The 62678-nt window shown below is 46.7% G+C and overlaps 2 protein-coding genes across 2 annotated transcripts; one reads left to right on the plus strand and one right to left on the minus strand.

The window, feature by feature from the left end:
• Positions 1–26573: 26573 nt before the first annotated feature.
• LOC119396022 (peroxisome biogenesis factor 10) lies at positions 26574–28784 on the minus strand. Its single transcript, XM_037663058.2, has one exon. It carries the CDS (start codon positions 28706–28708, stop codon positions 27905–27907), a length of 804 nt encoding a protein of 267 aa, XP_037518986.1. The 5' UTR covers positions 28709–28784; the 3' UTR covers positions 26574–27904.
• A 289-nt stretch (positions 28785–29073) lies between these two features.
• Positions 29074–58110, plus strand: LOC119396023 (histone acetyltransferase KAT8). The gene is made up of 9 exons (XM_037663059.2): positions 29074–29306; positions 29408–29485; positions 29599–29768; positions 29859–29912; positions 31561–31725; positions 34374–34463; positions 38926–39160; positions 42995–43145; positions 57744–58110. The coding sequence occupies exons 1-9, from the start codon at positions 29117–29119 to the stop codon at positions 57961–57963; spliced, it is 1353 nt and encodes a 450-aa protein (XP_037518987.1). The 5' UTR covers positions 29074–29116; the 3' UTR covers positions 57964–58110.
• The last annotated feature ends 4568 nt before the right edge of the window (positions 58111–62678 follow it).

Consider the following 62678-nt stretch of genomic DNA (forward strand, 5'->3'; position numbering starts at 1 on the left):
ACAATCGCTTATCAGTCTAAGATGGCGGCGCCCATGAATCGAAAATAAAATCATGTATAAATTCACATCGAAGTGGTAAAATGGGCAAGCCAAGCAAAGTAGAGGCTGAAGTGTACCGCCAGAGCATTGAGGAGAGCCTTCCACCGATGGCAGGCAGTCTAAGCACAGTATACTTGCACACCAATGTTTAATTTCCACAGCAGTAGTATCGTCCATGAAGGAAGTTGTAGGTTCTGAGAATTGCAGTGCTTTCTGGGGTAGTTATAGAAAGCAGCACATATTTACATGCACACGCAGTACAGAGGTGATTGTCTCAAATATAAAAACAAGAAGCTTAATAAGGGAGAGCTGTTGAGGAGGGATAAGCAGCATAAGCTAGAGGACAAGTCGGAAAGGTGCAATGTTCACAAACCCAAGAATCCTTGCGACAACATGCCTGCAAGGTTATTTCGCGACAACACACAGGCCAATGAAACTTCAGAGCGTCTTTATGGAATTGGGCTAGGAGTATTCGACAACAGCACGAAGCACACCCTCCTAGCAGATGACGTCCTCGTATTGTCAGCTTGCCTGCTGCAAAATGCGACGTCTTTATGCTGGCCAGCAGAGGTGAAGCACGTGATAACCACACGAAGTCGAACATGGTGTGTTCGAAAATGTCAAGAAAAGGACTACAATGTCATCAATGTAGCACAACCAAGTATTTGCACTTGTAGCCATGAAGGATTTCACTAATCATCCGTTCAAAAATATAACCAGGGTGTTGCACAACGCAAACAGCGTGACGCCAAACTTATGCAGTCCAATCAGGAGTGAGGACAGCAATCTGCGAACAACAAGTGTCGACCATCAAAACTTCCCAATAACCATAACAGAAATCTGAAGATGACAAACACAGGTGATGCGCGTAAGTCTGTTGTCCAGTGTCCACTACGCGTCTTCACAGAAAAAAAAAAAGCCCGCACCTGAAGGCTTTGCGAAGGCACGTGCGCAGTGGTCATGGTGGCTGGCAAGGCATGGGTCGGCATCGCAGCTCAGTCACATGATACAGGCTGTTGAGGTGGCCAAGTAGCAACGAAGTGCATGTAAGTAGCCCAGCGGTAAGTGGCTGCCCATGCTTCATCTCATTAAATTCTGATTGGCAAACTGCTGTTGTAAAAATGGCAAAAAAAGCATTGCAAGGGAAGACCTTAAAATTAACAAGTCAATATCAAAAGAAGTGTGCAGCAGGTATTTTCTTCAAAGCGATTATGTTGAAGGCTACCATATAATACAACTATTGTGGTGCCATGCCGACAGTCTTAGAAAATTATGCTTCTTGTCTGGCGCCTATCTCAACAGAAGCCTCGCAAGGCAGCAACAGCTAGGAACCCACCATTGCGTTCTCAACCTCATAAACGAAAAGCCAAAGGAGGAGAGTCATTGTATGACATTTCAAGCACACAAGACTACACTAATGAGTGCACTAGAAGTGTTTCCACACATGCCACAAGCAGTAAGTGAGTCGGCAATGAGTGAGTTGTTTCATTGTTAGCAAGACTGCATGCTCAAATTTCCTGCTACCTCTCACACTGCACAACACTGTTCAGCAAGTAGCAATAAAAAATTGTGACCACCTTCAGTGAGGACAATAATTATGACTTTATGCAGAATATCGTTGGGGGTTCGCCACAAAGAAAAAAAGAAGGCAGCTCTCCTTTCGCATTAGATTTTAAGCCATGAAATGAGCGCCGAAGCTACCCTGAAGATATAATAGATTGCATCATTTGGCACTTAGCATCGCCCATGCTGCTGATTGTCATCAATTTTGAGCAGCAAGCAAAACAACATCACTAGAAGCTGATGAGGCTGGGCGATGGCCACATGGTGACCGAGGATGATGCCAGATTGACTGACAGCAGCTTTGTAGACTAGGCTACGTAGGCCACATACGCCCAGGTAGTTACGAATACGACAAGCGACATCCACTGATGCTACCCAGCCTCGACGGCCTATACCTCACCAACGCGAAGAGTGACTTCAGGTTCCGACATGTCGCTGGCTCTATCGACAGACAAAATGTCGACGAAATGACCGAGGCATCCACGATTTCCAACAGCTGCACTATGCCTCATACTTCACTACACATGGACCCCTCGTCACCGCGATCACGACCGGATCCAATAACAAGTCATGACCAGCTGTTGGTGCTCACTTACCACGGTGATGATGACCTTGATCAAGAACTGTCAGGAACCACTTCCACACATGCACACTGGTTCGTGAAACGTGCGTGTACGTTCTCCATCATAAGGACAAGCACTACATATCAGCTTACTGTTTCTGGTGTTAGTAATACCCACGTTGCTGTTGGCAGCGTTACCCAACTGTAAACAACTGGTTACATATGCAGCTCTTCAACGTATATGTGTGCGTATAAAATTTATACAAATCTCTAGTGTCACTTTGTAACGTTTCGTTCAGTAAAATATCTGCGTGCTTCGCTGCAAATGTCATCTAAAGACGATAGAAGAGGCGCTGCGTGAGGTATGGACGCCCTCTGGCAATACGTCGGGAAACATCAGTGCTGTGTTGCGGGCTGGTAGTCCCGGCGCAGCAGCGGGCGAAGACCGGCGTTGACCAACGCGACCGGCGGGGACGCCAGCCAGCCCGAACACGCGGTTTGGCGCGAAGCGCTGAAGTAGAAGAAACGTCCGCACTCAACGAGTACTCTCCACACACTCTTTTATTTAAACGTCGCCTGGGTAAAAAAGGAATGCCAGAGCGGAGCCCCATGGCATTCGTACAGTGCAATACAGAACCGAAACCGAAACACAACAATGAGCTGGTGCAGAGGGCACGGAGGAAGGCAAGTTTCAGCGCAGCTTAAGAAACTAGGGTCTTTAGAATTACGTATGTATGCATTTTCTATTAAAGGAACGCACCACCTAATACTTACCTAGTGATGTTCCGCCTCAGATATGCGTAATGTTTGCTTTTTGATCGAAATGTACACAAGTATGAACCTAGTCAGCCGTTCAAGATGGCTGGCCCTTGGGCAAGTGGTTCAACTTTGGCCGAGTGGCTGAATCGAGTGACGTGCCGACAAACAGAAAGACAGACAGAAAGACAGACCAAAATTTCTCCGTTTAAGTATCCCAGAAAGACTATCGTCTTTAAAAATTACGCCACAATCACCTTTCCGCCGCATGCTTCGCATAACATCGACTCTCACGGTGCGTTAGATCTGCCGAATTTTTTTGTGCACTCTCCCTGCTGATGGTGCCAGCTTAGTGGAAAGATGCGGGTGCGTAGTAACGATGCCACGGACAACGCTGCACAAACATGTAGCTGCTTAACCAGAGGCGTAGCCAGAAATTTTTTTCGGGGGGGGGGGGGGAGGGGTTCAACCATGCTTTATGTATGTTCGTGCGTGCGTTTGTATGTGTGCGTGTATATATACGCAAGCAAAATTGAAAAATTTCGAAGGGGGTTTGAACCCCCCCCCCCCTGGCTACGCCCCTGCCTTTAACATTCACCTGCTATACCTATGCTGAATGGAGTGTGTTTTAACTGAGAAGTCGGCAATATGTGCATCTTTCAACCTCGAAAACTAACATGGACGAAGCACGTTGAGCAGTACATTGAGGCTTGCTGCACATTGTTGGCACCTCCCCTTTCATTTCTAGCGTTTCATTCAGCATGCATTCCCGAGAGCTTGGAACTGCACAGGTTCTGAACTGCAGCTTCCCCACAAAAAAGTGGTGCATGTTATTCAAACGGACCATATGAAACTACAAAACTATGTAGCCGAGAGCGACATATGGTGACAGGCAGGGGCGTAGCCAGAAATTTTTTTCGGGGGGGGTTCAACCATACATTATGTATGTCCGTGCGTGCGTTTGTATGTGTGCGTGTATATATACCCAAGCAAAACTGAAAAATCTCGGGGGGGGGGGGGTTTGAACCCCCCCAACCCCCCCCCCCCTTGGCTACGCCCCTGGTGACAGGCACTTATCTGCAAGGATGGTATTTATTGGACTAGCAGCAGCCAAATTTCAAACCTTTCAAAACACACCAGTGGTTTTATGCCACAAATCAACATTATCGCCTGGAGTTACTCAGTGGCGGATAGACGGGGACATGCACCCAGGGATAGGTACAAGAGCGTCTTCGGATTTCATTTCAGTTGAAATATGGCTGCCTCGGCAGGGAACCAAGCCTTGTGCACAGAAACATCGTGCACAGAAAGATTGATTCACTGTCTGTTCACTGACACACTGAAGTGCCTATTAGCCAAACTGGCAACGCTAATATTAATGAGGAGGGTGAACCAAAAAATCGTATTAAATTATGACAAAAATTCTCAAATTCTAGGGTTTTGCGTGCAAAACCATGACATAATACAGGCATGCTGTAATCGGAGAACTCTGCACTAATTTTGACCACCTGGGGTTTTTTAAAGCGCACCTAAATCTAAGTACTCAGGCGTACTGATATTTTGGCCACCGTGGTTCATGAGCTCAGCAGCGCAACACCTTAGCTGCTAAGTTATCAAGGCAAGTTTCATGGAAAAATTATCACTCTACAATGAGACAAAGCTCAACGGAGAGAAAACAACATGAACACCGAGTGTGTTCCGAACAAGGAACAATTTCATGAAGCTTGAATAAAGTAAAATGCCCGGACTTTCTTTTGATGTTCATGTGACCCCCTATGCAACTGCAGTGAAACCTCGGGGATACGATCACAGCTCATACGAATTTCGGCGTGATACGAATTTTTCGTCTGTCCCGGCCAAGTCCCATTGGCCTGCAATGTAATAGAGTACGGTTGTTACGAACCGATTTTCACCCAGCGACGTTTGATACGAAGTTACGTACGCTACCGGCCAGGTACGAAGAGGTCTGTCCACGCTGTCGCGGAAAACGCGCCAAGCACGTGCTAGCGCAGGAACGCAAGCGTGGGCATGCGCGCCGTACCGCCAAATTGTCAGAATCACGGTGTAAGAAAAACACTTTTCTTAAGGTCGGAATAAACCTTCAGAGACGCGTCACGGCCTCCGAGATTGTGTGTGCGCGAATCTTTGAGGCTCTCATGTGCCTCCGTGTCCCTTCGCGTTTAGATTACAGAGGATATTAGCGCCATGCTTTTTTAGGGGCGAAGCTCCTTAAAGCGGCACCCGTTCGTCCCTCGTAGTGCGTAACCAGTCGTACACTCTTAAAAAAAAGGTAGTAGTGCTTGCTAACTTTGGGGTTGTAACGGCTTGTCACATATGTTACAACCCTGTTAGTAAGTGGAGCTAGTAACGGCAAGGGTGGTAACTATTACTACCTTTGCCGTTACTAATAGCAATTAGTAACTGTTACTACCCTAGCCGTTACTAACCATAGGTAGTAAAATAAAGGTAAAAAAAAAGGTAGTAACCGATACTAACGTGCTCATTTTGCCACAATATTAACAGTGATCAAATTCATGATGTCACACTACGATACAACTTCGGGTACTCTTCCGAGTGTCATGAACTAGAAGAATACACAGATGCAACAAGTTTACTACGCGACAGCACTTACTACTCGACTCCCGGGGTATTTATAGCCCCTACATTCGAGATGCACGACTGGCACCGGTGAGAACCTGTGTTTCACGATGAATTATCAAAAAATGGGACACTAAAGTACCATACCCTACTGCCGGATTATGTGTGCTTGGGGACGTAGCACAAGACTTTTAATCAACCGCATTAAAATAAACAATGAGTCCTGTCTATTTGCTATAAAACTGCCGCAAAAAAGCATTATGTACAGCGGCCGAGACAAGGTACTAAGTCCACTTACATAGCCTCAGTGCATTTTAATGAATTCCTGTGCTAGTACATAGACGGTAAAAAGCTAATAATTATCATTTCTGGGATCTTACGTGCCAAAACAACAATATGATTATGAGACGCACCGTATAGACCCCCGATTAATTTTGACCACCTGTGGTTCTTTCACATCCACCTGTCATGTTAGTTTGCTGGAATTGATATTGCGTACTAAAACGCGTATAGCACTTGCTTACAGTGAATTAACTTTTGCTCCTCCGTTTTCAGAATAGCAGAACGATGCTTAGAAATCGCGGTTGCGTAATTTTAAAAAGAGAACTTGTATTTTTTTCTTGATCCATGGGCATTTTTTTCACCAGTTTTCGATTAAAAATGATGTGTCGAGGCGATTCCAGTTATAAGTTAACACAGTAGGTATTAACTACAATTTTAGATTAAGTAGTTAACGGAAAAAGGTAGTAACGGTTCATGAAAGTTAGCAACGGCTGCAGTTACTACCCATTTGCTTGCAGTTACTAACGTAGGTAGTAAACAGGAAGGAAAAAGTTAGCAACGGTTGCGGGTAGTAACTGTTTACTAAGGTAGGTAGTAAACAGGTAGCAAAAGGTTAGTAACAGTCCAAGACAGTAACCGCTGCAGTTACTACCTATTTGCTTGCAGTTACAACCTTTTTACTAACTTTTTTTAAAGAGTGTAACGCTAGTACCAGATCTTGACCTCCAAGGTGGTGCCGGTGGGAGATTTCTCCTGTGCGTTGTTGAACAATAAAAAATTCGCAGCGTGCGCGTTAACTAAAAGCCAAATTCTTCTGTCTAAAGAAAAACAACATCGGCTGCGTTGACCCGATGAATGCAAGGAATAAAAATCAGGATCCCAGCAGGAATCGAACCCAAGCATACTGCGTGACAGTCGGGTATTCTACCGCAGAGCCACGCCACGTCTTGAATCTGCTTTGGAAAAAGACGCTATGCAGGCGTGATGTCGGTGCAGCATCAATTGTGGCTGCAGTGCTGGCTATCTAATTTTGTAACAAAGCAATATACATTACATATATACTCCTATGATACAGGCGTCATGCCTGATTAACGTCAATTGTGGTTCGATTGTTGGCTCCGCATTCATAGAAGTCTTACATTACATTTGTATTTCTTTATTCCCGGAGGAATACGCGCAGGAATACGCTTACGAAAGTTACGTGTAATATTCACATAATCGAACCGTAAAGTGCACTTCGTTTCGATAGTAATCACGTCTCTGCTCTAAAGTGAGTGCACTGTAAGCAAAAAAAAAGCCGAGATGGGAGTAAATGGACTTGTCCTCTATAGCGCACGCCCCGATGGGGGTTTTATTTACCCCGTCCAGGGGAGTAAAAAATTTACCCCCCTTAAGGACGGAGGTTTTGGGTGGACTGATGGGAGTATTTGTTTACATCCATAGGGGAGCTTTTCCAGGTAAGTATGGGAGTAAATTTTTATAACCATCGAAATAAAAAATGCTTTTCGCTGTCGCACCATGCACCGAAGAATCTTTAATTAAGTTATCATCGATAATTTCACACACAAACTCGATCACACGTGCACAAACATGCACACAACATTCGCAAAGTAACACAACACTCACACTGACAACCGCTCGCCATCCGCGCTTCACAACCAAACTTTGGTCGCCGAGTATATATAGGCACCACATCTTGACCTCCAATGTAGCTCGGGTGGGACACTCATTTTCCGCGGAATTATGCACCAAACATTCATGGCGTACGTGTATATTTGTGGTGGGCTTATAGATACTACTGAGGTACATCCGTCTTTTACTATAAACCCGCCTAACATTCAACGCCACGTATACCGCGTTGTTGCCGACGGCGTCGCTAGGCCTCTCGCAGGAGTACGGCACGGCTTTACGACGAACGGCGGCTCGCGATCACAAAATGCTTGCTGCTGTGCAGTTTTCGTCGCCGTTATTTTACACACACAATAAAAAGCAGGTCTCCGCTTTCCGCGTTAAGCTATGGAGCGATGCACTTACAACGAACGAGACGGCTCGCAGTCGCGGCCGCGTTCCTGTTGCTCGCAGTGCAGCGGCGGCCGCATGTTGGTTCAATCTATTCGTATCGGCGCTCGCCTTCTCGCTATACGTTTGACAACGGTGGTTGCATGGCACAAAGAGACAATTTAAACTTACTCATTCCAGCAGCTTTTATTTTCTGTGAAACATATTCTTTGCTTCACCGGTGGCCGGTGCGAGCTCGTATATAGAACTCGCCATGGCGACCGGTGTGGCTGTGCGAGTTCGCTACGCCGCCGGCTTGGTACCGACGACGTAGCGAAGCCTTCTTACCGCTTAGAAGTTGCAGCCGGTGAAACATCGGTTCGGTGACACTCCGAGAAGCAAGCGTTGCCGGTGGTCGGGGCGAGCGCGTCGCCGGCGCAGCTCTCACACCGGCCGCCGGCCGGCTTGATGCCGACGACGTAGCGAAGCCTACTTCTTACTGCTTCGAAGTTTTAGCCGGTGAAACTCCAGAAACAACCCGCTGACGATCGCAACAGCTTACTTTTGTTACCGATGAAATTATTCTTCGCAGTTCTTCGTAACTCGGCACGTTGAAGCGAGGTATCCGTGGCGTGTCGGAGGCTTGCACTCGTGTGCATGGGCATTGCCGCTTGACGGGAGAATAAACACAGGACAGCCAGCTCGATGTGTTCGCGGTCGGACGCTGGCGCGAGTTGAACTTGTCTCTGACCAGAACGGTTCAGTGGAGAAAATAGTCCTACACGTCTACACAAACCAACCGGCCGTTACAAATCCTCGCTGCAAATCGTCGCTGCAAACAGATGCCCGTACACACACGCACATTCACACACGCACGCACATCACGACCAAAAATGGTTTCTAAAACTCCCATAGGGAGTTTCTAACCACGTGACACGCACGTCACGACCAAAAATACTTTTTAAACCTCCCATAGGGAGTTTCTAACCACGTGATCTAAAACTCCGTGGGGAGTTTAACAAGGTCATGCCGTTCATAAGCTCCCTCATTAAGCAAGGGGCGTTTTACGACGACATGTGCCGACTTCACCCCGCTACCACGGAGTAAATGATTGGGGCATGGGGGTTTTAGGGGCTCATATGCTGGAAAAGCTCCCATCTCGGCTAATTTTCGTTTACAGTGTGCTGACGTTACCGTCATACCATAAGTAACTATTTAAACTCCACTCTAGTCGACGTGACTGGTAAGGCCATGATGTGCACACACCTACTACGCTTATAAAAACACGTCGATTCACCTTGTAACGCTTGGCTCAAAGCCAAAAAATGCAGAATAGACAACTACTCACTGACTGCTTCGCATAAAATCGATTCCCACTAGGCGTGGGATCTACCCAATTTTTTTATTGCGCATTTTGTTCTGTATGATGTCGTGCATGTATATGCGCCTTTGAACCCCCCCCCCCCCCTGAAACAAGAGGGCGATGTAGCTGTATACGTATAAATAAATATGCACCGGAAATTTTGTCTGCCTACCAGGCAGCGTCATGTCTCGAATCTAGCATCTTTCTGGCAGTAAAAGTTTTGGTCTTCCTGTCACGCGACGGCATGTCTACACTTTTTCAAATTTTTTAGAGATGCAAATAGATGTTAGCAATGACGACGTGGGCTAGCGGTACGAACCCCGCTATTTTAGGTCCGCTTCCTTGTACGTCTCCACAGTCAAAGTTTGTAATGCCGTGTCATTCGAATATCTCATCAGTAGGCAGCGCTTTCAATGTGCTGCAACTACCAAGTGAATGCAAATTCTGAAAACTTTTTTTTTTCAACCGAACACACTCGATCACACACTGCTTTTCTCGCTCGTTATTTTGCCACTATTCCAGTGAAAGTGTGTCCCCTGAACCAGTGTTTTAAGTGTTACTGGAACAAAAGTAACTAAATATGTTACTCGTTACAATATAAAAAAAATTGGCCGCGTATCTGCGTGCTTCGCTGCAAATGTCGTGTAAAGACGATAGAAGAGGCGCTGTGTGAGATATGGACGCCATCTGGCAATATGTCGTGAAACATGAGTGCTGTGTTGCGTGCTGGTAGTCCCGGCGCAGCAGCAGGCGAAGACCGGCGGTGACCAACGCGACCGGCGGGGACGCCAGCCAGCCCGAAAACGCGGTTTGGCGCGAAGCACTGAAGCAGAGAAACGTCCGCACTCAACGAGTACACTCCACACACTCTTTTATTTACACGTCGCCTGGGTAAAACAGGAACGCCAGAGCGGCGCCCACAACCGGCAGCCTGAAGGCCGCCCACAACGCTGCTTTTTCATTTTTTAAATATTTTTTTTCACCTTCTTGGCCTTCTCAAAACTAAAGTTTTTCAACACCAACCCATGGCATTCGTACAGTGCAATACAGAACCGAAACCGAAACACAACAATGAGCTCGTGCGAAGGGCACGGAGGAAGGCAAATTTCAGCGCAGTCGCATTTTCAGCTTTGTTGAAACAGCGCTCACTAGACGACGACGAAGTAAAAGAAGGCACAGGACAGGCGCTGCCTGTCCTGTGCCTTCTTTTACTTCGTCGTCGTCTAGTGAGCGCTGTTTCAACAAAGATGAACGCATACCAACTCGCTCAAGCTTCCATTCTTATGCATTTTCAGCGCAGCTTAAGAAACTAGGGTCCTTAAAATTACGTATGTATGCATTTTCTATTAAAGGAACACGCCACCTAATACTTACCTAGTGATGTTGCACCTCAGATATGCATGATATTTACTTTTTGATCGACAACGTACACAAGTATGAACAGCCGTACCAGTTCAAGACGGCTGGCCCTTGGGCAAGTGGTTCAACTTTGGCCGAGTGGCTGAATCGAGGGACGTGCCGACAAACAGAAAGACAGAAAGACAGACCAAAATTTCTGCGTTTAAGTTCCCCAAGAAAGACTATCGTCTTTAAAAAAGGAACGCGTTACCGCCCACTTCCACTAGAAGCATGTTCGTACAGTTTCTCATGGCGAATTACTCGGCTTTCTTCAAGCTTTGTGCGGCGATGGCCCAACCCTCCCCACAGGGAGACCAAAATTGGCGTGGGAGGGTAAGAGGATTTCACGAATATGACTACGGGTCATGACATGAATAACGTGAAAATCCTGTCGCGTACGTCGTCAAATCCTTTCCTCCAGACACGTGTGGCACATTCCTGTTTACCACGCGTCGCGGTGTACGGGTATGCGCCACAGGTAACTTTTTACAGACTGACTTCTTATATCTACCCAGGATCGGTGAGAACATGCATTGCTAGTTTAAATGCGAGAGCGTTAAAAAACCGACATCGGCAGCGTTGACCCGAAGAATGGAAATAATAAGAATTAGGATCCCAACAGGAATTGAACCCAAGCATTCTGCGTGGCAATCAGGTATTCTACCACAGAGCCACGCCAGGTCTACAAACTGGTTTGGAAAAACAGCCTGTGCAGGCGTAATGGCGGTGCGACGTCCATTATGTTCGTGGTACTGGCTATCTACTTTTAAAAGAAAGCAATAAACACTACATATGTACTCCTACGATACAGGCGTCATATCAGATTAACGTCTGTGGTTCCTGTGTTGGCTCCGATTTTATAACAGTCTAATAAACATTACATTTATATTCCTATATTCAGCAAGCTATACTGAAGCATTGCTCGACCCCGGTGGAATACATTAACGAAAGCTACGTGTGATATTCACATGACTGCACATAAAGTACAGTTAGTTGCGATAATACAGACGTATGTACTCTAACGTGTAGACTGACGTTAAGTCGCACCATAAGTTACCCTTTAAACACCAGTGTCGTCCACGTGCCTGGTAAGCCCACAATGTGCACATAGCTACTACACTTACAAAAACACGTCGATCCACCTCGTAACGTTACTCGCTGACTGCGTCGCATGAAACCGATTCCCACAGCTCGTGGGATCTGTCAATTTTTTCTCCTAACCGTGGTTATCGAAAAGCGGGCAAGTCAATGAGAGATGGACACGAATCTGAAAATGGATATTTTAGATTTCATTGAGCATTTTATAATTTATGCGCATACCACCCAGTAGCCCGGAAAGAAACTTAGCTTAACGGAAAGATAATTACCTGCATAATTTACGAGGAAGAAAATATCGAACGTATTCAATACGGAGGGACCAATTTCATTACCTATCGTTCTCAAACATTCACAACGATATGAAACACGAATATTACCGCTAAAAAGAAGACATTTTGCGTATAAAATATATGCGCAACAAAGAGTAAAATAATATTCTTTGAAACTTGTCGAACGGAGGAAACTATCTTTGAAAAATGTCTAAATATGGGACATTTTTTATAGTTGATACATAATAGTTGCTATAAAGTTCATAAAGCTTTTTAACTTTGTTTTGAAAATAAATTTTGCTTCTTTCTATCTGCTACTGCAGCTAAGTTTCTGGTTATTGAACTCCTGAACGAGATAGGCTAATTTTCAACACCCTCACATAAACTCTCGCAATATTTGCGGTAATTATACAGGTTAAAGTGAACGAAAAATGCTTTAAGACTGATAACTGAGCAAGTTGGTGTGTATCCATATTTAAATGTTTTTAGCGCGCACAAAAGACAAGGACAAGACACACGAGTGTTCGTGTGTATCCTTCGTGTCATTGTCTTTTGTGCGGGTTAAAGAAGTTTAAATATGAAAAAAATGCTTATGCACAGATATCTTTTTCCCGTGACTAACCCATTAATGCATTTCTCTACTACTACAAAATTTGCGCATCTGTTTTGCTAGTAGAAGCACGCCATCAGAATTATTGTAAATTTCTTGAGAGTTTATTGATGCTTTTTTTTGCGAGTAGCGTTGGTGATTGAATTTCATACTGTGCATGATGTCACATTGAGAAAAATGGCTTCACTACGTGCCAGAGTCAGAAGCCATCACATGTAACTCTACAGGCAACTTTAAGCAACTATAACATTGCTAAGGTCCGGTACATTTGTGCTAATAATACTCGTTAAATCAGCATTTTGGGTGTATTCGTTGTTTGGGTTAGAAGTTGTATGTGAAACATACATTTTAAATTTAAAATATTCTTACTGTGGGTTCCTGCAGCAACGACACATTGATTAAAATTTATGATTGCAGAGTAACGGCAGAGGTAACGTCCGTTACTTTTTTCTGTAACGGTAACGCGTTACATTTTTTATAGTGTAACGAGTAACGTATTTAGTTACTTTTTTCAGTAACGCCTACAACACTGGACAGCGGTATTAATGGGCTTTGGTTGAAACAGAGGGACGCCAACCAAGATAGTGATAAAAGGAATTGCTTTTGTTTATTTGCATTACAAGAATCCGACGTTTCGCGTTCAGCTCGCATTCTTTTTCAGGGTTTTCTTCCTGCCGTGGTGTCACGCATATTCTCCATGATGTGCAGATTTCCGTTGAGGCAGACTCTCGATCGGCAACGCACCTGTAGAACGGTTGACGTTACCGGCTGTCGCCTGGATGGGCCAGGATTCCACAAAAGGCCGCTTACAGTAATTGGCTCTAAGTCGACGACGCGGGAGTTGTCAAATTCGATGCGGTGGTCGTTCACCGCGCTATGCTCAACGAGTGTACTCCTTTGTCACTCGAACTTGCGGACCTCGTTTTCACGTTGTGGCAGACCGGCAGACTCGCAGCCCCTCGAGGAAGTTATTTGCCTCCCCCGCGTACGAAGCGTCACGATCAGCACATGGTATGGAGTAAACCAGCTTTTGCACTTTCTCTTCGGGCAGCCTGTCTTTTGGGCATGAAAAGGCGCAGGTGCCAGCAATCGCCCTGCTACGAGCCACTTCCATGAAAAGCATATCTGTGCAGTTTGTCACGGCGAATTCCACGGCTTTCTTCAAGCTCTGCATGTACACAGTGGGGCTTAGTATGAGGTATATAGTATGAGGCATGGTATTTCAGCAGTAATTTTCGAAAAGCCTGTGTTGTGCTCGCGCAGTTCTCGCTCCATTGTGGAGAGTTGAATGCGCTTACGGCTAGAAAAACATAGCTAGCGTGAGTACACAAAACTGACTCACCAGCCACACGCTTTTCAGCGCAGGCTCCCTAGGGCTAGGTGCCCAGTAACTCAAGCTAGAGTTACTGTATACATGCCTTGCACGTGACGTCACAGGCAGGTTCTCTGCACTTGTTCACAAACATGGCGGCCACCATGACATTTTTGTCTCATTAGAGTGTCATTTCAGCAGAGGACACCCAGTCATTCCCTCCCCGCGCGTTCTTTTGAGCTCTTCCCTCTTTCTTCTGTTCGCCAGCTGTGCCAAGGGGGAACACAAAGGATTGGAGACAGCACCGGAACTAATCTGATGTCACAGTTTCTTGCTCTGCGCGTTCGAGCAAGAGTTCACTTGCGTCTCATCCTGTTTGCTCACAAAGATGGCGGCCACGGTGACGTCAATGCAAGTCATGTATATGCTAACTTTAGGTAGCAGAGTTGCGCGACTGTTTGCCAAGAAGCTGAAACTTAGGCCATCTATTGTACTCCTCACCGCCGCTGCAGCGAACTGGATTAGCTTTTCACAGATGGCTTCCTGGCACCGATATTATGCCCTTTGGGCTGTGCTAAATAGGCATGACCCTCCAGATGTGCACCGCCGAGGCTGTGACATCGGCCTTTGTACTTCCGTGTCACAGGTGTTTCTTTCCTGCAGTTCATCGCCGGTCGGTGACACGGTTGTAATCTTCCCTGCTTCAACAAGGATTATACATGCAGATTCCGACATATTTCGGCGCATTATTTAGTCCATAATTAATGACGCCCGTTTGAAATCGCAGTTTTCTTGCGCTCCTAAAGACTATGCAGCACTAATGGCCGCCATTAGGCAGTAACGTGTGACGCCATGATAAGGGAAGATTAAAAAACACAGCGTTAGCTTTCTTTTGCTCTAAAATAATAAATTTATAATAACCCAGAAAAGAAACAAATAACAGAGCAACTTTTGCGCTCTAAGTTGTATACTGTGCAAATACAGCACTTGATCTGCTTGCTTCTGCTTTCAAGTGCTTGTTTCTGTTTTCATCCGGGCTCCATCACATGTGTATTCTTGCCTTCGCTCGCACGGTGCAGCGTCCCAGTTTTTTCTTTCTGGTTGCATTAGGTTGTGTTTTACGGCGTGTTTTGGGTGGCTTAGTCCTCGCTATGCCAACTGTGCAATTCATAAGACAGTGCCTTACAACTTATCAAAGTGGAAACAACGTTCGCTTTCACAAGCTGCCGGCGTCAAAATCGAGACAGTATGATGCTACGAACCTCGGCCAACTGTGGCTCAGCAAACATCACGGCGTCGCCATGTCACGACAGAGACTTTTCATTGGCTGACTAAAGGTGACGTCAGCTGTACATTTGAGGGGAACGTGAGCTGGGAAATCGTATTTGTGCTTTTATAGTTATTAAATGAACCCGGACGAAGAAACGAGTCGAGGTATAGTATTGAATGGAACGGCCTGGATTCCGAATACACACGTAGTTGAAAATTTTCGGAAAACGTAAATTTCGCGGCCGAGATAGCCTGCGGGATCTATTCCCATGAACATGCGTATCATCTGCCAAATATCAACTACGAACATAACTTGGAAGGTACTTTACATGAATTTGGAAGTTTGCGTGAGCCATCGAGCACCGCCCCCTCAAAAGTGACCCACGGTGACCCCCCTACTTCCCTCACGTCACCACGCCGCAGTCAGCACAAGTTATGATGACGTGATAGCGGCCATTTTTTTTTTCTTTTTGCCGCATTTGCTCCAGCTGACTACTACGCGGCGGCTGCTCGCGAGTACGTGGCCACGGCGCGCGCATTGAAAGTTTTGTGTTTGGCGACACTGCTGTCCCGTTACCTGTTCGAACGAACTTCTTCATGTGTACTGTGCGGAAGTGCGTCACAGTTCTGTGTGCTGACGTGGTCGAGCGTTGCACACGCTAGGTGGTGATAGTTGCACCCGGCGGCTTGTCGTTTTTGGAGCTCTCTCAAACAGATACTGAGGCTGGTCGGTGGTGAGGAGCCTATAATTATTATCTGTCGCGCGCGGCAGCAAACGATGTGCCGTGTTATGACTAACAGGCCCCAAGCAACACATTGCAGAAAAAAAAGAAGCGAGGCCGCAATTTTTGTGTCAGTGCCGCTTTAAGCATGTCGCCTGCAATAACAGAGTGCGGCTGCGCCGCTTAGCGGTGGTTGCTAGCCGGAACTACGTGCAACTCTTCGACCTAAAGGTAGCAGTATAGAGTAACTCTACTTTAAGCTATTGTTAAGATGCATTACTTCCACAAAATGCACTTTCGGGGAACGTCAGTCCTTGTACCACCGTGCAAGCCCCTAATGAACGAGATCTTTATAGACTACTTTACGGATGGGTTTCGGTGCCCCCATTATGGTCCGTTAACTTTGCCGCTATGTACTTTTAACAACTAAATGAACAGTGCTACGGTGGATGATGGGATCTGACATATCTTGAAACCTCATCATCTTGCAGACCTACATATATGCTACCTAAAATCCATTATCGTCATTCTGTGAACCAAAATGTACACGTGTTTGGAAAAACCCTTATGTTTTCATTTTTTGTTACTTACAAATGCGCCTGCGTGCGCTGCTTTTCAGCCTCCTTATTGGTGTGAAGCCTATAGAAATAAGTCATGTGTTGGAAGTTAGCGCTGTGTCCGTGTCGTTCTTCTGTCCTCCGTCTTGTTCAACATTGCGCTGAAACAGGAAAACGGCATTACTTAATAGAACTTTTTGTTGGGCTAGTTGGTACATGCTTACTGAAAAACCAAAAAGACGCGTACCATCAAGGAAAAAAAGTAAGACAGGACAGTTTCTGTCCTGTCTTACTTTTTTTCCTTGATGGTACGCGTCTTTTTGGTTTTTCAACGGCATTACCGTAGCGCTCCTTTTCTCGCTCATTGTGCTCAAGCTGCTCCCAGTCGACTGACGTCCCCCGAACGACAGGTTCCTCGTTAACGATGCGTAGGCTGACAGGCAACAATGAGGCGTGAAAAGCCCACAGTAAGTTTATAAAAAGCTTTTGTGGTGTTGGGGTGCCTTTACTGGAATTAGGATTGGCAAAAGCACAACGAGCGAGAATAGAGGAGTGGTACCGTAAAACCCTACCATATTTGCGTACCGTATTTCCTTTCCTTAACTTGCTAAAAGACTCTAGTGACGAGGGATTAGCGGGGGGAGAAATGCGCGTCGCGTTTGCGTATTATATGCTGAAAGGTGCGTGGCTAATTTTCTTACATGTACTTGGCTTTGTAAGCCCTCTAGTTTAGGAAGAGTGTGAGTGAGTGAGTACGAACTTTATTCAGGTCCTGAGGTGAAAGAAAGCGGTGCCGAAGGCCCCGTCAATCAATCCGGCGGCTCCACCCAGGTCGGGGCCGGTAGACAGAGTCCTTCGGCGACGGCCCGGGCCCTCTGGACAGCCTTGAGCTGAGCTATGAGCTCTGTGCTTTGAAGCGCTGAGTCCCATGACGACTGGTCAGAAAAATCTGTACCCGCGTTGGCAGGGCACAGCCAGAGCATGTGCTCGAAATTGTTGTATTCGTGGCCACAGTGCGAGCATACAGCAGGAAAGTCAGGATTGATCCTGCTTAGTGTCGTCGGTGTTATGTATGTTCGAGTCTGCAACTGTCTGTAAGTGATTGCTTGTGCTCTGTTGAGCTTTGTGTGAGGAGGAGGAAAAGTTCGACGTCCTAACCTATGATGAGAGGTGAGTTCGTGGTATGACACGAGCGGGTCTTTGTTATCGAGGTTCCTGCAGGCTGCATTGAAGCGAGGGGGTGGACCGCAGGCGCGGAAAGTGAGCTCTCGCGCCAGTTGGTGTGCCCGCTCGTTTGGGTTGCAGGAAGAAGATCCGGAAATGTTTCCCATGTGAGCCGGGAACCATGTAATGTGTGAGGACGGGAAATTATCTTCGCCCCTTTCTTGGTAGAAGAGCTTGTTGACAACTGTAGCTGCCTTCGAAGAGACGAGGGCAGCCGAAAAAGTTCTTATGGCTGTTCTGGAGTCCGAGTAAATGATAGAGGCTCCCGTGCAGCTTTGAAGGGCCACCGCAATGGCCATTTCTTCTGCTTCGTGGGTGAAGTTGGTAACTACCGTGGCTGCGTTGACGAGCGAGCCATGGGCGTCCACCACGGAGACGGCGTAAGCGCCTCGATTCCAATATCTTGCAGCGTCAACAAAGAGGACTTGCGTTTCGTTGCGCATGATCTTGGCGAGTATGGCCTTGGCTCTCGCTTTTCTCCGTCCTTCGTTGTGGGTCGGGTGTATGTTTCTGGGAATCGGATCAACAGTTATCGCTTGCGTGGCGTTTTTGCAAAGTTGTGACTTCTCTGGCGGCATGAAGAGGGGCTGAATGCCGGCTTCCAACAAGATCTCGTTGCCCGCCCTTGAGAGCGAGAGCCGACTAATTTGGGCGTGCCGCTGTGCCTCAAACAGTTCGGTAGCTGTATTGTGCAGGCCCAATTGGAGGAGTCGTTCCGTACTAGTATTTCGAGGGAGGCTCAGGACCCTTTTCAATCCTGTTCTAATTAGTGTATCGATTTTATTGAGCTCTGTCTTCTTCCAGTTGAGGAAAGGGGCGGCGTACGTTACTTGGCTGATGAGAAAGGCGTGAAATGCTTTCATGAGGTTGTCTTCTTTCAGGCAGTCCCTTCTGTTGGCGACCCGTGATATAACCCTGGTGAAGTTGAGGACACTCTTTTCTATGCGTTTGAGTGCCTCCACGTTGTCACCGCTGTAAGCCCCAATGACCATACCGAGGACCTTGATTGTGTTACACCTGGGGATACTGCCTCCGTCCCTGGTACTTAGGTGAACGGGGAGGCAGCTAAGGGGCTGTCCCTTCCTGGGGCCGCGTTTGCACAGAAGGAGCTCTGATTTGCTGGGAGACAGCTTCAGTCCCGTATTTTTAAGAAAAGCTTCTGTGGTGTCCAGCGCTTGCTGCAGGTTCTGCTCCAGAGCGCCTAGTGGGCCGCTGGCAGACCAAATGGTAATGTCGTCCGCGTAAATCGCGTGTCCTACCCCCTGGACTCTTGAGAGTTGGTTGGACAGATCGTGCATAGCGATGTTGAAAAGAAGCGGCGAAAGCACTGACCCTTCCGGGGTGCCGATGTTGCCTAGCTTGTGCTTTCGGCTTCTGATTTGTCCAATGTTTATGGTGGCCGTTCGGTCAGCCAAAAACGATCGTACATAGTTGTGGAAATTTACTCCGAGATCTAAAGTGGAGATTTCGTGAGGATGTGTTCGTGCCTGACCGTGTCGAAGGCCTTGGTTAGGTCGAGCGCCAGGATGCCTTTTACGTCTCTGGATTTATTGTCAATGACGGCGCTCCTGATGAGGAGCATTGCGTCTTGCGTTGAGAGCGATTTTCGGAAGCCTGTGAGATTGTGGCGGAATAGGCTGTTTTCTTCAATGTGCTCAGCAATTCTGTTGGCGGCAGACGCCGGCTGCGTGTGGAGGATCGGGAGAGGAGAGCGTTGTCGCTACTTAGGTAAAAATGAAAAATATAGATACTTGAGTCCTATATAGGACTCAAACATCTAGAGGCAGCACAGCGCAGACAATATTGTCTGCGCTGTGCTGCCATAATACCACAACATTCATTCTTGCTTTTGTATTCCCTCCCTCCCCCTCCCGTTTTTTAAAGGGATACTTAACAAATATCGGAAAAAATTATGGACACATTGAAATTCCACTCGGAAGACACAACTATTCCGATAAACTGAGTTAATTTTAAAGTGAAAAGAGCAAAGAGTGGAGAGGAGGATAAGCGACCCTCCTCACCAACACTTGACGTGCACCAAAGAAATAATAAATAAAAAAAAACTGCTGGGGTTCGAACACGGGTACACCAGGATCGAAAGCGAGTGCCTTGACCACTGCGCTACGCGCCCATGCTTTACCTATATGCATTGTAGCGACGATGCAAAAAAAAGGCAAAACAACACAAAAAGGAAAACAAGAAAGAAAAAAAAGTCAACGTTTGCTTTAGGTGGGAGTGTTGAGCAATGCGAAAGAAAGAACGAAATTTAATGACTTGTACACCCATGTGGTGCCCTCAGCTCCACTTCCAATGTTTCTTCCAATAAACAACCAATGCAAGGAGCAGGGCAGCCATCACAAACGTGAAGTCGATGTCGTGAGGTGGTGCGTTTAATGTACACATGCGTTTCATGCGCCTTAAAATTAATTTTAAATATGTTCTAGACTCTGTTACTGGTAGACATTTTGTAACTGATGTGTGCCTGTGCGCGCAAATCTATCGCAGAAGTTATCTCGCCTTCAAACTTTTTTGTCACTGCTTCTTTATAAATTGCAATCTGTTTGGCAAATGCGCAGAACAACGCCAGTGCGAAATATTTGAAGCCTTTTGCATGCAGAAAAAGTGGACATAATTGCGTCAGTGTGCCTTCGCTATCGCTCCGCAGAAAGGAAATCAGAAATACCTCTCGAATATACGATTAAGCATGAGCGCCCGCACAATTATGTGTACGCACTTGTGCGGGTGCTCATGTGGCGTACCAGAATTATTTTCCTGCGAGGGGTGAGGGGGGGAGGCTCTACCATACTTACTTTTTTACGTTCGTGCGTGTGTTCGTGGATATATACACACGCACAATAAAAACATTTTCGGAAAAAGGGGGTTTGAACCCCGCCAACCTCAACCCCCCCCCCCCCTCATGGCTACGACAATGGCAAGCGCGGTTGCACACTCGCAAGCACGAGAACACTCATGCGGACGCGCACGCGCACACACAAATTACCATAATTACCGAGGGCTTGGCACCGTACCTTTTTATCGGCGTATATGCGTTCAGCACAGGCAAGCAAAGAGAAATCAACCAAGAGAAAGCGATTTGGGACAGGCATAAAAAAGTATTTTGCACAATACGGTGTCGCCGAATGTTTTTACTCACGATCGATTCTATTTTCACTCCAGCAATCCTTAGTCCCCTATGTGGCGTACGAACCGCAGTTTGAACCTCGTGATTTGTTAATCCGGGTGATACGTGACTAATTACTTCAAAAGTAAACGCGAAACAAAGGACATGCATTCAAAAGCTTTGTCAGCGCCACGAGCATTTCCGACACACCCCGATACAATGTAGGAGCAGATGTGGGCTTTCGAAACTAATAGACCCTTTTTTAATCCGCAAGTGCGCTTTCCTGCACTGCATATTCACCAAAATAATGGCGGCACCTGTCGTCCTTCAAGTGGACACGAAGTCTTAGTGAATTCGGCTGTAAACACCCTAAACACTGTAAACAGCGCAACACGCTTTCCTGCCATGCTCACTGCATGGCAAAAAAAGCCAGCTTTACAAGTATAAAAAGTATCTATAAGGCAGACAAAATCGACCGAGGAAGCTACATGGCTTTAGCTACACAATAAAGTAGCATATCAATCGAAAGAGAAATTGTCGGCCAATCTAAAACCGGGAGTCGTTTTTGAAACCTCTTTTCTAAGCTTTGCAATCGAAGTTGAAAGAGGCCGAAGTGGGTCTAAATTGAGGCAACTCTCATAGGCTGTGTGGAAATATATTCGAATGGCCTGGGAAGGAAGGCGCTTTGTGGCAAGTTATTAGAATTACGTCTAAAATGTTCGAGTGGTTCCGTAGTATCTAAAACCGTGAGTCGTTTTTGATATCGTGTCTCGTTCGTTAGATATGATTTTTTTCGTGTGCTTCCCATTCAGTTACGACGGGGCGCCCGGCCGCAGCCGAGAGGTGGCGCGACATGTACATGTCTCGAGATCCTGGGGATGTCATTCCCCATTAGCAGCCATTGGCATGTTCCAGTAGGAAACGTTAGTAGAAGTAGAAGTGTAAGTGTTAGCTAAAAGCCGACTTCTTCTGTCTCTCATTCCCATTAGCAGCCATTGTTTACCTCCAAGGTAGTGCCTGATGAGATTTCTCCTGTGCGTGATTAAACAATAAAAATTTTGTTCAAAACGCCGTTGATTGATGAAATAAACCAACGAAAGACGCCAGATGTTTTCTAAAAGCAAAACGAAAGAACGCCAGATGTTTCTAAAGCAAAACGAAAAGACACCAGCTGCTTAACGAAAGACGCCAGATGTTTTCTAAAGCAATGGTTTTCTAAACAATGAAAATTCACAGCGTACATGTAAAATTAAAGTGAGCTGCAAGTCGTCATAACTCTCATCGAACCTTTAGTATAAACGCGCCCGATCTCACGTCGGTGATGATGTACTGGGCAGAATTCACGGAAGATTCACGGTTTACCGATGAACCTCCGCAGCTTCGCCCACTCATCATCATTCACTCCGTGGATATGCTGTGATTTTTTTTTCTAACAAGTCGACGCGGGCTGCTGCCGTTGTACTGTGTTTACACGTGCCTGCCTCACGCATCAGACATCCTATGAAAGGTGGACGAGGACTGAAAGAAGGCGAGGACGATCTTGGCGAAGGAGTCAGGCCTCACAACGTCAACATGCGCGACCGTTGAGGTCGCACTTGTGTGGACACGGCCGTAAACCTCCCCAAAAAATTACACCATCTCCCGCTAAAGGGGACCATGAGTAGATGCGAAGCCGGAGCACTTGCACGATCGCGTTCCGTTGGCGTTCGCTGGGCATGCTACCGACCTCGCGTCGTGCAACGCGAAGAGGAACGCTACGCGCGTCTTGTCTTCTCTCTAGCCTGGCCGTTAATTCTCACAGGGCGAGCGGGGAACGCGGTCGACAGGCGGGCGAGAGGGGGCAGCGTAGGAGAGGAGAGAAAAGGGGAGGGGACGCGCATGCGCTCGAGCTCATCGCGGCGTTGCGCAGGAGAGAATTTCGGCATGTCTAGCCCGCGTTTCAAAGGAAGAGTGGAAAGGGGAGGGGAGAGGGGTATGGAAGAGGGGAGGGGGAATGGTGAGGGGGAGTGGAGAGGAGGTGTGTGGAGAGGGCATGCGCATGCGCAGTAAGGGTGGTCACGCCACACACCACCACTGGATTGAGCTCCGCCTTAGATACTTCGCATCTAAAAGCATCCCCAACACCTTCGCGATAACAAAATCATAACACAGGACCGTGGTTCTGTAATTTTGTGGCCTAGATCCACCCTACTAGAGAGGCATGGGAGGCAGCCCTACTCAACTGCTGAGGCCTGTAGTCTCAACGGGCTCTAGTTCCAACGGGCGCGGGTAGCGGCGTTGTCCAGCGGAGTCCCGGAATAAGGACTCCCCCTATGTAAAGGGTCCTTTTGGGCCTGCAAACTCTCATTTTATTGAATAAAAGTTTTTTCACACACACACAATGGCCGTCAAAGCACTTCTTTCGTTACTTTCGCTGCAGTACTGCGGTGACATGCAAAAAAGCATACTAAAATTTGGAAGGGGCTACTGCTCTCGCGGGTCACAACGCACCTGGTTCATTAATTAAATACGCGCGCAGGGGCCGTATATTTACGAGCACTGGTTATGATTGCCGACATCTAAAAACTTCACTGACAATATTTCAGGGTTCTCCCTGACGTTGCTGTGGCCCTGAAAAACAATAAATGAAAATGTACGCCAGGTTTCTTTTGTCGCATGCTAGTTTTCCATGCTTTCTGGTGATACGAATTTCGGATGATACGAATATTTTTGGTGGTCCCGTGAGATTCGTATCACCGAGGTTTCACTGTAACTGGCATCGCGACTAATCCTATCAACGCTTTCCCTACAGAGTTTAAAAACGATACAAAAATAACGATTTTTTAATCTGCATCTTTGATTCTCTATGTCTTAACAACTCAAATAACTATTTAAATACACTTCATTCGCAAGATACAAGCAATTTATATATATATTAATATTCAGGGAACTGGCCTCACTGCAATGCACCACGAAAAGTGCCCTAGGTAATCTCTCCAGATTTCGGCACAGAAGATCTCTCTTTGAAATTTAAAAAATAAAGCACTGGGACAAGCGAGCCCGTGAAAAACGTGGCTGATCCCTCCGTCATAGGAATCGGTATAACACGAAAGTGAAACGTGTCTTCACAGAAGTAGTGCTTATTGTGTAGTGATATATGAGAGCTTGTACAATGTCTATTCGTGCTTGGCAGCTACAGCACCGTTTTCACGTGGATGCACCCATGTTGACGGCATGTATCTATCGCGACGACTAACGCCCATGATCATGATTAAACGTTGTGGTAGCTGACGTTGTGAACATATATTTGGACACAGCACATCGTGAATTCCGCGTAAGGATGATATCACAAGCGCATAATCACACTGGTACCCGGTATGCACTTCTTCAAAGCGTCGTCAATTAAGGAGAGAAACGGCACGGTGTGCGCTTTCTAGCATGGTGACCGACGCCTGCGCTCATGCATACACACCACACACTGCGCTTCAGCATCACGGGAGGTAAGTTCGTAGCCTGAGCCGCAAATGCGTGCGTCCTGCTGTGCTCTGTCTCGCAGGCGCTAGTGTCGCTCCCAAGACCGACATTCGCACGTCGAAATCGCGTCCTTTCTGCAACGCGTATTGCAGCAGTTTTGTTAGTCGGTGCTCTCGCAATCGAAGCAGTCGGCGGGGGCGAAATCCCGTTGGGCATGTGGAAGCTGCACTACTCCGATGAGCCGACGCACGCTAACACGAACCGAAAGGGCAAAGAAAGAACGTAACCAACGTAACTGCGTCAAGGGTGCCTCGGCGATGCCAGCGCGGCCAGTGTACCTCGCCGGTATCGAGACGCTGTAACCATGACCTCCGAAATCGCGTGCAAACTCGGAGTAAGCGCTAGTAAGTGTCAATCGTGAAGCATTACTTCTTTTCACCTCTCACAGACGGCGGCACTGCCCCGCTCCGCGCCGCATACCTACACCGCCAACAGAGAGCACCGTGCGAAAGTGAATGTGTGAAAGATATAAGGCGCGTTCGCGCCGTGTCTAGCATCTGCCGAGTTCAGTCGGTAGGGCGTCGGGCGCTTGCCGTCGCGGCCGCAAGATCGTGGGTTCGATTCCCAGCGGGGGATCTTTTTCTTGGTTTTTTCTTTCTCGCCCTTTGGCGTCCATTTTATCAACGTCATATCCGTGACGGATGTACTTGGTGGACCCCGGCATAAAACACTTTCGTGTTAAAAAATAAAAAAACTATGGATGCGCCGGTGGTGGTTTGTTTACATATATCAGCATCTAATGCTGATACGTCGAGACGCGGTCGTTGTCCAAATCCGATGACTTAGTGTTCTGTGTAGTCGCTACCCCACTCACAAAACTGAAATAATTCACTCCACAAAAACTTTGGCAAACAAGCGTTTTTTTTCTTCTTTCTTTCTGAACAGAGCTGCTGCGGGGACACGCACGCCGCTCTCGCACAAAGGAGGACGCCATTTTCTCATTCCGGTTACAGAATCAAGTCCTTTCTGGACGAAAATGCATGCTTTGAGCGGGTTTTTAAATTTTCTCGGCGCCACGTGTTGGTTGGTTGGTTGTTCCTAGAGGAATGGCACAACCCGCCACGGGGGGATCGGCCACGACTCGTGCGGCAGTAGGATTTGTGAATGAGAGAAAAAAAGGAAAAGGGGGGGATAATTCTAAAGAGATAATTTGATAATTTGTAGGTAAGCGAAAATATTATTTGTGTTTACGGTTTCCGAATTGGATGCTAAAAAGATAGAAGAAAAAAAATAATAATCACAGGGAGAGAAAGAGTAGGTGAGTTAAATAAAATAATTATATAAATAATTAACGATAAATGAAATAAATCAGATAAGTATGCACTAGAAACATTAGCATGGCAATCGTTTTGATTCTTTTATATAGTTAACTACCGCCTCACATATGTCCCTGTTGCAGTGCCCCAGTGCCGACGCCCCTGGGGAGAGTAATGCCGTTACGGAAAGCTGAAGTCCAAGTTTTCGGAAAGGAGGCTCGAGAAATCTTTGCCTTAGATGTTGATATCTGCGACATTCTGTGAAATAATGCTCTATGGTTTCTGCTTACGAACATTAACAACATTGAGGGGAAGGAACAAAGCCAGGCCTCTGTAAATAAAAATGTAAAGAGGGAGTTCTGCATCGCAATTTAGTTAATGTAACTTCCAATTGTTTTGTGCCACAGCATGAGCTATGCCATGAAAACCTAAGGTGCTGAAAATCTACCCCGTTTAGAACAGAAGATTTTGTGTGTTGCTCTCGAATACAAAAATATCGAAATCGTGCGATAGTATTTTGGGAGGAGGGCCTTAGAACCTGCAGGACCGGGCCCTGAATCGATGCTGCCGCCAATGTGTCCGCTGCTTCATTTAGAGTTATTCCAGTATGACCTGGCACCCAAACCAAACGGACAATACGAACATGATTGGGCATGTATGTGTATAATTCTGACAGGCAGCTCGATGACTTTGGTACTGTCAAAGCAGCGCAAACTGACAAAGAATCGGTCAGTATAACTACTGAAGAAATAGATGCTGGGAGTTTGCGTAATGCCAGAATAATTGCCATTAATTCTGCCTGGAATATTGGCGTAAAATCGGGCAGTCTAAGAGAAAAAGACCAGTTTAATGCTGTTGAATAAATGCCCACTCCTGCCTTCTCATCTGTAACGGAGGCATCTGTGGCTATGACTGAACTTATCCGTAGACTCTTAAGGTGGTCGTTCATCAACCGGTTTAAATATGTAATGGGCAATAGTTAAGCATTTTTTGGAAATATATAATCAAATTCTATTATTGTTTTATGATTGAGTACACTTGGGAAACTTATTTCATGGATTGTTACTTGTAAGAGCTCCAATAGCTTTTGTACAAAAATTATTTGAGGACGATGTAACCGAGACCACTCACACAAAAAATCTGGACCGCTCGCTAAGAAATATATATTGCGATCGTCTGTGTGGGGAGGCATAGATGTTTCAAGAAAAAGAGGACTCGACAAAACGAGTCAGGGTAGTTTTACTGTGGTGCTCCCAAACGCTTCTTGCAGCGTGGACGAGCTCAGCTCGTGTTCGGTAGGAAAAGGGTTAAACAAAAACAATGGAAAGTTTTGCACATGTAACAAAGCTATCATTTCATCAAAGCATCCCTTTACAGAAGCTGGCTAGCCTCAGAATCTTAAAGGGACAGACAACCAATTTTTATGGTGCCTGTTTTCTTTAGTGCAACCAGCTTACCAGTCGGAGTGCGTAATCATGGAAGTGGTAATGCGCAAAATGCCGTGAAACATTTTTATCCGAATTTTTAGATCTCCAGCGCCGATGAAGTCATACGCGCAACACATGCTGTACAGTGGTAGGTAAGTGCGATAACGGTTCGTGTTTGTGTGCTGTGTTCTACGACGCATGCGCCACTCAACATGATTCCACTAGTTGCCGTGAAGGCAGCACCACTTCTCAGTGTCAACTCCTTTTACTTCGTGATAAGCACAGAATAAAGCATGAATGCCTAGTAAGACACACAGTGTAATTTTAAGTGGGAATTGTGATGCGTCTAAGCAACTGAAGAGTACATACAGAAATTGCGATGGCTCATTCACGCATTACCAAATATTGACTGCCAGGCAACACATTGTTCCAGTTTTTCATGAATTTCAAGTGCATTTTAAGAATACAAATCCTATTTAAAGCACACAAGGAGTGCTCGAATCAACCACTATAATTCACAGTCTCTCCCCTTCCACCAGTGTGTTGTGACACACTCTGGCCAGTTATCAGTCCCTTTAAGAGTAAGTTATTTAGACTGGGAGTTACATGGTTCAGAGTGACTACAGTTATCTATAAGCAAAATGAAAGAATTGCAAGGTCACGTAAGAGCACACAAATGTTGCATGGATTTCTTTTTTTCGATCAGATTGCAGGACCCAATATACTAAGCAGAAAAGAGCTTTACACAGTTTTGAGGATCAGGAAGGAAATTATACCATTGTTAAAAGGCTGTTGAAAAGCTGAACCTGCATGAACTATCCCCATCACAGTCGTACACATAAGTACGGAGGTTGTACTACCAGGAATGTGCAACTCGAAGTAAAGCTTTTCATCGTTGGCTCTTCAGTAAGAGATCAAAAAGATATCCGTATAGATGAGTTCGTTTCATGTGTTGCATACAAGTTCATCATACATTTCGTAGTAGGACAGTTTGTTGGGGTTCACAAGGCTCCCTGCACAAGGGGCACTGTTTGTTAGTTCTCAACCAACCGGTGATGCAATACCAGCAGTAGACGTGACCGCAAGGTATTACTGATGCATTCTTCGCAGAGTCGACGCACATGCAACAGTTGTATTTCGATGATGATTCGGCGTGGCCACTGTCGCCGGTATCGGATGCCTTCAGCGACTTAACCGCCGACTGAAGCGACACCCCGAACTCAATTAGCGAGAGCCAACCCAACACTTTGTAGTAGCGCGCAACGTCTGGTGTAGAGAGCCAGTTTCTTATCAGCACGTATCTGATTCCTGTCAACCTTTTGGCGGGACTGTAGTATCCGCCGAAGAGATAGAACAATATCACGTGCACTTGCAGGGCTCTCGTAACAAGCGTGTTCAGCGCTTCCCCGTCGACATTACGTCGCTTTTTGACGAGCTTCAACGTCCTGCTGATCAAGTTACCTCCGAATGACTGCAGGACCACGAATGTGATCCTCTGGGCGAGTGTGGGTACTGTCTTGAGGGTCCGGCCCAGCTGCAAAATGTGCACGTATTCCTCGCCCAATGTCTGGTAGCCGCTCAGCGTCGTCGCACAGTAGTACACGAAGCTGGCAAATGCGTCCACCTCTAAACGCCACCTTATCCATCGTCGCATTCCAAGTAAAGCACGGGCGATCTCCGACACATCTCTCTGCAGCGACGCGATGTGCTGTTCGTCTTTCTGATGAGCCCGCAAAATCTCAGGTTGAAGCGCAGGCTTAAATCGAGACATTTAGACGTAAATTCGGGCAGCTGTCACACAACTCAAGGCATCCGTGCACGGCAAACCCTTCCGTCGCAGCACACAAGGACACTTTCGTTTTTCCGCGTTGATAATCATCAAATCCAAGAGCTAGCCATTTAGCCAACGGCAGCCAGAATGCCATGACGCATTTTACGCTAGCCTTCTCTGCGTACAAAAGCATAGGCTTTGAGATTTGTGACAAGTTCTCTGGATAACTTTTGCTTGGAGCGTGTAAAACTACGCAATTGTTTGACACCTTTGTATAATACATGGTTTGAATTAACGTTTTTTGACAAAGTCTGTAATAACAATATTATGGTGGCTAGACATCGATACAGAAAGTCTGACATAAATTCAGCCTACACGAGCCGAGCCAAGCACAAGTTTATTTGCATCATGTCGGAGCAGGACCGTTCCTCTGCTACTCAAACGAAAGATGGGCCTGTTCAGTCCGAAAACACTATTTCAGGCAAGACATTCGGAGGATCGGAAAGAGGCCGTAGCCGACAAAGCAAAGAGCCCATCATGGAAGGAGCGCTTGAAATAGGAGAGCACTACATGGTGCGTCGTTGCGACGACACTTGGCGTAAGTTGGTTGATGTTTACGTCGCAAAAGCTTGCGAGCTGTCATTGCGCGATCGAGGATTAGTTTCAGGTCGTACTACATTGACTTGTTTTATTTTGCAGATCCTGCGGAGATTATCCAAGTTCGCCCGTGCGATCATGATGTCGGAAAGTGGGAGTACTACGTTCACTACGAAGGATGTAAGTGTTGTCGTAAGGATGTAAGTTGTCGTACACCGGCAAAATCTGCCCCGCGGTTTGAACTACCGATGCGTACGCGTCTTTGTACCTTTGTTGTGCGTTGCTTGACGCAGATAACCGTCGTCTGGACGAATGGGTCGATCGCGACCGCTTCAATTTGTCGTCGTCTCAAAAGGAGGACCTCAAGAATCCAATGTCGCAGGCAGACCTCATAGAGCAGTCCGACCGAAAGATCACGCGCAACCAAAAGCGGAGACATGATGAGATCAATCACATTCAGAAGGTGATCTTTACAATGTTGAACACTTGGTTAACACAGCCTACAAACGCAAGTCTGTGAGGCATTCTGATCGAAATATTGCCGCTCTTTCAGACGTACGCCGAGATGGATCCGACGACGGCAGCACTCGAAAAAGAGCACGAGGCGGTAAGTGCGCCAGCCTGGTGTATTTGCTCATCTATCTTGTAAACGTGCATGTTACTAGTAAATGTAAGCTCCCATTATAATCCGTGATCTTGCTCAAGTTTATCGGAATGGAGGGTCTAGCGTTACGTCCAGACGTAACGATAGGAATCATTGCATTTACGTCTGGACGTAACAAGAACAAGTCTTAAAGTTACGTCCAGCATGACATATGCAACCTGATAGACACGCCGACCGTTCAGCTTCGGTTACGCAGCGTTTTAGACTCGATGCTGCAATGACGTTAGTTCGAGTGGTGCATTTATTCATGTCTTTTTCTCCAGTGGTTTCTCTTAAATATTGTTTTAACATTAACAATACCGCTACAAAGGAGCCACAGTTTTCTTTGAAAAGAGAATCGTGTTGCGCACCCGTCACTGATGCTCCTCTCTCTGGCAGTGATGCCACGAGCAAGATAGTTTTTCTGGTTAAGGCCTCACTTAGCAGCAACTATAACTGCAATTGCGTCCAGACCCATTAACCCTGTAAAACCCAGTGTATCATATATGATACATTAAAAATAATGCCTCAAAAGAGGTAATAAGCCCGTCAAAGCTTCATGGAAAAGCCATTATTGCATATTTAACATGTTATAATGAAGTTACACTGAGTTATTCATTTAATGAAATAATTAATTAATTTTAATTAAGAGTAATTAAGTTATGATCGAAATAAAATTTCACCATTTTTTTTTCTTAAAATGAACTCTACAAGAAGAGCAATTATGCTGAGTGTTTTTTCAGAATTTTTCTGAAGGCAGAACGCCTCTTGGGCATTACAGGGTTAAAAATTCAGTCTGCCAATGAAGATCAAAATTGCAGCAGCGTGTGTTTTGTTGTACTGCTGGAGCTTGTCTGGCCAGTCGTGTCACACTTTGCACCGCAGTTGAGAATAGATATTGTCAAAATGTCTTCAAAAAGTTTGTCAACAACAGAGCTGCTGATACAGTTGCTGATACAGCTGCTGAAACAGTCCAGCAAAACAAGCCACACACGTTTCAATACACTCTAGTGATGCCGGTAAACCGGTGACACTAATAGTGTTACAGTGGCTAGTTAATCGTATCAAGCAACGAACCATCTTGCCTTTAGCACCATCTGCAAGGTGACTTCGCCCACAGTTGCATGGCCAGCCTTAGCTTATGTCAGATGTTGTCAAAGCACTTGAAGTACGCTAAAGGACAGCAGATACGAAAGGAAGGAGTTTTAGTCTGCGTGTAGGAGGTTATGTTAGGTTAGGTCAAGTAGGTGTAGCGATAGAGGTGGCTTTGCTTAAGAAATTGCTTAAGCATTACTTTCGGTTGTCTTGAATTGGGCTGGTCGGTGCATACGGATTCTGAATGAAGAAACAGTGCTGGAACAGGATGAAGGCGAGAAGGCACAAACGCGGCGCTTACTAACAACCATATTTTATTGTGTTTGCACGTCAATATATACTGATTGTATTCTTTCCTGTATATATTGATGTGCAAATGCAATCAAATATGGTTGTTAGTCAGCGCTGTGTTTGTGTCCTCTATTCCAGCGCTGTTTTTTCGTTCAGTATTGGTTGTCGTCTCTCGACATTCTTCGGTACACGAACTCATGTGACCGATTTCTTTTTCTTCCTATAGATCACAAAAGTGAAATATGTTGACAGGATACAATTCGGAAAATACGAAATTGACGCGTGGTACTTCTCACCTTTCCCTGAGGACTACGGAAAAGTGCCGAAGCTCTGGATCTGCGAGTTCTGTCTGAAGTACATGAGACTTGAGAAGACCTACCGTTACCACCAGGTAACGTAATGGTACTTGAAGCAGTGCTGTGTTAATGATGGTTAAGGTTAGCTAGAAAAGTGACAACTATTTTGGACGCTGGGATTTAGACTTTATAGGTGCAAGCTGTCAGTTCCAGGCTTGGTGCTCTGGGCAGCATGTTTCATTTATGTTGACATTCAGCGATTGTCACCAATCGCTGGTGTGTCATTAAAAAAAATAAGCATGCTGTTGTAGTCTCCTCTCGGCCCAGTTACTGGTGAACAGCGGTGAGTATAGTGGGATTTGCCCAATTTCTGTGGCACATACTCATTCATAATGATGATAGTCTTTTGTGGTCATCCATTTTACTTTGAGCTTTAACATATTCGCTATTAAAATACGTGTTCAATGTTTACCGAACTAGAAACATGACATTTTGAAGTCCCCTGTGATTCTCTGCAGCTCTTCTTTGACTTATTCAAAATGAGTATAAACATTTAAGAGCTAATAACGTTTAATTTGGTGTCAATGACTAAAAATATCTCTGATGGTGGTTTCACATTGTCTTATTTGCATTGAACAATTAATCCTTCTTTCTCGAAACTTGGTGCCTGATGACTGAGACACCCTGTATACTCAGACTGCCACCTGTGTTTGCGTCTTGACAGCAACCATAAAGTCGTTCAACTTATTTTATGACAGACCATAAGTCTGTCATTCATTACAACAATATTAGCAGTCCATTTGTCATTTATTGCTGCCTGTTCCTATAAATATTTCTTGCATATTACAGATAGGCATGCCTTTTATTTACAGTTTTCATGCTATTGGCCTATCGGACTGTATTATGCGGGTTAAAAACAGCACTTTTATGATCAGTTCATTACATAGCAAGAGCACTTATTAGGTAACAGAACAAGAGAAAACAAGGTTTTGTATGCAATATATTTCACATGCAAACACAAATTAAAGTTACTACACATCACATTATATTACGTACAGAGAATAAACATTCTGTGTGCCTACACGGAATAAACAATACAATAGTTTAATATAGAGTGCTAAGCAAAACCTGCACACACAATATATTTTACATGCACATATATATGCTTGAGCATAGTTTTGCCTTTCTTCATTGTTCTGCACTGGTGCTTTCTTACATTGATGTCGGCAGGTCATTGCATTCTTCGATTGCTCTTGGCATGTGAGAACATGCGCAAGTATTAGCGTGCACCTGAGGGAGTTGAAAAGTACCATGTCTGCTTCTTTGTGATGTCTACATTGTTACGGTATTAAATACTGTTCGCTGTTGATGTGATATAACGAGAAGGAAAACAAAGTTTAATACAGCTCTGTGCCTTTTTGAAACAGAAGTCGAACATAGCTTTGTTGTGCTGATATTTCTGGCACCACAGGGACAAAAATACGTGGATGCATAGGCAGCCAAACTGTTATAATGGAGCTTTGCATTCATGCAAAAGAAGCTGCCAGGTGCTCAAACTCTGCACTAAATAATCTAGTACAATTTAAAATTGAAGCGCTGAACACGACTTGCCAGAGCGTTTGTCGGGGTGTGGAAAAATAGAAACGTCTCTAGCATTGGAAAAGGTGGCCCATCTTCACCACAGCCACTTCCGCATTGCCATTTTAAAGCTAAGGGGGTCAGAGTTACATTGCATTTCTACTAATTGCTCTATTAATTAAGTTTTCCAAATACAGTTGAAACTTTATTTAACGAAGCGATGAGGGCACTCGAATTACTTCGTTAAATCAGCAAGTTCGTAAAATCAAGGAAGGGATCTTTCGGTTCTTTGAAATCTGGAATTCTAATGCAGCATCGCTCAAAAGGTACGACGGCATTATAATTGCCACTAATACACGCCTGCGCGTGTGAAAAGTCTGAGAGGGCAACCCGAGCACGAATTCCTCTCATGTCCGGGTTATACAGCCGAGGTAGACGGTAACGTGAAGCTACGACAAGCTGCCTATATTCGAAGGCAGGGAGAACGAATGCATTTAGTGTGCGAGCAGGTAGAGCAAGAAAGTTCTGTGGAGATGATCAGTGCAATCTGTTGCATAAACCATTTAATAAAGAAAGCAACCTCCGTTTTCCTGTGGGAGCATTTGCAGGGACAACAGATCACTACCGCCCAGTGCATTCGACATGCAAAAGCACTACTGACTGCTGCATGCAGCCTCGTCAAAATAAAACTAGTGTTGTGACTAAGGTGGCTAGATGTTTTAACGCGATAGCATTGCAGCGCACGTCCGGCAAAAAAAGCCGCTTGTGTAAAAATTGGAAATATATTACTGAATTTTTGCTCATTTATTTCCGGAAAAGCTTTGTTAAAATGAGTTCGATGCCATGAAAGCTTCGCTAATTCAAGTTGATTACAACATTGAACGCTATTGGTACATGCCAGGGAATGCAAATTTCTTTGTTAGATCGGGAAATTCGTAAAATCGAGGTTTAACTGTAGCTTGTGCCATGTAATAGCACAGCGTTCAGCCTAGAGATATAAAATGACTGCTGCCATTTGTCTGTGGCACCGAGTACACGAAAGGAAGTCCCTCGGCAAGTGAAACTTTTCTGCGATATGAATTAATAAAAAGAACAGGTGAAAGCGTGCCAACCATCTTAGTTTTCTAATGCTTACATAGTTTGATAGTACTTTTCCTCTCTTTAGAGTGAGTGTGTGTGGAGACAGCCACCTGGCAAGGAGATATACAGGAAAGGCACTGTCTCCCTGTGGGAGGTGGATGGCAGAGACCACAAGGTATGTAGTCAGTGTGCTTGCAAGCATTGTCCCAGCTAGTGGCCACTACAACAGCGTGAAAGTGATCATAGCGATGTGTATTCAAGCAGCTCAGCCTCTTTTGCCCTTTACATTGCAATTTTGCCAGTACCAAGGCTTGTAACATGCTAGCAACTTTTGTGGGCATCCTATTTAGCTTCGGTTCCTGAATGCTGTAAATGTCTATGCTTTTGCAGTTATTAGACGTACGCTGCATATACTTGAATGATGTTGAATAGCAGAGAGCATTTCTGGTCTAGTCACATTGAGAAAAATATAATTGAGGCTACTATAACGTAACTGAACACTATGATGTAGTGTTATCATTTAGTTGTAACGTGATTGGGAGGCTGTCATTTCATCTGTACAGCTAAGAGTAGTATCTTAGTATGTCATGCTGCCACCACCAGGTCAGTTGTGGCCCTCGTCAAATGCATCCCCGTACTCGGGTGTCCTGATTCATGGCCTCCGAGAATGGCACCATGCAGTGCTTGCTCTAAAATCGCTTATTAAAGCAATGAACAAACTAGCCCACTGTCGGATTTTGCTTCTTTTCATTCTTTTCGCGACATTCTTTTCATACTGAAATAATGTCAAACACCTTGAGAGCAGGGGTGGCAGACACAACGAAGAAACGTGTCGGTGAATATACTAGTTTTAACAGTGGGCATTGCATTTGCTGTGCTCCCGAGTGCCGTGTTCCTTATTCATGGATTACCGAAGACGACAACTAAAGTGTAGAGCACTGTTATCTGTTCTTGAAGAGTATCGACAAATGTTTTCCAAGTTGCTGAAACCGTACCACACGCTTCTCGCATGTACATAGATGATGTTTGGCAAAACATCATCATATTGTCGTGGCATTGACCAAAATTTGAGCTTTTACTCATGTGTGCCGGTAAGGTTAATTGTGATGACATTGCCTGTGAAGGAATAGCCACTATAGCTAGTTGTAGAAGTTCGAGTAAGATTGCTTGTGAAAGAAGAAAATGGAACATGTATCGATGCATGCGCAGCAAAAATTTGTTGATAGTCAATGCTTCATGTGTTACTTTTTGTTTGTTCTGCTTTTACTTTGTTAGTCTGCCTTAACATCTACCAGCCAGTTGCTTTTGTACACAGCTTTGCATGTGTCTTCTCTCTGTGATTTCTTGTGGCTGCTGCATAAATTGCTGGAATGGAGCACACCAGTGCATCTAGATGGCACGGTGTGTTCACCTTCAGGGTGCTGACAATGAAAGCAGGCTCTTAGAGAAAGGTGTTACAGTAAAGTATTTAGGGTGGCCTTCTGGTCCTTTTCGCTGTTTTTTGCAGAATTCAGAGGGCTTGGACTTTTCCTTTGATGCCAAAGAACGACATAAGAAATTATGGTGGCATTCACATGATGGCGATTGTCTAAGTTCATGCATTCACAGTTATACCACTGAGCTTACACACACAGTAGTATCTTGAAATTTATTATTTTTTTCGCTGCATCTTTTGGGATGCCCATGACAGCAGCAGGGACGGTGTCGAGAGTGTTTCAAATGGTTAGTGTGGACATTCTAGGGTGATAGTATGAGCGACACTGCCTAAAGCATGTCATTATTGAAGTCTCCTTCAGGTGCACCGAGTGTGCCGTTTTATTCATAGCCACATCTGATTGATGTCATAACTCCAAGAGCCTATCAGACCATCTAGGAGTCACACATGGCTATCATGTAGTGAGAGGATGTCGGACTATTGCAATTTGGCCATCTTAAGGGGAGATGCGGGTCGAAAAACGCGAGTTTTCTAAAAAATTATCGATTTTTTGTTTTCACCTGTTTTGTTAAGGTTAGTACCTCTACTGTTCTGAAAAAAAAAAATCAATGCCGAGACTCAACTGGAAACGCTTTAAAATTGCGTCTAAAGAGCACAAGGTGGCTGTCAAAAGGCCGAAAGTGTGTGATCTTCGAGCACCTTGCCGCCGATAATGCGCCGCCGCTCGCCATTGTCGACCGCATGAGGCGAAGAGCCGAGCCTCACTGTTCAAATAACGACGGTTTCCCGCGCTGCTGCAGCGCAAGAAATAATAAAGAGACGCACGCTTTTGCCGCCTTTTTCGAGCGCCACGACTGGCTTTAAATCACGTGGTACGGATCGCGAGCCGCCACTGGCCGCTGCGCGCATGTGTGTGCTGTGAAGCCTACTTGCAGGATCCGTGTCTCGTTGAGCAGTGCAGCTGAACAACGCTTTTCTCGAGTGCTTATCCCTTATGGATGAAGAAAGCCGTAGGAAGCGCGGTCACCGGCCTGTGAAGTTTCACGCGGCGCACAAATTTCGAGGACGCCGGCGCAAATCAAAGCCGAACACTCAAACCACGAAAAGAGCGTCTGCTGCCGCAAGGCGTAGTGGCAGTGACGCCGATGCGTCCGACGAGTTTGCCGCGGCATTCGAATATGTGGGTGCCTCCCAGAAAAAGATCGGACTCTTCGAAGACGAAGAAAAATCACAGGACGACGAGTCTTCGTTGATTGCTGATATGACAGCACTGAACATGTTGGTTTAATCGAGGGCACTCCAGTTTTGAACGTGTTCTGGAAGAGCTTGGCGTGCTCCCGCCTCATGATCTGGTTGCTCTTGGCACATCACGGGACAGCACACGCCAGAAAAAAATGTCTCAAAAACTAACGGGAGAAGCAAGGGCTCGTCGGCGTGCGCTGAAGAAAAAATCTCTTGTCGAGGAGTCAGCTCGAAAGAGCTGTGAGGGCCAAACCTATGGTGCTGGCGCATTTTAATGGCAGTGGCCACTACAAGGAGGATTGCTCTTTCTTGTGTACAAATTTAGTCGCATTCAATGACATCTTTGATAAATAAACATGCAATTTTGACTTTAAAAGCTCGTTTTTCTCAAAACGCAAATTTTTCCATTTTTGTCAATGTGCCCCTCATTTTTCGGGTACTTCTGGTGCTCAGATCTGCATGAAATTTTCCCCAAGTTTTTTCCAAAGTACATTAAATGCAATTATCTTGTTTAAGTTTCAATATTCTTATTATATAATAAAAAAAAGTTATGTAAACTTTTACTAGGGTAGGAGAAATATGAACTTCCCACGTTAAAATTTTTCACGTCTAGTACATATTTTGTATGGACTTCCTAATTAGTTATTTGCATTCCACACTTTATTTGAAACATTATGAACTATGAATTGTAAAAAAATATTGCAGTTTAGGTCTGAAAAGAGGGGGGGGCAAAAGGCTTAAGTTTTTCACTTTGTCATGTTGCAGAACTAAAAGTATGCAACTTGCAAGAAAACGAATTATATATTTGAAATCAGCATAAAAAGTTCTATAAGCAGCTCAAGTTTCATTGCTCTAGGGTGAATATTAAAGAAAAAGTGTCTTCGAGTAGCATCTCCCCTTAACGTCGCTTCTTTAGTAGCACATATTAGGGCCCCCTTTTCAGAACCGTCATCGTGGCGCCAAGGAAAGATAAACACCCACAACTCTGCGCAACTGCATTCAATTGCTTACAGGGAAAGAATCACAAAATTCTGAATGTGTATTGGGATGAACATTCACTTGAAGCCAGACAGCCAGCATTGCCAAAGCGGGCAGGATGAGAATACTCTTGGACTTAAAGGGACACTAAAGGCAAATATTAAGTCGACGTTGATTGTTGAAATAGGATTCCAGAAACCTCATAGTGCTTATTTCGTGCCAAGGAAATGCTTGTTTTGAAAGAAAATCACGTTTGAGTGGTCCGCATGGTGTTAGCGCACTGCAAATCACCCGCCTGAGCGGGCCTTCTGACGTAGCAGTTGCCATGCCCAACGTTGCCCACCTTTATTGCCCGGATGCCGACGTTACGGTTTCTTGTGCAACTTTGCCAAGGTGCAGCCATGGGCCACTCCTAAACTGTATAGTTCACTGTGACGGAGCTTAGCTTGGCCAGCAGCAGAAGTAGAGTATCAACAGTGTGAAAATAGTGAGAGCCAAGCACACGCAGCAGTACGCGATACTAAAACTACCACTGAGACGCGCAGCTCGGTGAAAACGAAACTTTTGAACCCCTCGTGTCGTTCCCCATGGTAACGCCAAGAGTTTCTTTTTTCCATAAATCAAATGGAAACGAACAAGCAGCATTTTTATTACGTCTTGTGATGCACGTAAGGTTCTTTTTTTATCGCAACTAGTTTGATTACTAGTGGTTAATTGTACTCGGGACTCTTGATGTCATCGGGATCGTTTCTAAAATATCCCACTCGTGGCGCACATTGTGTCCTACATTTACCTTAATTTCTCGATTAGTAGAGCACTGCTGTTGATAATACTGATGCTTTAGATGTTCTCACACATTGACCTTTCACTCTGACATAAATTGTTATTTGCCTTTAGTGTCCCTTTAATGTGTGACGTCAGTACTCATTTGAGTTAATGTTTTCAACTGTCAGTCTACATGTATTCGGTCTTCGGGATGCAGATCTACTGCCAAAACTTGTGCCTTCTGGCCAAGCTCTTCCTGGACCACAAGACGCTGTACTTTGACGTGGAGCCATTCATCTTCTACGTTCTGTGCGAGGTTGACAAGCACGGTTCCCACCTGGTGGGCTACTTCTCCAAGGAGAAGGAGTCGCCCGATGGGAACAACGTTGCATGCATCCTCACTATGCCACCTTACCAGCGCAAGGGTTACGGAAAGTTCCTCATCGCCTTCAGTGAGTGGGCTGTTGTGCTGCTTGTGAATGCGAAAGAGTTTGTCGACGTTGTCAGATGAGTCTCGTCTTGTGAGAAACTACAAGAATTGTTTTTATTATGGTGTGTAGCTGTAAAGGAGGAAGCGCCCGTGCAAGGGGTTGTTCTCAAAGTGTAGGGCCTACAGCTAGAAGTGAACACTGGGCATTGTGATGTCAACATAACAGTGCCTATTGAATGAGTTTCCACATAATAGCTTTGCTACCTCACTATGCCAGTTGTAGTGCAGGGCAGTTTATGCAAAACCTATTAAGGCATTTTTGCCATGTTGGAGGAAAGCTTCAGTTGTGCTCATCAATCTAATTAATAATTCAGTAGTGTAATTTATTTACCGTAAAGTACCGTAGAAGCACCCACCCCACTTTCGCTGAAAATAGCGTTAATCTAGATACGAGTGCTTGTCTGGTCGAAGCAGCAAAAACCAAGATGGCCGCCAACTAAAAGCTTCGAGGCACGTCTACGGTTTCCGATGCGCAGTGGCAATTGACGACTTCGAGGTTCCTAGCAACGGTGTAGGAGTCGTCGTGCAGCTAGTAGATTGCACTCGTGCAGCTAGTGGATTGCCCTTAGCGGTCTCATTGTGTGACTATTGCAGTTAATGCTGGCACCCCAAGGGTGGGCGTTTAACATATCATTGTCAGAATTCTCAAGTTTTGTAAGTGTTCAAGGGCCCCTAAACCCCCTCCGACATTTTCCCAAACATTTCAAGTAAACAAGCGCATCGCGTGCAGAATGCCGTCTCGATCAACGATGCCACACGCCGCAGCGCTACAGGTCGCGGGCGCGCCACAATTTCGAAAAAACAATAGCTTCTCCTTTCCGGTCCCCGCCATTCCCGCCACTGACATGTGTGACATCACCAGTGAAACTATGACGTTATCAGTTTCGATGCTTGCGATTGGCCGAACGACAACCGACGACTTCCGGTTACTCTGCAAACAGCTGTTCGTGCGCACCTTGCTGTTCTTGGTCGTGTTGCCGCTTGCGAATCGACATCTGCGGTATCTGCGGCCCGTAAGGGCCCGCTCACGCTAGTGGCAAGCCAGGGGCGTAGCCAAGGGGGGGGGGGGGAGTTCAACCTCCCCCCCCCCCCCCGAATTTTTTCAGTTTTGCTTGCGTATATATACACGCGCACATACAAACACACGCACGAACATACATAAAGTATGGTTGAACCCCCCCCCCCCCCCCCCCCCCCCCCGAAAAAAATTTCTGCTACGCCCCTGTGGCAAGCCTGCCGCAACGGCGCGGTGCCGCAGAACGTCGGCCGCCGCCGCACGCGCGACAGCAGTCCAACTTTCACGGCAAGCTACGCCGGCAAGCCTCCGAAAAACATGGCCGCAGTGCCAAAAGCGGTTGTCGTCCACCTCGAGTACCTCGAGTATCAAGTGGCCGCCGTGTGCTCTGTAGCGTGTAAGCTCCGAACTGATGCTTCCATTTGATTTAGATTCATGTCCTTAAGCTTCGACAGCAAAGTATTCGTACCGATTCAGCCCCGTTTTGGAGAGCCATACTCAAATAATCGATGCTGTAGGCTTACCGAGTCGAGAAGGGCGCTTCCGAATGCTCGGAGGACATAGATTACGCGTTTGTTAGTTGTTTCTAATCCTCCATAGCTGGCGCCACTTGACCTGGCGCCAGCTTGGGGACATTTTATTTGGTTTTACGCGACGCTTTCTTTAATGCCGGACAGACTAAAACGCAACCGCCAAGTCGCTAGCGTAATTACACATCCACGCCTTGCGGTTTGATGAGCTCCGTGAACTCATCTCGAGCCGAGGTGGTCTGGCACGGCGTGTCCCCGTACGGGTCCCATCACGTTGGCGATCCTTTGAAGGCGTGCGCGCAACACAGGGTCCATACCGGCACGATTCGTAGGGGCACGGGCCGGCACGGCAGCAACAGCGGTTAGTCAACGAACAGTGCACCCAGATACAACACAGAGTTGACGGCGAGCTGGAGCGTCGGAGTCGCCGGAGTCGCGGCAACCGGAAGTAGACGCTGTCTCGAACAGTGCGTCAGCGGTGACGTATGCCACGCGAGATGAGGAGGGGCATTCAGCGAGGAGGGCAAAGCGGTTTTGGAAGTGGGTAACGTAGGAAAGAGGGAAAGAAGCGATCGTCGCGTTTCGATCATCAAACGCGTGTAACTCCGCTATTACGGCACCGTTTCGAAAAATTCTCACGTCTACGTGTTCGTTGTACACTCGAGCACAACTTCCTCACCTCAACTAAATTTCGACCGCTGGGTGGTTTAGGGGCCCTTTAATATTGGACGCTTGTGCGAAACTACGCGCTTCCGCCGTACAATATAGTATAAATAAACACAAATAACTTTCGGCCTTGCAGTACAACTGTACTCTTTTTGGCCAGAGATGTGGAATGTAGTGTAGAAATCTACTGAAAAAATTAAGTAAAGTTCACGTGGAAAACATATCCCACAATACACTTACTGTGCAGCATTTTTATGTCATCTCACTTCTGTGCCTGAGCTGAAGGTGCTTAATGTAGTGTACACACCCCTGTGCTTCTAGTACTGTCAGCATCAAATGAAACGCGAACACCAGCAAGCATTCACAATGGTATAGTGCACGCCGTCCAGTCATCACCATGGACAGGCACGCACATCCAGTTTGGCTGCACTGCTCATGTGTGCACCCATCCATGGTGATGACTGGATGGCCCACACTATACTATTGCAAATGCTTGCCACTGTTTGCATTTCACCTGATGCCGATAGTGCCTGTTTTGTGGATATTTTTTTTGGATGAGTGACACTTTGTGTCTAAGTGGGTGTCTGGGTGACTTATTATTTGTTCACATTGAAACATTGTTTACAAAATGCAGCTGAATAAAAAGGATAGAGAGGGCGCTCATTCCTATTTTTTTTCACCCTCAACTTACACTGTTGCAATTGACCATTGCTGAAACTAACAAATGAGACGGCAGTTTATACGCAGTAACGTTGTGCAACACACTGCCGGAGAGTGAAAAATTAATAAACCGGATGAAAGTAAAGGAAAATGCCAGCAATTTAAATGACCTTTGTTTCCATGTGATTTTGTTGCACAACAGACATCTTAAAATTAAAATTTGCCAAGGTAATGTCTGATAACATTTACCATGACAGAGGAACCTTTTCTAGTTCTATCACTAGGTATTGTTTTAAATCGTTGTTAGTGAACTGTGAACTGTGAACTTTTGTTTATCTTTTCATCCTACATTTCAACAATTTTTGTTTGCTGCGAACACTTTACTGTGTATTTGTTGTTTAATATTTTTGTAAATCTAGTACAGAGGCTTTTTGTCAGGTATTGCTATACCTCTAGCTTCTGTACCTTCCTTCGTGTAATTCAAGAAAAATAAAGTTTCTGAATTCAAGGCGACAGTGTCAGTATAAATATATGTCAATGTTCAATCTTTCATATCCTGTTTTGGACGCCATGATAGGTGTAACTGTAGGATGCCTGCTTTTTTGTGGCACCGTTTTTCTTTGAGGAAAGCCCAGTGCAAAAGACTGTTTTCTCATGTTCTGGAAGCCGTAAGCAATGCGAGCCTCATGGTGTGGTTGCTATGGAAACATATGTTTGGCCCAGCAGTCCCAGCAATTGTTTGCGAAAAAATGACATCGCTTCTGCCACACTCCCTCCAATGCGACAAGGCTGGCTGAGGTCTCTCCTAACCTTTCCTTCCTCCATGGTTTAGCCACATTTGGGGTTTGGCATTGGTGCTTCTCTAAGAAGACATTTTTCTTTTTGCAGTAATAGTTTCGATTCACACGTCTTTTTTTTTCTCCAGGCTACGAACTGTCAAAGCTAGAAGGCACAGTTGGATCGCCTGAGAAGCCCCTCTCCGATTTGGGCAAGCTCAGCTACAGGAGCTACTGGTCCTGGGTGCTGCTCGAGATCCTCCGGGACGTCCGTGGAGCATTGTCTATTAAAGACCTCAGGTGAGAATGAAACAAATTTGCAGTGGCTTAGCTTGGCTATGCCAGGATATACTACGTGCCGTTAGCAAAGATTCAGCTGATCATTCTTAGCTTTCCAGATTGTCTAGGATTATTAGCCTTCCTCTGTTCATTCTTCGTACGCTGAACCACTAAGTGCCAGGCAACTACTTCGGGATACGATCAGATAAGCTTCCCGGCTTTTCTGTGCCGTCGAGCAGCATTTGCGCTCTCCTTCTCCATGGCATTACCCACCTGCAAACGCCAGTCAGAGGCGCTATCAGATGGCCCCAGCGCAGTGTCAGACGGCGACTGCACAGCGAAGGCGAAAGCAGCGCGTGCACCGGCGCCACTATGTCTATGGCTACGACCAGGGTTGCCACTGACGTTTGAGTAAATGTCGCCAAACGACGAGCAAAAAGTCGCCAAAAGTCGCCATTTTTTTTACAAATTTCGCCAAAAAAGTAGCCATTATAGATATGTGTGGCATACCCAGTAATAAAAATTTCCACTCGCGTATAGCCCCGTAGAATACAGTACCATCCAAGACCCTTAAATTATATTGACGTTTCTCGATGCCAGTCGTATCGCCCGCTTCACAATGGGAGTGCATGGTGCTGCTTCTCCGACTAGCCGCAATCTGTGCGTGGTGGCGCAAGGGTGAATGAACGAAACGCTCATGATATCCTTCCATCCCTGTCCTCTCGTTTCAAAGCTAAAAGTGTGGTATAAACCTTGGGCGAAAACCGTGAAAGCATTATTTGTAGACAGCTTTACGTACCCTTATATGAATTAAAAGGATTAAAAGGTTTATTGAAAGTAACACGACAGAATTCTTACAGGAACCGATCATTAGTGAGTCTTACACCTTTTCAGTGTGAACTAATATGATACCGGATATCACCGACCCTTTCTTATACCGTATATACTCGCATAATGATCGCACTTTTTTTTTCAAAAAAAATTGACGCCAACTTCGGGGTGCGATCATTACGCGGGGTAAATTTTCCGTGAAACAATATTATGAGCACCGAAAACGCAAAGCAGTCGCTAATCTGAATTCTTACGATAGCTACCATGAACATAACCAAACATAAAAGTAGAGTAAGGCTTACCTTTGTACAGCTCAGACCACTTATAACGTAACCGCTTACAGTGCAGTACCGGCTATAATGCGGTTTTTTCTGACTCCCGTTTACTCTCCCAAAGAACTCCATGTATACGCATACCATACCGCTTATTGTGCAGACCCCCGAGATGAAAGACCGGTTATAATGCGGCTGCCGGAACATTCTCAGAGATGCGAGGGTGCGAGCGTGCTTCTCAGCGGAGATGCGCCGGCGGGGGAGAGAGCGGCGACGGCATTACAAAGGAGGAGAGGTCGCGGAACGAACGAACAAGGAGCGGGGGGAGAAAAAAGAAAAGGGATGGCTGTGGGGGACAGCAGCCCGGCGCAGGTGCGTGGTGTGAGGAGGGGGAGCGGTTGCGCGGCCGACGGAGAAGCCTTTGCCCCCTTCGGCCGCTTGACATGCGCGCTTCGTCGTTGCTTCGTCGTAGAGCGCAGATATCGCGCGTCGAACCTCGATTCCCCCGCAAGTAACAATGCTTTGAGACGCGATTGAGCTTTCGCCTTTGCCACCAACAGGCGGACTTACAAGCTTGAAAGACTTTTTCAGGATAGTTGCCGCGGCTGTTCTCCCGATCGCGAACCGAAACTTCGTTTCACGCGTGATGCCCACGGTTTAGCTCGCGAGTGCGATCTCTTCTACTCCCGATCTCCGTGTTGCCTAGGGCAAGCTTCTCGCGGTGGCATGCCAAGTTGCAACGCGCACGCTAGGCCTAACGAGCGCTAGCTGCCATGTCGGCGGCCGCGGACCACCAATCAGCGCCTGCTTTACCTCCTCTTCCTTCTCACGCGGGCTGTCGTCATAGCAACCAGACATTGTTCTCCTCACCCGCGCAACTCCTCTCCGTCTTTCTGGGAGAAATCGCGAGCCGGCAGCAAGCCGGCGGGTGCGCGCTCCTCGACATGTCCGTTCTTGTCTCGTGATTCTCGCGCCGGCAATGTGGACAGCGTGTTGCTGCTTGCCGCGCGGAGGCGCCGACGGGCGGGACGCCGCCGCGGCATGCTTCCCGCCAGTGTGCACGTACCTTTACCGCGGCGACTTCCCGTGACGGCGCATTTTTTCCGCGTTCGTTATGTCGGCACCGCAGGTCCGCGGACGCTAACAGTTCAACATTTTCAAATGTAAGCAGATGCAAACTTACGCCCCAGTCGCATGCCGCGATAGTCGGAATCGCGCGCCTGCCTGTTGGTCATGTTTTGTACACGTGCAACCTTTCAAAAATGTTGTTTTGGTTATAGTGCGGTACCGCTTATAGTGCGGATATTCGCGACTCCGGCGACTTACGTTATAAGCGGTCTGTGCTGTAATAAAATGCACGCATTACGCAGGAGCTGCATGCATGGAACACTGCCCTTTTATTTTAACACGAAAGTGTTTTATGCCGGGGTCCACCAAGTACATCCGTCACGGATATGACGTTGATAAAATGGACGCCAACGGGTGAGAAAGAAAAAAACCAAGAAAAAGATACCCCACTGGGAATCGAACCCACGACGCTGCGGCCGCGACGGCAGGCGCCCGACGCTCTACCGACTAAGCCAACTCGGGAGATGCTAGGCACGGCGCGAACGCGCCTTATATGTTTCACACCTTCTCTTTCGCGGCGGGCGGAGCGGGGCGGTGCCGCCGTCTGTGAGAGGTGAAAAGAAGTAATGCTTCACGATCGACACTTACTAGCGCTTACTCCGAGATTGCACGTGATATCGGAGGTCATGGTTAAAGCGTCTCGATACCAGAGAGGTAGACTGGCCGCGCTGGCGTCGCCGAGGCACCCTTGACGCAGTTACGTTCTTTGCCTTTGGATTCGTGTTAGCGTGCGTCGGCTCATCGGAGTAATGCAGCTTCCACGTGCACCAACGGGATTTCTCTGCCGCCGACTGCTTCAATTGCGAGAGCACCGACTAACAAAACTGCTGCAATATGCGTTGCAGAAAGGACGCGATTTCGACGGGCGAATGTCGTGCCTTGGTGGAGCGAGAGCAGCGCCTGCGAGACAGAGGCCAGCGGGACGCACGCGTTTGCGGCTCAGGCTACGAACCTCTACCTCCCGCGTTGCTGAAGTGCAGTGTGTGTTATGTATGCATGAGCACAGGCGTCGGCTACCCATTACTAGAAAGCGCACACCGTGCCGTTTCTCTCCTTAATTGACGACGCTTTGAAGAAGTGCATACCGGGTACCAATGTTGGTTATGAACTTGTTGATAACATCCTTACGCGCAATTCACGATTCGCTGTGTCCAAATATATGTTCACACCGTCAGCTACCTCAACGGTTTAATCATGATCATGGGCGTTAGTCTTCGCGATAGAGACATGCTGTCAACATGGGTGCATCCACGTCAAACGGTGCTATAGCTGCCAAACACGAATAGACATTGTACAAGCTCTCATATATCATAAGCACTACTTCTGTGAAGACACGTTTCACTTTCGTGTTATACCGATTCCTATGACGGAGGGATCAGCCATGTTTTTTTGAACTCTCTGACCCCCTAACGTTCATTCTGAGTCCAAAGCGTCACTGGCGTCAGTGTCGTCGCCGCACGATTCCCTGTCGGAATCGGCAGTGTCTTCACTGTCCCACAGACGGTCATCTTCTGTCCCGTCGAGCGCGTTGGAAATGCCAGTCTTCTTAAAGCTCTTGACGACCACCTCGTCGGAAATGGTACTCCACGCTTCGAGAATCCATGAGCAGAGGACTTCCACGGAGGGTCTCCTGATTTTGCCACTTGGCGTGAAATCGTGGTCGCCCGCCGCCATCCACTCTGCGTACAGCCTCCGGACGTTGTCCTTGAATGATTTGTTCAGTGACACGTCCAGAGGCTGTAGCAGCGAAGTTAGACCCCCAGGGATCACTGTGATTTCCGTGCGCCGCTCCTTCAGCTCGGTACGGACACTGTCAACGAGATGGCCCCGAAAGCTGTCCAGCACAAGAAGTGAAGGAAGCAGAAGCGCTCCTGCTCTTCGCCCCCAAACCGTCTTGATCCAATCGACCATGAGGTCTGCCGTCATCCACCCTTTTGCTTGAGCGCGGATGTGGATGCCACGGGGAAAGTTTCCCTTCGGAATTGTTTTCCGCTTCAGAATCCCGTACGGCGGCAGCTTCCGCCCGTCTGCCGTCACTGCGAGCATCACGGTGCACCGCTGCTTCTCCGCACCACACGTTTTCACGAGCACACTTCGAGCACCTTTCTCGTTCACAGTAGTGCTTCGAGGCATGTCAAACGTCAACGGCGTTTGGTCGGCGTTGCCTATCTGTGACAGCAGGAAACCGTTCTTCTGGCGTATCCTCGTGACGAACCTGTGAAAATCGATCACTTTGTCTTCGTACGCGGATGGAAGTCACTGGCACAACGACGTCCGCCGCCTCAGCGACAGTCCATTCCGCCGCATGAAGCGTGTCGTCCAGCCGGAACTGGCGCGGAAGTCCTTTGTGGCTATTCCCAGCCTCTGGGAAACTGTGCGCGCCTGCGTCCGCACCGTGTCTAACGACACGGCACAACCGTCTTTGCGCATGTCCCTCACGTATTCGAGGACTGCCGTTTCGATGTCAGGGAACTTGCCCGTTTTGGGTCCGCGGAAAGCCCGGCGCGTGCTGTTCGTAGCCATGAGCTTCTCGCGCTGTTTTTTCCAATATCGGATCCGGATTTCGTCGACGCCGAAATGTCTTCCGGCAGCGCGGTTTCCGTGCTCTAGCGCGTAATCAAGCGCCTTCAGCTTGAACGCGGCAGTAAAGCTCGCATACCGCCCCATGGTGAAACGGTGCTTCAACAGACGATCACAAAGCACAGCCAAAAAAACGTGGTGTCAAGTGACGCCGTGACGAGCGACTGGGATGGCGGCGACACGGCATTTTCAGGAATTATGGGAATGCGTCGGCAGCTTGTTGCTGCGGGATGACAACAGGTCGACCAACAGGCGGCCGCCGCTGTAACAGTGCGGGATAGCAAAACAAACATGGCGGCCCACAGAGCGAAGCGACCGCATTTTTTTTTCTTCTTTTCGTCAGTCACGGTGGTTGTGAGTACCTCACGCGCGTCAAAACAGTCTCTTCTGTCTAAATAAGGAATGCTTTCATTTAAATCAGTAAATTTACGGCATTAGCGTAGTGATGCCTGCTTTCAGATCACAGAAACAAAGATGGGCGCGTTCAGCTGCCACAGACATAAAACACATGGCGGGCATTCAGTGAAAACTGCGGCATTTGCCTTTACTGCAATCCTAAATGGCACGTTTCCGCCAACGGTGGGCAAAAATTACGAATATGTTTGGTGCGTGCAGTTCACTTGGCGAGTTTGGAAGAGTTATTAACGCAACATTCGACAGATGATAAACGCAATGATCATCGGCTAGACTTGGGGTGCGATCATTACGCGGGGAAAAAGAAAAATCGAATTTAGACGACAAAATTTAGGGGTGCGATCATTACGCGAGTGCGATCATTACACGAGTAAATACGGTAGTTACTTATATCTACACGCGTCAATCCGATGCGTTATTGCTGTATAACAATGTAAAATGTTATATAGCAATTGTTTTTATTGCACACGCTCACCGAGAACAGTGAAAAATGCCTCAATAAATAATTTTTATTGTAGAAATAGCCGCGTATCTGCCTCTCTTCGCTATTCCAAAACAGTCTTTGCGAGCTGCTGAACTGGGGTACTGCAACAGTGAATAAGTCGCCAAGCTATTCAGAGCAGTTGGAGCTTTGGCGGAACAAATGGTCGGAACACGCGGCCAACCCGTCGTCTTGCCCCTTCAGATGCGAAACTTCAGATAAGCTTAAAGGGGTGGTGCCACCAAATTTGTGGCTTGCGCATTCTTTGCTGTAAGCGTTTCCTATAGCTCCAGGAAGCATGATGCACGCACCAAGATTCATGTATTCTCGCTAAATAACTTAATATCGCTTTTGATTTGGACAACTTTCGGTTTCGGTTTCTGGGCGCCGAGGTTGGGCAGTGACGTAGAAGTGTAGGAGGCGTGGTCACGTGACCACACAAGGCTGTGACGCACATAGCCAGGAAGCGATCGAAACTCGGGGAGTGATGTAGCAACCGATGCTTTGCCGGTACTACAGTGAACTAGAATGTATTCTAGTTCATTACAGCCGGTACGTACGTTGCGGAAGTGGCGGAGGTCCGGAGGTCACTCACGTTACTACAGCAGGTTTGGTGTGACGTCACTACAACTTTCGTTGCCCATCCTACAGATCTACGTCACTGGTGGCGCGCTAGCGATGGGTTTCGATCGGGAGAATGAGCATTTAGGTACACTTTGGAAGTGAATTAAAATATATTCTAAACGTTTGCTGTGTCCAACCCTTCGTGTGGAATGTCCTTGCATACAGAGGAAACCCACAACAGGCTTGTTATAGCCTCGAAATTTGATGGCACCACCCCTTTAAAGCACCTGAAGCCATAAACATATCAATCACTGCCCCCTCGCGGTTTGCAAGGCAGTCCGCTGACTTACATTTTGCTAGAATGTCCCTGGGGGACGTTCCAGTACCTCCTGCATCTAGATGGCATATCCCGAACTAAGGATCCCACTCACTGATCTTATTTTCACAGAACATTAAATAAACGTTTTATTATCTCTCTAGATGAATTGAGGAGGTACACACGAGTTACAGGACGAACATACTGAATGACGCGTAATGTGCACATTCTACTCGTGGGTCTAAAACCAAGAAAAATACTGAGAATGTTGCCGCTCATTCGTTGGGAAGACACTGAGCTTAGGATTCAAAACTCGGTGGAGACCTAAGCCGAAAATCGCCAAAAATTCGCCATGTCGCCATTCATAATTTTAGGTCGCCACGGGCCTCTCAAATTCGCCAATTTGGCGAAAAGTAGCCACCATTGGCAACCCTGGCTACGACATCACTCCTCTCGAATGCAGCGCAGACCAGCAGTGGTGAGCCGCGCGCGGCGGTGGCGGAGAGCGCGTGAGATACGTACCAGCTCCGGTGACCCAGCTGTGTGACATCACTGATCCTCGTGCACGCGCCGCACGGCTCATGACCCTCCACGCGAAATCAGCTCCGACTAGGCAAGTGCAGCTAATGCTACAAAATTGTAACTGCCATGGTGAAAGGCACCAATTATAGGAGAGAAGAGTAGGCAGGCAAGGACCAACAACTTCCGTACCATATTTAAAGGGGCCCTGCAACACTTTTTCAGCAGGGTCAAAAAGCGCTGCCAATCGGTAGTCGAGGCTCCTGAGAACACGTGAGCCAAATATTATAGCGAAGCGAGCGGCCTGGAATTTACAATAAATTCTCAAAGTCAGCTGAAAATCGCTCCCTCTTCTCTCGACAAACGATGTATTAGTCCGCAATATATGACGCGATTGTCGGCAGTTCCACCATTGGCTGATGTTATAATCACGATAACACCCTCATTATTACCTTGGTTGTTAATTTTGAGTTCAATAAGTAGATAATATGTATGTTTATATTGTGTTATGCTGTTAAAACACCGAACAAACATTAATATTAGCACTTCCGGTCTCACCGACAGCTCGTCTGCTCGTAGTTGCGTGGTTGCATTTTCCTCACCATGTGCAGTGCCGAAATCGTGAATATTTCTGTGCTTTTGACCATCGCCGGTTGCCGTTGAGAGTGGCAGCCGTTCGAGTGTTGCCTCGTCAGCTGGAAACTGCATCGTCGGCACGTTCTCACGACCGACCGAGGCAGCGGTGCAGCATTTCTCTGATAACAATGCTGGCGTCGGCTAGCTTAGGATACCTGTGTTCGCTGTATGGCGAGAGTCCCGTTCGCTGTCTATTCAGTATGTCATCGAGCCGTACCTCGGCGTATCCTCCCCGTAGTCTCAGGTTCCCGAGAAACCGTGACACAGCAACCAAGCAGATTCACATTTTCACGGTAGCTGCAGACAGCCGGGGGATGGGTCCGCGCCGGCCGATGCCCCACGATCCTTTCTTCTAGTCTTTAGTTCTTTGTTGTCAGCCCGCACTCGCTGTGCGCCCGCATTCGAAGAGCAAACAGCATCGAAGTACCGCCACTGGGAGAAGGGTGCATGCAGCTTTGCCGTGTTAAATGCGATTCAAGCGCGAGCAGTGCGACGAGGCAGTGTATCGGAGTGTGGGTCGAAACTCATCTCAGCTGTCATTCGTTCCAAACGCGCACGCAAGTTTGTGTCCATGGTTGGCAGAGCGATGAAAACACTACGACAGTTCGAGGTGCACACCCAACATTACCAAACCGACTCGCAGTTTTCAAGCACGCGCGATACACAGTGCCATGGGCTCCGCCGCTCGACGACGACCGCGCGAGCTGACCGGAAGTGGCGCCACAGACCACGTGGTTGCGCCGAGACGCCAGAGAGAAAAAAATGAAGAAAAAAAAATGCCGCCGGCACTGACGTCGCCTCCTCGCACCTCCACCCTCCCTCCCTTCACGCCGCGCGCAGCTTTCCGTGCGCTCGCTGCGTTGAGTTGAGGGAGAAAGCTGTGGAACGTGATCTCTATAATTTGGTAACCCACTTAGACTTGATGGATTCGAAAAATTTTTGCGGCATATGACTCGTGAAGAGTCATATGTCAATAATGAGACTATTCAAATATAACTAAAAAATATGTTGCAGGGCCCTTTTTAAAGGGACACTAAAGAGAAAAACAGTTTTTCTTGTATTAGTAAAGTACTCTTTCACAATTACAAAATCACTGCACTTGCCACGAGAAGACACTTGGTAAGCAAGAAAACACGCAAAAAGAAAATGTGGGTGGCGACGTGACCTTGAAGGTACCACACCAAACGCCATGACGTCACAGATTTTGATGGCGTCTGCTAGCTCCCACGTAGTTCCCAATCGGTAACAACGAAGTACAGTCGATCCCAGATACATCGAACTTGAAGGAGATCGCGGAATAGTTCGATATATCGATAATTCGAAATACAAAATATGCACATTTAAGGCTTACATTAATATATTGCAGGTCTCGAAACAGTTTCCAGAATTCGTAACAAGCACTGACGATTCGCTCACAACTAGTATGCTAAATAACAAGGTGGCAACTTCTTTTGCAAGTTACCGCACTTTATTTCGCACGAAAATAGTTCGTAAACTTGTCTTGCTTCTTGCGTGCCGTCACGTTCATCAAATCATCCTAAATATTATTGAAGCTTTCCAAATAAGTAAATTCAGCACCTTCGGCCACAACAGCGTTGACTGACGCTGAATGCCGATGCAAGCTCTGGAGCGCGATAAGATGTTGTTTAGCGGCAGCATTGACTTAGCGGCGGCGTTGGCATCTTCCTAACTGCATGGGTGCACTTCCGCAGCACTGGCAACATCAGCCTTGATCGCGGCATCGATGCAGTCACAAACAGCGACATCGTCATCTGCACCGATGAAGTCGCTTGCTGTACTCCCGTCCGAGAGCGCGCCCGGAAACGCTAAGTCGTAAAATTTACTGAGGCACCGTACGCCGTTGTCAGCAGTCATGACGCACCCAAAGTCGTCACCTGGCACCAAAGCCCACTAGGAAACAGTTCATGACGGGGCTTTGCTTGACGTCGTTCCAAGCACCGGTCATCATTTTATCGCTACGAGCGGGTCAATGTATAGTTACACTCCCGAATGAGGATTTGTCAAGAACGAAGCCAAAAGTACATAAGTCCTCAAGCCGCAAGAGACAACGCAGCTCACGAGCAACGAAGAAAGCAAGTACCCATCGTCGACATCTTGGCGATGGCGATGGCACTTGTAGCTTTCGAGCAAGCACCCGCTGCTTTGGTGTGAAAAGCAAGAAAAAGGGTAGCCTCCGAGATGTGTGTTTTATAACCGAAAATGCCAAAAATACGTCACGACGGTGCGGACCTCGAAGGCCATGCTTTTCGGGCCCGCATGCCATCGCGTGCGAACAAACAGGGAAGGGAATGCGAACATTGCGAAGAGGCTGTCGAGTATCTCCGCATTCATCTCATTTTGATGACTTCGGCAATTGGCCCCTTCAAAAAACACTATGCACGCGTGTTACAACCTATAGATCGCGCATCAAACAAGCTGGTGCACTCGCAAGCGCTGCGCAATCAACCAGATCAACGTAATGCAACGACACCGCCTTTTCGTCACCTGCGCGCGAAGAGTGATCGGAACTTGACAGAACGCGGCCGAAAATGACCGATATTTGTTAGGAAAAATTCACTCCCTGGAGTTTGGCGCAACGCAGCGTTCAATGTATCGGATGTTTCACTGTGCGGGAGTTCGATATACAGTCGAACACGGATATATCGAACCCACATATATCGAATTTTTTGGCTATATCGAACTCGTAAATTATCCCCTTGAAAATCCTTTGTAAAGGTATAGAAATTCGCACGTCTATATTGAACGGTTTTTTTACCTGCCATCGGATATATCGAACGCCGTGCGAGCTGGAAGGGGCGCTTCAGTGCTCGCTGAGCCTCGTGACCTTTGCGGCACCGCGCCTCAGCCGACACCCGAAATGCTCGAAAACCTGAGGGCGAGAGGGCTCTGACTGTACTCCTGCTGGGCACGTTCTCCAACTTGTGGAACGGCTTTTTTTTTTCTTTTTTTTTCTCTCTCTTTCTCCTACGCTCTCTGTGTTACCGCCGGCTTGGAGAGCAGGAACGAAGGAGCCAGTGGCCTCCTCCTTTCGCCTTTTCTTTCTTTTTTTGTTGCTGTTTTGTGAGTTTTGATCAGCCAACCACAGCTCGCGCCTTTCATACATCGCTGCTGCCCTCGCAGGTAGCCCGGGCGCCCGAGTAGCCATTGCCACCATCGCGACTGATCGCGAGTGCATTGTTGGCGGAGTTCACTTGCGTGAGTTGTCGCATACCACCGCATTCCTCTTTTGCCTGCGTGCTCCCCTGCTGAAGTTTCTGCTGGCCAACACGACAGCGAAGCTGCGACTGCTCGACCAGGTCATCGTCAAGTCCTTCAAGGTGGGCTGAAGGTCGACCTGCTTGGTGCCATTCAAATGGTGACGGGCGCCTGGCAATATGTGAAGACGGACACAGTGGCCAACTGCTTCCGGAAGGCAGGCTTCATGACGGCGGAACTTGCGGAAACCAGTGAAGACGGCGACGACAAGCGCATAGATGACGCATTTCACGAGTTGTCGTCCCTCTACCCGGCTGCCGCTCCACCCGAAGTGTCTGCGGACGATCTTGAGGAAGCGGGTTGCGATGTTCAGGCTGTTGCGAGCCTCGCTGGCGAGGACATTGTAGCTGCGGTTGCAGGGACCCAGGATGCCCAGGCCGACCGCGCAAATGACGACGAAGATCGTCTGGACGAAGCGGCGGCTACACGCGCATACTGCGCCGCTGAAGTGGCGGCAGCGTTCGGCTCGATTCGCCATTTTTGCGGTGACATGGAGTGAACCGGGCTGTCGCATGTGGACAGCCTCGATAAAATCGAGGCCAACGTCTTCAGCTTCATTTCGAAGACGAAGAAGCAGGCCAAGATAAACAATTTTTTTGCGTGCAAATAAAACATTCTGTTGCATCGTGTGTGTGGAATTAGTTGTCATTCTTGAATGCACCAAATGTAGGTGATCGTCCGCCACTGGTAAGGTCTCGGGGCCTGTATTTTTTTATATCGAATTTTTCATATATCGAACTAATTCGCGATCCCCTTCGAGTTCGATATATCCGTGTTCAACTGTACGTGTGCACCAGCCCTATACTTTTGCATGGAAAATTCAAGGGAATTTCTCAACTGTTTGATATAACCAATAATTTGATATATCCGGGTTTGATATATCTGGGATCGACTGTACATTCACGGGACACGCAGAGATTTCGGCGTGAAATTCAAAGATGAACTTTTGGCCTTGATTTTCTCCTGTATTACTACACCTATTATGGTGAAAATAACGATATTAGAGCTCTCAATGTACAATTGATTAATCAAAGCCCATTCATTGTTTCACTTTAGTGTCCCTTTAACACTAAGCATTCTCAACAATCTGCTTGGCAGTGCTTGTGACGTAGTGCTGTTGCGAGTGTACTGCACCCAAAGCAGGCCGTGCCACCATACGCTGCAGTCTTCTCGTTTTCTGTGGGACTGCTTCAGTTGCACGTTGCTTGCAAAAACGAAATCAACGTTGCCATTATGGCGTTGGCCTCATAAGATACGAGTCGCATTTCTGCAATGTCAGGAGCTACACGAGCAAAAGAAAATTTCACTGCATGTACAGTACGACAAGCACTCTAGCACAGTGATGATGTGAGCTTAGCAGGCGACACCCTGCCCTAAAATAATTATAGAGGTAAGCGGCAGCAGGTACAATGTTTCGATGAAGGGATACTGAGTGAAAACCAGTAACAATCTGCTACTGGAGTAGCACGCATGCATTGTCGGCAGGGGGGGGGGGGGGCTGGACAAGTAGTCTGCAGTAGCAAGACCTCACAGCACACTGTACATGTTCATTTCATGGGTACTGAGTCGCTTCGTTGTCTACGAGTAGGTCACATAAAGAACATATAACGCAGGGCACACATTAAAACCCTCATTCTATTGGTTCATCCAAAGCGCACTCTGCGCCTTGTATTGACGACCACGTGTGTGTGATCATTTACCGTGCAGAGAGGCGTGCATATCAAGGGCATTGGCCAACAGATCCCACGATTGTACACCATCACGTAACGTGGCCAAAGCCAAGGTCGCTGTCTGAGCAGGTCGCACATCATTTGCGTGCGCATTGACAGTCATTCCCTGCTGTGGAAGCGGTGCACAATAGCAGCACGTATACCTCCGAAGTAAAAGGCGACCCACTCATTGACTCGACAATACCTGGCCAAACCACCTGAACGACGGTTGCCAGGTCACGTTCCTATGCAGTATGGGGTGCGCTGGGCAATGTGCAATACGTTGACTTGTTCTGTGCGACGCGATGTAATCATCTGTGTGAACTAATCACCGGCTTGCCTGGACCTTCCGATAACCACATGCTGCTTCTCACCATAAAAGTCAGAGGATGCTCGTGGTTCGCTTGTTGTTCGTGTTTTGGCTTTTCAGCTTCTTTTTTTTTAAATTTTTAATGAGTGTCAACTCGCAGCTTTAGTATTACAAATAGCAGGACTGACATTGTTTTTGGAGCAGGCTGCTGAAAAATTTCGCTGGAAGTGTTAGTGCACTAGTTGCCGTGCTAGGCTTCCTCTTTATATTTTCCTCTTTATCTGGTAATCAGAACTGAGAAGGGTGGGAACGGGAAGACGAATGTTTGGACTTTCAAATGCTATCAAAACGGCAGCATCCACAAGCGGGAAAGACGAAAGGCCCCTCCGTGACCACCGCTATGTTTGCACGATTCTACGCTCCTGTCACTTGTGCTGATAAAAAGATTTTTCTGGCACTTATAGGGTGTTCTCGATGAAGAAAAAACATTTTTTGATGCAGCATAGACTTGGCTTTGCAGATGCTGAAACCAAAGGTTTTGAAAAATATATTTTTTTCTCCCACAATTTTCAGACTCCCAAGGCCTGTGTTCCCCCAGAATCATTGTCTGGGGGCTGCTTTCATTTCTCCAGGTTGTGTGTGGTAGATTTTTCTCAGCTGCACTACTACACACATTGTGTCAAAACTGTATTGCGATTGGGCTGGCGTTGGTAGCTATGAACGTGATGGGAATAATGGCCAGTGTGGTGATTTGCTAGTACGGGAAGAAAGTGTGACAGCATTTTTTTCGGGATACAGGTGGGCGAGTACTGCGGGAAGGCTGCCGCTGCTCTCGATTGCTCACACTTCACGTCTTTACTGTTGTAAATGAGATTCAGCAGCATTATATGGTTGTGGTTTAGCAGTAAACCAAACATTGGTGCCAAATAACTGTACAATGACCGTTCCCACCAAATAACCGTGTTTTGCGGGAATTTATGAACAGGTGAAAAAGGAGCGTAACTGTATTAGGTCATTTCTGTGTTTCCTATCGCGAACATTTGCACTGTGAAATCATGTGAAACCAGAACGTATCAATGAGGCTTTACTGTATACAGTATAGCTGTGCACATTAATATATCAAGAGAGTAAAAAAAACGCTTACGTAAATTTTTGAGGGAATGTTAATCCACAAGTTTAAAAGTGAAATCAGGTCTCAGTGCTGTAGCAGGACCTCATAGCATGCTGTACACAGGCGTCCACTGTTAAAGGGAACATCGGAGCGTGTGGCGGCAGCTCGGTGCCACCGCCGGCCAGCGGCTGCAACGAGTTTTGCGCAGGCGCAGTGCGCGCTGTGAGTCGTGCGCTTTCGTCGTCTGCTGCCGTCTGCTTCTGCGCTGCGAATCGTCGCGAAGCAAACCACTGACAAGGCGAAAGAGCACCGGGCACAGTGCTCACTGCGTCTGCGCAAAACTCGTTGCAGCCGCTGGCCGGCGGTGGCGCCGAGCTGCCGCCACACGCTCCGATGTTCCCTTTAACAGTGGACGCCTGTGTACATCTTTATTTCATGGATACTGAGCCGCGTCATTGTCGAATCATTTCAGCCAAATGACCAGCATAACGCAGCATGACATAGTGACCACGTTGCAAAGCCTCAACATGGTGAAGTACTGGAAAGGTCAACACGTGATCTGCGTAACACCGAAGCTCGTGGAGGAGCATCTGAAAAGTGCCCAGTACAAGAGGCCACGACTTCAAGTTGACATCTCTTCCCTGCGCTGGACACCTCCGAAAAAACGGCCCAAGCAAGGAAAGAAGGCCTAGGCTTTTTCTTTTTTTTCTTGGGAAATACGTGTTCTTGTGCTCAGGCATTACAGACTGACTAGCACATTCGCACAAGACTGCGATGTGCACAGAAATTAGTGCGCACGTTTGAAGCACATCTTTCACTATTTAAGAATCATCATCATTATGTGCATCATGAAGTTGTATTATATTGTGATATAAAGTAAATAAATTGTCACATTTCTTCGTTAACCACTGTGCCATTGAATTGGTAGCAGGGATGTGGTTTCTGTGCTGATTGTGTCAACATGCCTAAACCTGCTGCTTCAGCTTACATACACTTTGGTCATATGAAGGCATTGTGCATACTCACGTAAGAGCTGCAAATTTTTTTTTTACAATCTTAGCAAGGTGTGGCCATACATGGGGGCTATACTCTGTTTTGATTTGGCAGCACACTAATGAATGCAGCCGTTCTCAGTGCCTTCCATGGCTTTACATATGCCTGCGGCATCAAAGGTCCGGAGACAACGGCAAATCACTGGCTCAATAGCCAAGAACATGGAGACATGCTGCAGTAACCCCTACTTCATTAGGTATGTGTGAATATTCGAGCACTTCGAATATTCGAAACGAATATTACAGTATTCGAATTCGCTTCGACATGAACTTAAATTATTCTAAATTTCAAACTATTCGAAATCAACAAATAGACGTATACTTGACCGCGTGTAACTTCCTATAAAGGTGGTTTCACTGCAGCATAGGAGTGCTATGCCGTGAAAACGCCTATCCAGAAAAAATGTGCAGTGCGGCGATGCCCCACTTCAAGGTTGAGTAAACATATTACCCTGACATAGATTAATATTTTCTTTTTAAGTTTAAAAGCTTGTTATACGGGCTTATATGCTCTAGGTATAGTAAATTTTAAAACTTAACGTATTTTACCAGTCATCACTTGCATCCTACTCAAATTCAGGTCCTACTACTATTCAAAGTTGCTTCCACTTCACTTCGAACCAAAGTGAATGAAATTTGCACATGTCTTGTTCCAGTTTAAAAAAATGTATATATTGCACAGGTTAGTTGGGTCATGACTAGAGGCTGGATTTTTAGTCATTAAAAAAGCTTGTTTTAGGCGCCATAAACAGGCAGGCAAAACAACCTTTTAGGCCTCCGAAATCGTAAATATAGGCACAATAAACTTTCACATAAATGCAAATAATTTCAAACGAAGATATGCGCGACCTCTGTCTACGACAGGAAAACAAATATGTTATTTCTTAAGATGTTACAAAGGCGCCAACAGTTGATCATAGCCTTGCACTTGTGCTTTGTCCCGCACGGTTTGCAGAACACGGTCTCTCCTCCCGTATTCTGCAAGGTGAGTCAAGTGTTCACTGTTGATTCAACACATTCCTGGGTGTCTTTTCGGCATGATTGCAAAGGGCAGAGCAGGAGCAAACAGCCAGATCGCCAAAGGACCAGAAGGGAGGGATTCCTCCTATTGGCCGGGTCGAATCGCGTAGAGTTTATTTGTCCCCTGGCAGTGAACCACTGGCGTAGCCAGGCGAGGGGGCAGGGAGGCGGGTTCAACCCCCTCCCCGCTCCCGAAACTTTTCAGTTTTGCGTGCACACATACAAACGCATGCACGAACATATATAAAATATGGTTGAACACCCCCCTCCCCCTTCCTGAACAAAGGCTATGCTACTGCAGTGAACACCTTAAAAAGTACATTACAAACACAACAAAAGTTGCGCGCACAGCAGATTTTTCTTTCTTCTTTTGCGCTTCACTCTCCCTCCCGCTGACGGCTCTCCGCGGTTTCGCTTTCGCCAACCGCTCGTGCCACGTCAGCGCAGCGGCGAATGGTCGCCGGCGTGTCCCACTTAACTGCTGCTATACTCGCGGACAACTTTTCTTGGCAATGAAGGGAAGGCTAGAGAGCCGAACTACGCGTGCGCTACCGCTGAAGAATATAGTCCCACAACTGCGTCTGTGTTTTCTGCGCGAGAATAAAAACAACAACATTGCTTTATTTTCTACGGGGTGCTGTTTGAAGAGGGGGTCAGCGCGCAGCAAGGAGATATTTATATTTGTTTTGACTTAAGCAGTGTCATTTCGCGTTTTTGCACCTGTGAAAACGTCGCACCTTTTACGTGCACCTCACAGTCAAAATGGCGCCTTCGTCTTCAGGTGAGCGCTCGTCACCCTCCAGCTTTCCCGACGACTCGCTGAAGGAGCTCGTGACGAATTTCACTAACAAATGGCTGTGTAAGCCTGTGACGGCCGCTCGAATAATGAAATGGCCGTCACAGGAGGTACGGAAGGTTCAAAAACCAAAACTAAATTCGAAACGCGCGCCGAACCGGACTACTTCGCGGAGCAGTACATGTGCAGTAGCTCCGCCCCCGTAGCCTTCCCTTCATTGCCAAGAAAAGTTGTCCGCGAGTATAGTAGTTGTTTCCGGGAATTGATTGAACTGGAGGACTAGGTTGAACCCCATGTTTCCCAGCAGTCCATGTTAACCGGTAACGTGAATAACGGTCTCAAACAGCACCCGAAAGCGAAACTTGAGGCTAAATAGCATTCATATAAGCGGCACTCTTTAAAATAGGCATTTGTAGGCATTTGTAAGCATTTAGGCACGAACGCCAAAAATAGGCATTTATAGGCACTATAAAAACACTATAAAAGTTCTTCTTAAACTCTAATTCGTGCTCATATATCAAAATGGCGCGATAGGAGCGCGTGGAACAATATAGGCATTTGCCTAAGATCCGGTCTCTAGTCATGACAAATATGCTCATTTACTTTATAATATGTGATATATGCTATTCGAACTCTTTGATTCGAAATTATTCGACGAAATCACTGTTCGCTTCAAACCTAAAATTTACCAATTCTCACATCCCTGTACTTCATGTTCTTTCCTTTTTAACCTTTTTATTCAAATTTCTACAAACCAAGTTTGTAGTGTGGCTCTTACATGAGCACAACCATTAGATGTTAAAGGGGTCATGAAGCACCCCTTGGGCTTGTTGAAAAAACACATACTGCGGAAAGCTGACACGGCTATGAACTGCTCTGCCAAATACTACAGTCGTGCGCGCCGCGTGAAGGCCACAAGCGGAGCGCGAAGTTGCTGTTTCCCCAGGCGCGCTCTTTTCAAAACAGAGGCCGGTTCTCACTCTCGTCGGTGGGCGGGGCGTCTGGCAGTTTACGTCGCAAGAGACATAGCATGCTTATTGGCCGATAGCCGACGTAAATCGAGAGTGGTGTTCGGATAAGATGCGCTTCTTGCCGCGGGGTGCCGCCACTTGCCGGCGCCGCGCTCCTCAGTACACGGTAGCCGCACTCGCGCGAGCGAATCACAGCGGGAGAGCGATCGCGTTTCATGACGCGCGCTGACGTAACTTCTTTCCCCCATGCCATCCCTCCCTGTCTAGCTTCCAGTGCGCTCGTCGGCACGAGAAAAGAGAGAAAGCGCTCGGAGCGTGCGCCAAAACCCCGTAACTCCGCTGATTCTTGACGGATTCGAGAAATTTTTGCGGCAATCGATTCAGGAGGCAGTAAACTCCGATACTGAGGTCATTACATCATTACTTGGAAAAGTGGTTCATGACCCCTTTAACAGTACTTAGCATTGGAGCTGTAATGAAGTTCAGTTTTCACTTTCTTTCAAAAAAGAAACTACCAGTCGTGGAATTTCTAGCTTATTCGCTCAGTTCCCATGGACTATTCCATTTTGTGTGGTTTCAACAGGAAATACTAGTTACTTATGCATGGAGAAAAGAAAATGAAATTGCATCGCTATCAAGCTGGGATTTGTGGCATCCAAGTACCGTGGTAACAACATAACAGAACAGAGGAGGGCGATCACTAAGGTTATTATTGATGTATGAATGCATTGTTCTTTTTGCATGAAAAGATGTACATTGTCAAAACTGCTTGTGTCACATTTTCACATTGACCAGTACAAAAGTTAACAAGTGCTTACTGCAAAAGGAATGCCAACAGGATCTGCAGAGCAGCTGCAATTTTCACGAACTCATGAAAGTTCGCCATCTTGAATGGTTAAGATGTGGTGGTTGAACTTGCATGAAGCGACATGGGCACCAACACCACACAAGCTTCTCCGTGACTTTTTTCTAGCTGAGCATGTCCCGATTGAATATTTCTTTACGGAACTGACGAAACATGTATACATATCATAATGTGGCCAGTTAGGTTATCGCTAGCCTGTAGGTTGCAGTCGAAGCCCCTTTTATTTGTTAATTATTTCCCCAGCATATCTGATATTAAGTGGCTTCTTTGTTGTGCACCTGGGTTATTATACAATTACTGTGCTCTATAGCTTGTCTGTATTAAAAGTTGTGTCAAATATAGTAACCCTGATTTCCATTGATGCCACTGAACAATGCATAATCTGGATAAGACCAGCCAGTGATTAAAAATATGTTGATTGACAAGGGTCAAATTATACAGTTTGATGTTTTGCTGGTTGTGCCAGCAAAATTCAGATTTTGCAACTATCACAGCGCTGTTGCGATATTCGCAAAATCTAGTGGGCAGGTTCGCATATTTGCATTCTAGTGGGTAGGTTAAATGCGTTCATTAATCCATTAGCTGTCAGTAAAAAAAAATTCTTACTTTCGAAAAATGATTTTTCGTCACATTAATATTAGTGTCACCACCAAAATAAAATCAAAACAGTTCTTGTAAATGAAATCCCAAATTGCCTCTAGAT

This window comes from Rhipicephalus sanguineus, chromosome 6, assembly GCF_013339695.2.
Source record: "Rhipicephalus sanguineus isolate Rsan-2018 chromosome 6, BIME_Rsan_1.4, whole genome shotgun sequence".
Classification (NCBI taxonomy): domain Eukaryota; kingdom Metazoa; phylum Arthropoda; class Arachnida; order Ixodida; family Ixodidae; genus Rhipicephalus; species Rhipicephalus sanguineus.

What these genes read in the sequence shown, in the direction of transcription:
- LOC119396022 (XM_037663058.2), bottom strand. Translation starts at nt 28,708, where the DNA reads ATGTCTCGATTTAAGCCTGCGCTTCAACCTGAGATTTTGCGGGCTCAT.
- LOC119396023 (XM_037663059.2), top strand. Translation starts at nt 29,117, where the DNA reads ATGTCGGAGCAGGACCGTTCCTCTGCTACTCAAACGAAAGATGGGCCT. An exon ending in TCGTTGCGACGACACTTGGC is followed by an intron (nt 29,307 to 29,407) that starts GTAAGTTGGTTG and finishes TTTATTTTGCAG; the next exon opens with ATCCTGCGGAGATTATCCAA. An exon ending in TTGTCTATTAAAGACCTCAG is followed by an intron (nt 43,146 to 57,743) that starts GTGAGAATGAAA and finishes GAATCATTTCAG; the next exon opens with CCAAATGACCAGCATAACGC.